This window comes from Aplidium turbinatum, chromosome 9 (genome assembly GCF_918807975.1).
Source record: "Aplidium turbinatum chromosome 9, kaAplTurb1.1, whole genome shotgun sequence".
NCBI lineage: Eukaryota > Metazoa > Chordata > Ascidiacea > Aplousobranchia > Polyclinidae > Aplidium > Aplidium turbinatum.
In genome coordinates, this window is record NC_137480.1 from 24,790,230 (window position 1) to 24,847,279 (window position 57,050).

Genomic DNA, 57,050 nt, shown 5'->3' on the forward strand with positions numbered 1-57,050 from the left:
AAACAAAAAACGTAAAGGTTTTTATTATGTTAAATGCCCGGGTTAAATGTAGTGTTGTTGCTGGGTTACGTCTGTTTATGGTTTAAAAAAGTTAACTCTCTAGGCTACCCAAATTGTATTTAAAATAGAAATAAAACAATCGAAAAAGACTTTGTTCGTCAATTTTAATGACATGCGAATGAAAGGATTGATTTAGGTCAGGGGTGGGGAACCTTTTTAGTATTGCGGGCCACATAAAATGAGAAATAACACAGGCGGGCCACTAAAATTTCGAAATTTTATTTACAGATAAAAAATGCAGCGAAGTAGACAATGATTTATTTCACTTTCACAGCTAGTGGGATTTCTGAAAGTTTTTATTTTTGGTGAGTCGTGTGATGTCTGCTGACACGGAAGATGTTGCAACTCTTAACTACATCTCCACGTTTTTATCAGTCAGTCTGGAGCGAAGCCGACTTTTTGTTAGATTCAATTTGGAAAAAAACTGCTCGCAACGGTAGGTGCTTCCAAACAGAGACACATGTGTCAAAGCATGTTTCCGCATGACTGGAAAATCATCAGCATTTATGTAGCGTTGATAAAAGTTGAGCAGTGGAATATTTTGGTACATCGCTTTCAACGTACCGTCACTCTGTGAGCTCTACTATTTCATGTTGGAAGTTACTAGGAACATCAGTTGCAACCACATTGAAAGGAGAGGCAAAAATATCTAACTCCATTTCTTTACTCTTTATGTCCAAAAATCTTGCATTAAATGTCTCCATAAGATTGACACATACATAGGCAATGGGTAGCCTATATTTGGCTGTTGTAGAAAGCTTTTGCTCTTGCAAGGTAGGAAAATGTGCGGTGTTATTGTTTTCAAGTTGTACTTTCCACAGGTAATTTAGCTTCAAATGATTTCACTTTTGCAAAAGAAAAAAAAAAAAATTTACGAAGTTTTGACGCGGGCCACATAGAACAGTTACGCGGGCCGCATTCGGCCCGCGGGCCGCAGGTTCCCCACCCCTGATTTAGGTGATCAAAAAATTTAACTCCAAGAATGTCTACTTGAGGTACGGACAATCACAAATGTTTTGATTTACCGCGTTTTAAAACCAAACAAGAAACACTTTGAACAACATATTTGATTATGATGGTTTGGTAAGACAAAAGAATAAGGTTTATTGCGATCGTTCACAAATATGTGAGATATCGAAAATCAACCAACAATTAAAGTTTTTCAAGAGACTGAATTTTGAACATAACAAATTTCTTTTCCTTATAAGTATAGTTAGAGCTTCATACAAAAATGAAACGCTTGAGGCCAGCAGAAAGTTAAAAGTACATTGCCCTGTGTTATGTTAATCAAAATTTTGTGATATCTTGGTCTTTGTTCACATAGAGATGATGAATAAGCATATGAAGTTTTCCCAAACATGGAGCGTCAAATACTCAGGAAAATAATCGAATAATTCAAATTTTGGTGAGTTTGCAATAAATGTGTGAGTTTGTTGGCTGAAATCGTCAGAACCTACAAACAAAAATTGGTTCGCTACAGACAACTGCGAATTATATCACGCAGATAGAATCATTTGATGCTGAGGCCACGTTACGTCTTATCTGACCTTCTTCAAATATAATAATTAAATTAACAACTCAATGATAAGACAATTCTTGTTTAGGTTCACCATCGAACACGTGGTTTGGTGTTTAACAAGAACACGACTGCGTGCTCTCGAGCGGTGTTGAACTGACGTCCTTTCGAGAGCACTGTGCAAGTGCTGTCACTTCTCAGTTATGCAGTCGACGAAGTGTTTGTGACGTCATGGTAGGTTAGCGGAAACGTTGTTCAGTTTTAATGAAGTTGAGATCAAGATTCTTACATTGTTTTGTTTCGAAGAAGCGCGTGTCAGACTAGAGGTGGATCTGCGCCCAGCACCGCCCGGTGCCGCGATAGGCGTTACCATTGTGCGGTGAGAAAGCGGTTACAAAACTGTTATGACGACATAATGAGCACCGGTTTGTCACTCGTATATTTTTACATACAACTTGATCTTTTACGCTGACTTCATATTTCTTTATTACAAATTTTATGGATCAAAAACAACAATCTCCTCGACTCCCGTCAAAACAAACAGCTGCCCTATCTTATAATTCTGTTCATCTGTATAATGTCATTCAACGTAGATGCAATCTGTTTATTGCGACACATGACGCTTTTGAATTATCTGTCGACAATAGAAAGCTGATGCCAAGATATTGCTCATCCAATTAAAGAAACTAAACTCTCACATAAACAAAATTAAGCGAGATATTTGAGGAAAATCGCTTGTAAATAAAGGGAGCTTTTTTTATCACAGAATCAAAACAAAATTAAGGAGCAGTTTGTGAAAAACTGTTGTTTGTAAAAGCAAACGCTGCCGACCATCGGCAGCACTTCTTGTTCAAAACGTGATTTGATGCTTCAACTAAAAGGTAATAGTTTCATACAGATGGACCACCCTCTGCCAATGATGTAATAGAGGTACAGAGGGTAAGCTACTTTTAGACCCTTGTCTGGGATAAATTTCAGGGACATAAATCTTTCTAAGGGCATTACAAACAATTTGTTCTGCTATTTGTTTACTTTTTTTTATATTGTTGAAAAAAGTCAAAAAGTAAGAAGGTAATTAGTCAGTTTCACTTTCTTTGAAAAGAAAGATCTCTCTGAAGGTAGTTTCCTGCTCACTACCGAGCTTCCGGAAATAAGATTATGTTCTTATCAACACTAACCCTTCGGCACAAACTAATCTCCGAAACATTTGCTAGCCGAGGGACACAGAATATGAGATTAAGCCAATTTACTGCTTTTTATTCGATATTTAGGCCACCTAGCAACCTTATTCGGTAGCCACCAGAAGCACAAAATTTGCCGGCTGTTCAACTTTTACCACCAAATTCAAATTGTTAAAAATTAAAAGATTCTAACTTCTGTTTCAAATGCTTCTGAAGAGGGTTTAATAAACCCTGAAAACATAAGTAAACAATTCGCTTAAAATCGTGTCATGCTCTGCTGAATCGATCTTGTCAACAATGGGAAGAGGTGTATAAGCAACGTCGACGAAATTGCATCTTCGTTATCCTGAAGTCCAATCAAGTCAATTGATCGTCAATTGCTCATTCAATGTCAAGTTGTGTGTTCATCGTTATTTTTTTCGGTTTGTTTCCTCCTGGTCAAGGTTACTTTCAATTGTCTACTCTTTGTGATGCTGCATGTTTACTGTTCACACTCTTTGTCCAGTTGAATGCCCATTGTCACTTCTTGTAGGCTGCCATTGTAAGTGTCTATTCATTTGTCAACTTGAATGAAATCTGTTTTTGAGCTCATTTAACAATTTCGAGGTAAGAAGATTAGAAATTTCTATATTCACAAACAGAGATAGTCATCCCTAAACAGTAAATCAAACGTGCTTTACATTGGTTTAACGTCTGCAGACGTTGAAGTGAATTTGCAGTCGAGGTCGCCACTTCTCTCAAATATGAGATCATGAATGACAAATTACCTTCTTAGTGACTTTTGTTATCGTGTAAAATCAGTAAGATTAGCCTTTGGAAAGATTAGCGGCATTTTCCGCAGAAAATAGACATATTAACATCATCTTGGCGATACCATTTACTGATTCTAGATATTTCTTAAAATTACTTATTTCAGTTCTTCAATATTCAAATGATTCATTTAAATATTGCATAATTGATATTATCAAATTTGCTTGAAATTGTCCCAAAAAATAAGAGTACGTAGAATGCTTAGATTTGTGTGAACAAGGTGTAGCAGTGAGTGAACAGTCAAACTGAATTCTGACCCAAACGGAATCTTTGTACATTTTGTACATTAACTTTTTGTACATTTATTTCAAAGAAGCAAGGAGTTTGAAAGCAATTTTTGTTTCAGCAAAATTCTTCACTGCGTAACTTAAACTAATAAAAAACATAACCAAGATGGAGTTGATTTACGTCGAAACAAAGTTTGTTTCGAGCATCTCCATTTGTTAACGCGTTGGTTTTCTGATCAATTTTAAAGCTGTGGTTTAATTCCTTCTAAAAATACGATAATAATAATGTTACAGGTTTATTTATTGTCGCTCTAGAACTGCTTAGGTCTTTTAGTGACAGGGCTCATTTTTAATTTCATATCAGGTTTGCGATGTTATCGCATTATTACCCGACGTATCCTCACTGAGTTGTGCAAGAAAGAACACAATCGGTACCGTTTTTGAAGTCTTTGGTATGACCCGACCTGGAGTCGATCTCCGATCTACCAGCACCAGAGCCGAAGGCGAAACCACTCGGCCACTGAGCTGGTCTAAAAACGCTAAACACTGCTATAGTGACGTAATAACCACGCTTCACTGAAGCACCGCATGTGAAGACGCCCTGCGGGGATTGTTACGTCACATTACATCAACCATCTTGCATCGAGATTTTGATGAAGATGTGATGTAGGTAGCTCAGCACATTGTTGACATTATTATGACATCATTAGACGTTGAAACAATACAAAACCGACAACATGAACCTGAGTGGATGTCAGCTTAACCCAGACTGCAAAATCCGCAAAAAAAATCGCAGACGTTGAATCAATGTAAAAACAACTGATTTAACGTAAAAACAACTGATTTAACTGTCTGGGGAAATTCACAAAGTTGAAATATTTCAAGCATTTTTTATAAATAGCAAAATGTCCAGCAAAGTGCAAGTTCATGTCTTATGACGGACAGCTATGTACGATGAACTACGATATCAATTGCTCTATCACCACCAGGGACGTTGAGAGGATAGTTTGGGCCCGGTACCATTGATGTTATCGGGCCCAAATTAAGACACTAAGAAATATCCAAAAAGTACACGATGGTTTCTTTAAGTTCCTGGGCCTCTTGAAAAGGTTGCTGGCTCCTAATTTCATCTCGGTCCTGGTTCCATAAGTACCCCTCTGGAGTCTGGACCCCCTGTCAATGGTAGGCCTACTGGTCACCACAGTTTTTCACTGCTTCTGTATTTTGCGTCACGTGGAATTTTAAAATAAATTTTCAAATTCACCAAGCCACTCGCCTACTGAAAAACAAACCGAGGAAACTACATAGCACGGCGGTAGTCATCACTCATCATCACATAAAGTTTTTAACTTATAGTAATAATGTGTGTGTTTTATATAACGCTGTATCCATCGCAGAATGCACTGCTCCTCAGCGCTTTACAAGCAGACTGTGTCAACTTGCAACCAAAGACTTGCTGCTTTGAGCAGCTTTCTAGCGTCGTCCGGGAACCTCGTGAATCAGGGGTGGTAAAAGGAAAGATTTTCTGTCCCAGAGGCTCACACGACGCAGAAGAAAAACCCAGCTTGCAAAATAACCCTTTTTACATTGGAAGTCGACACATTGCCAATAAAAGAGGTTCCATGGTGCAAGAAAAAGCCGGTTTGCCATCTGGCTGCAAAAAAAAATCTTTTGCATGATGTTGTTTCTAAATAGATTTGCACAAAAAATGTATCAGAAACATCTCATTGCCTCGAACGAAAGCTCAATTATTATATTATGAAGCTAACAAGAATTTTATTGAGGTTGTCTCAGTGACTCTATCTGAGCGAAATTAGTTTTAAAAAGCCAATAAAGTGCTAAAAGTGACAAAAGAGAATGAAATATTTGCTGAATTAGGCTTTTAACATTCATGAAAAATGTATTACCAGTGTAAGAAAAAACGGCACTCCTCAAGTTCTGCTTTACTTTCACATCACTATAACTTAGATTGAGTTCACAAAATTTTGGTTCTAATTATCGCCACTGCAACAAACAATTCATCAAAGTGTAGATTGTCCTCGCAAGCATACCATTTTCTCCGGTCATTAAACACGATTGAACAGACAATCCAACTTTATACACTAATTGTTTAACTGCATTCTCATGTTTAACTGTTCTCATGTTCTCATGTTTAACTGCACTTAACTGCATTCTTATTGTACTCAATCAGATTCTGATGAAACAACAGCTTTCACCACTTCTTTCATTGATAGATTGATACACCGTTTACTGCAGCTGGAAGGCTACTTTTTTACGTTTGGACACTCCAATGACAAAAACCAAAGCAATTTTCTTTCAAGCATATTTTTATTATTGTTTCAAAAAGCACGTTTGAATTTTGTTTCATGACATTTTCCTCATATTGGTACCAATAAGGCTTCACACACAGATATCCGCTGTGCCTAACCTTAAATTTGGCCATAGCAAATTGCAAGCGCTTCAGTTTTTGTTAAACGAGAACATTTGATTTTTCTTGGAAAACTGTTGAGTGTTTTCTGGAACAATATGTTTGTAATTTTTAAGCGACCTTTGCCAAAACTTCAGCAAGATTGAAACTATGGAAATAAATCACGTCACGCGGCGAGGTAAATCCCCTTCTGAAAGAATGCTTCAAAAAGCACGACCTGCAGCACAATGTCCATTGAATAGCACATGAATATAAATAACCGGCAAGCAATGTGGTTTCAACCAATTTCCGGATCTTTGTAAGAAATTCTTTACCACACCTAAAAAGTTCGACCATACCTTGATTCATGTCTATTAATACCCGCAGCATAATCAGTGCATCACGACTTCAGTATTATCAAATTACAAGCAACGAGTGACCGACTCGTGCTTTGTGACGTAACAATGAGCTTACTGTGTCCATCTGCGTGATCTAGCAGCCACAACCCAATTAAATGTCGGCTGCAAACAAGCAAGGTTGTAATGTTGGAATGGAGTAGATGGCAGGGCCGTATTAACCGCTCTCGTACTTCTCGGCCGAGGGGGCTCACGGCCGTTTAGGGGACATTCATTTTTAATCTGTCCAACGTTTTTTTGGTGATTTAAAAAGAAAGAAGATGGAAATACTGCTGCAAAAGCCCAATATTCATTAAATTACATAACGCAAGGGCATTTTAACCCTTCCTCATCCTGTACTCCCGGACAGCGAAGGATCTACAAAAAGGGGCAATGATTGTTTAATAAAGCAAAAATTGTGGCAGAAACTAGACAATGTGAAAGTTGAGGTCCAAAAGTGAGATAGGGGGTCGGGGATCCTAAAAAAATGTTGACAAATTTTAATTTGCCTTAGTCACTTTTTTGTGTATTTGTTGCCCAACACTAGATTTTTGTTTGGTTGATGACCTATAAACTAGAAACTGGGTCAACATGTTTTACCTCTCACATTTAACGTTTTGTAAAAAATTTAGATCAACAAACTTCGTGCTTTTGCAAGTTGAAAATCACACTTTAGTTAAAAAATTTATTTATTGTCTGTGGTGTTGCAGAATTGGCCTTCTCTCCCAAAATTATATCAAAAAAATTTTTAGAGCGAAAAGAATGTGACATAGCAGCGTAGCGACGATTTTTGTGCCACTAAGCGTGTGGCACGACAGGGATTTCATGCTGATCTGAGAATTTTAATCTGCGGATAATCTTTTCGTGTAACCGCGAAATTTAAACGAGATAAAACATAATAGCACTTGGCAAAATCTTAAAAACTTGGCCATATATTTATAAAATCTTAAATCAGTTTTTTGAAGTTACTTAAACAAAATAGCCACAAAAATTGCATGTGATCGTAATCTTGATAAGAACTTTTATAACATTACAATAATTTTGGCTCAGCATTTTTTCGTCCTTCGCCTTGCCACGAAAATAAACTCTACAATTTTCTTCTTCTAACGATATTAGAAAATGTCAAAGCAATCTTCAAGCCCCCACCTTTTGTGACGTAACAACAGCAGAGAAATAAGGCAAAGATGCAAGAGATCCTGATCACTGAAGTCATCATTTGTCGTTTGTGTTTTCGAGCAACTGAAACAAATGGAGATGAATGTAACAAGTGATCTAGCAGACAGAAAAATCTGTCATTTTTACATTGACGGATTTTGCTGTCTCAGGTAAAGTTGGATGCTATGAATGTCACAGACAGTTACAATGTTGATTGATTAGAACTTGTAAGAAACAAATAAATATTGTGATCAATGATGATAATGATGACGCTAGTGATAACTAATGAAAAAAGCAAATAAATTTCAAAACAAACTAAGGCTATTTCTGTTTCTTTGTGTAGCCTATGTACAAATTGTAGCCTGTACAGTGCACTGTACATGGCAGTATTTAGGAATGATTTTATTATGGCCACCATGTAGTGATGTAGTATAAATCACCACAGTTACACAAAAAAATAAAAAAGTTATATATCTTGTTCAAAATATCATACCCTGCATTTACTTATCATCCTTGACAGAACCCACTAATAAGTTATGCGGTAGCGATTGGTAATTTGATTCGTTTATCAACAACCCAAAGACACTTGAAAATTTTTAAATGCTTGGTTTTGGCCATTTTATATCTATGGCCCTTTTGCTGATATGGCCCAAGGGTTCAATTGTCTTGGAAATTCTTAACAGTAGGAACGAGAAGGTAAATGCTCAGACCGATTCCGCCAAATCTGAAGAAGGGCCCACCATGCCAATAGCTGCAACTGATTGCTTCAAAAGCAAAGTCTCTCCACAGGTTTACAAAAGAGACTCAAGGAAGTGAAATCGAAGATACAAGCATTGTCAGCTTGAAAAAGCCAGAGAGTTCATGAACTAGAAAAAACATTTTCTTTGTTTGTCTCGTTTTTATGACATCACAAAGACAGAGATGTAAAATGCAGCTTATTCCAAGAACCTCACAATGGTTTGCGCGTGCTCTAACAGTGTCTAAAAATTGCTTTGCCTCTGCACGCCAAGTCGCCAACCACACATCAACCTGGTAACTGTAGATGTATTTCAGTCTTATCAGTAAATCAAGTTTCGGTAAAGGAAAGTGCGAAATTTCGTCATAACAAGCGCTAAGTGTTGACATCTTGCATCACAAGGTTTGTCGGGAACCAAACACGTTTTAGCGGAAATCTTTTGTTGTTTTGCAACAAGTGTCTCAATAGTTTTCTAAATATATTATTTTTGAAACGCTGGTTTATCTTTAGCTCTATCTATACAGCATGTATGTGTTGAGCACGATTTGGAGATTTTGCAATAAATTGAAAGAGAAAGCAACCGCCTCCCTTCGTTTTGTTCGTGATGGTGAATTCCGTTTTTGCTTATTTCTCTCTGTGTGATATTTAACGCCCAAGTATTTGCAAATATCACATGATCTTCTTGTTTGCTTCATTTCTAAGAGTTTGGATAGATTCGAGCGGAAGATTTTAAAAGCGAAGTTAATCCTAGGAATTTTTCCTAGTGCTCGTTTAAAAACAGACAACTCCTCTGCAAACTGTGTCTGGTTTTGTAAAATTTTTATTGACATAAACAAAATTGGGGATTTTTAAAGTATAGTTCAGCGCCAGTACACTGAGATACCACTGTGACAATTCCTTTACAATTACATCATCATGTGCATGTTTGCGCAATAGCCACAGCATTATTTAGTTATTATTGTTCTTCGATTGAAGTGTTTTACGTATTTGCAATTGTGCTTTTTGCATCGCATTTACAATGTGACGCATGTTCCTTACTCAAGAAACACAACCGACAGTGTAAAACGGAGGGACGATTGCACTCAAGCCTCCATGGCTACGTTCATAAACTGACGCATTTTAAGTGTTTGATGTCAGTGCATATACTGTCGTAGAGTCGAACAAAGACCTTTCAGTCAAACACTGGGCTGGTTGAAGCGTTAATTTACGATCTCTTTGTTGATTGGGAAGCATTTGCGTTGATTGCTGCAATCCCAGTTAGCTAACTTGCTTCTTTTTACATTGACTCAACGTCTGCATATAAAATAAGACTGGGCAAAAAATAAATCTCTAAAAAGAGAAGTTTTCGATTATTATTCAATAGCGCAGTTCCAATCATTGATTGCGAATGTTGTAATGATTTGAATTCTTCAACCTCTTTGCTTCATATTTGGAATGTCTGTTACGTGCCGTGTGGAGAGAATGCTGCTCGACGTTTGAAAGAACGTAGGTTCGACACTCCTCGAGAGCAAGCGGCTATATTGCTAGAACCCTTAATGAAATGCTTTGAAAGTGAACGCAAAAGTGTTATTCCTCTCAAAATTTCAGCTCCATAAAAACAATGAAATGGGTTCCAAGCATAAATTAAAGTGCTATTCCAAGATATAGCGGCGTGATTTTGTTAAATGTCGAAAGCGACATATTATTTTCAAGCGTAGTTCAAATGCTCTCGTTGCGAAAGCACCTAGCTGGTCCCTTTAATGACAACTTTAGTTTCTGTCTATTGCAAGACTCATTCATAAAAATACAAGTGGATTTATTCCTGGTACACGACTTGAAAGGTCAAAATAATTTGCTGAATCATGAATTGCTCACGTAACAAAAATGTTTAGCAAGAAGCTTGGAAATGGTATTCAAATGTAACAACCAAATCACAGCGTTTTCAAAAACAAACATCCATGCCAATTCACACATATGTCTGCAAGCTTTAAGCTGGTGTAAAAAAGGCCCGGTTTGCTGGTTGAGTTATTTTCTTTCTTAGTTAATGTTAAAGAGTTTCAAATTAAGATGATTAATTTATGCAAATGAAGTTTCCGGTAAATCACTGGTGTACCGGAAACAAAACTAACAGTTCCGAAAACTTTCGCAAGTTTTGAAATTATTCTGGAACAGCCAATCTAGAGTATTTGATTGAACGTTTTTGATAAAAAATGTTTTGAATTCGCTGATTCCAGCATGGCTAAAATATCTGCGATTGTCATCTACCACTCCCGGAAGTTCTACAATTACAAATTAAGCACGAAGTGAAGTATTCAGCACCATGAAAGATCGTGCTGGTAATTGACAGCCAACGATTAAACAAATTTGCACCATTTTTCGCTAATGGATATTGTTTTTACGTAGCGTGCAAATGGTGCTTGAACTTTGTGTTAATCTGTCCGAGACTTTTATTCTCAGTGGTAGAAAATTAATCAATTTTATCAAGACTGGTGTGACTGAAGAAGCCAAGTTTGCCAGTTGTAATTAGGCTACTGTTCCTTGATCACGAAAAACATAAAAGCAAAGGAATAAACATGATAATGTGCTATGTCGCCTTTAATTGCATAAATATATTTTAACTTGCATTTTCAGCCAAGCAATAGAAAAAGTTACACTGTCAAATCTTTTAGAAAGGGAAATTGCCAGATTTAACAAAAGTCCCCAGGTGATTCCGATTCATTACTGGATAGAAGCAAACAGGACATTTTATATTGTTACAACGTCTGCAAAAGTTTAACTAACGTGGAAAGGGATAAATTTGCTGACTGCTTTTGGCACATAGCCTCTAGCATGGGAAATAAACGTTTTAACAGCTCAAGAGCCGGCATATCAGCAAAGTAATGAGTACAAACAATAACGACCCGTCGTTAACTAATTTACGCTACTCAAGCAACTTTATTGCCAAATTAACTCGTTCCTAATGACTAAACGTGTCTTTGTGACGTCATATAAAAATCGAAGATGACAGTCTTTAACCGTTTTGCGGATTTGACTAAAAGATTTGTTGGAATGACCAGTTTTATTCCCAGCATCCGGAAAGAAATAGTGACCCAGACAGCAAATTAATCGTTTTTTCAAAAGCAGACGTTGAAGCAATGTAAAAAACGACTGTTTTGCTGTCTGAGAACTCGTTAACACGGGGACTGTTTGAAAAAAAGATATTTGAAGATAAAATTTCATCTCGACACAAAATTTACGTATTTTAAAGTTGTTGTTTCATGTCGAATGGAAACTTGTTGGAAAATTTCATTTTGTTTATTTTCGAAGTGCATTTAATAAAACGTAATTCCCCCAAAATTAAAATCGTTTCGAACACCCCCAAACAAATCGCAGAGAAGCTGCAAACTGTTTATAAACTGGCCTACTTGCCAGTGTCCAGTTGTAATTTCTATATTACTAAATTACAAATGAAAAGTTTTTTTTTCAAATAGCACAGCCTCCATGCACTTCAGGAACAGTTAGTGTGGTTGCTATTCCACTCTAACAAACAGGAGCTCACTTAATTTACCTGGTTATGCAAGTCAATCATTTGGCACAGATTTGGGCTTCTGCATGACAACAAAAGGAACTGTGCTTGTAATACAAAAAGTTTTGTGATAAAAAAACATATAAATTTTTAGACTTACCGCTAGGAATGGATTTGCTGAAAAATAAGAAGAGCCTTCACTAACTTTATAGTCCACTACCAGTTTCCGAAGCTGCCAACAGTTAATGCCACTTCTAGATGAACTGTTCTGTTCATTTTTCCAGTCGCAGAATGTTTATATTCAGCAGGAGGTGCCTGTGGCGTTTGCCTTTTTCTTTTGTGAATCAGAATCATTAATGCTCACATGATTGTGACGAAGAATCAACGCTTCGCACAAATAAACAAAAGTTGCCGCCACTGTCTGACAATGAATCCATGTCGCATTCCAAGCACGGGCACAAGAAATTTAAAAATGATAACAACTCTCAATTTTCTTGTGGTAGGGAATATGTTGGAGTAACGCGTTCCAGACAATTTTGTTTTTTTGCATTTCACTGTGTCTTCTTCAATTTAAATCAATCAATCAAAATAAAAAAGTATAAAAAATCATACAATCAGAAGCTTTACTTTCTCAACCTCGGTCGCGTGGGAAAAAAAATTTCGCGACAGGGCCTGCGTTAGTGGCTCAAAGCCGGTACAAGTATGCGAAACTGCCAGGATTAAGCTCTCAAAAAGCTTTTTTAGTTCGAGGATAAAGTTTTCCAACTTTTCAGCCATTTCCAACAATTTTACCGGTTAAAGAAAGATGTTTCAGTTTTTGTATTAGGTCCACGTAGCCAAGAGACTGATAGCCTGTTGTCTGGTTTTCATATTTTTTTGTTAGTGAGACGATTTAACAGTTTTTTAAATGTCAAGGTCATTTAACACTAGTTGTTCACCCAGTTAGGCTAACGACTGCTTTTCGTATGGGCGTTACGCAGGAGTCCTTCATTAGGAGACCCCCATCAAGAAATGTGATGATATAAAATTGACGTTTTCTACTTAGCAGACGTTGAATCAATGTAAAAAATAAGCTTTTGCCAGCTGGGTTGGTCTTGCACCGACGATATCATAACGATTGTAACTACTGAAGGCAAGCTTGATTTGATTTGTTGATTGGCTGAAATGAAGTGTCGCATAACAATTTGCCATTTAAATAACACGTGTCACTCATTTTCTAATTATTGTCTTGTATCGTCCAAACAAACGCGACAACAACAATTCTCGCTATTTGTAAATCAGCTTTCTGCAAAAAATGCCGGTTCTAACTTTTCCTTATAAGTAGACCTGCGTTTTTGGCGTTGCTGTATGTCTGCGTGGTCTTATTTCCATTCAACATAATCGTCGTCTTAGCTGGCCTAGTCATTTTTGTTGAATACAGAGGAAAAACTGAAGCACACGTTTTGCTTATTGTTTCAAATTGGTCTGCGCAATGAGTTTTTAAATACATAAAAATCTTTACAGTGTGCATACAAGTTGTTTTTAAAACTAAGTGGATTTGTTCGTAAATTTTGCAGTTGGCCTGATGGGCAGATAAAAGTGACGTCAAAGATGTTTGAAGCGAGGGAGGAGATCACTAAAACCACGGGTTGAAAGCTTCGTCGCTCATAAAATTAATAGCACCAACGGATAGAAACCACACTGATTCTGATGATTATAAACGCTTTTTTAATACATTCGCCGCTAAGTTAAAGTGGAATTTTTTCAGTGCAGGAAGGAAGTGTTTGTGTAACAGGCCTACAGTATGTTTTAACTGTCGAATAGTCTACAACGTGGGGATAATCATCACATTTTAAACGTGCCGAAAACGAAAATACTTGAAAGTCAATGAATCGGAAGGTATCAATCATGCAGGAACAAAAAAGGATGATATGTCCAGGTAAGGCTATTTTCAGTAGCCTTACTAAAAAGGTTGTAGACCCATCTGCTTCTCTAAAAACATTTGGTTCGACATCTGCTCCTCGGGTCCTTTTTAAAAATCCGTATCCTTATCTGACAAGCAAAACCTAGCACCATGTTTCACGACACTGTCACATTTCTTGGACACAATAAAATGCCCGTAGCTCTCCGAACTTTGCCTGCAAGGGAAAACACTTGGTGACGCAGCTGAGCATAATTAGCTGTTCAAGATTTCCATATTTGCTTTGTTTTAATTTTCATCATGCAGCGGCGTCTCGTTTGACCTTTCAACCGTAGACGAAGCCGACATGGCTATCTGCCAACGGCAAGCGGATGTACTGACGAGACTCATCCAAGACATCAGCATGGAAGTCACAATTGCCATTGTGACGATTAAGACGGATTGTGATAGAAAACGTTGCTTTTGTGCTATATCAGTGGTTCTTAAACAGGGGGGCGTGTGAGGATCACAAGGGGGCGCAAGAAATTGAAAAACTCTGCATGAATTATGACTAAACATGTCTTCACAACTACCCTGGACAGCCGATTGTTGAAGATGAAACTTTGTGTTACAGTGTTTGTAGAGCGTGTTGGTTCAAAAAGGCATCGTCAAGTTCAAAAAGGAAATGCAGCTTCATTTTCCAACCCTGCCTTGAAAAAACCAAATTGAACTGAAGGGCGAGCTTAAGTGCGAAGTGGAGTGCCACCTTCAGCTTTTAAAAGAAGAATTTGAACGCTATTTTCCAGACTTGGGTGACACCGAACTTCCAGAATGGCAAATAACAAGGAATCCCTTTCGTCTAAATGAGAAAATTCTTCCCGACAATTTACAAGAGGAATTTATGAAGCTAAAATGAAGTTCTACTGCAAGGGACAACCTTGAAGCAATGCCACTAACAGAGTTCTGGGAGAAATATGTGCACATTTACAAGAGTGTGGGTGTTGTGGCCATACGCACACTTCTTCCATTTTCATCAACATACTTGTGCGAAAATGGTTTTTCTACTCTCGTGAACATAAAGACCAATCTAGAAACAAACTTGAACGTGAAGCCGATCTGAGATGTGCATTATCTGCTACTAATCCCCAAATTAAGTTACATCCTTCGCATTAATGTAACTTACCTGGAAATGAATTGCTGTTCTGCTTAATGTTTTTTGAAAGAAGGTGGGACGTGAATTTTGTTAGAATTGTAAAAGGGAGGCGTGTCTCAAAAAGTTTAAGAACCACTGTGCTATATAATAATGCATTTTCAAAAGTTATTATATTGCTTCATTGCATATAGTAATGCATGTAGATCATTGCATAGTGATGCATTGCATATAGATCTAGCCTAAGTCCGATTTCTAAAACAGGTTCCAGAAAATCAAAAATAACTTCAAGAACATCGAAACAAAAACTCGAATGAGGCTGCACCAGGCATTTAGTTAAATAACATGATGCGTGTTATTCTGTTGCAAATTAAACTGAACTATCACAAGATGTATCAGCAGATTATCGCCTCATGCATCTTGTGATAGTTCAGCTTAATTTGCATAAGAACGTATATCATGTTATTTATCGTCAACGTTTAGAAAACTTTCTTCAGCTTCAAGCTTCACTGGATTCATCAAAACTGAAGCGGACTTGCACACAATACTCTGTCGCCCTTGTCCCCCCGCACATCACCCACAAATGTTGCAATCATGCTTTTATTACGTCACAATAGGTAGAAACTCAACATCATGATATGTGGTAAAGTTGCAACGCCATCTAACGGCTACAAATATCACAAAGTAAACACGACAAAATGTAACTTTTAATAAATTTTCTTAGTAAACAATCCTTCCAGCCCAAACTTTCAGTAATGCATGTGGCCCCTTGCTTGTATTTATTTCAAGCTGAAAGACATTTACCCAATACGACACGTTTTAGCACAAAAACAACAAGAGCTGGCGGCAACGAAAAAACAAAACAAAAAAACAATTTGTTGACGTAGCCACCACTCGATAAGAAATGATCAAAATCAATAACTGTAGATTTCCTATTCAGCCAAAACCATTGGTACTCTCTTCCAACTTATACCCATTGGGATGAGTGGTGGAGGAACCACTCGCAAGCAGAACTGCTCATATAACAAACCACTCACAAGCAAGCGGCCATCACTTTCCAAACAGTAAAATCCGTCATTTTGCTGTCTGGAAAGTTATGACTAAGCTGGGTGGGGGAAAACTGAAATGAATCCATCACACAAAAAGAAGCAATAACTTCTAAGACAATTAGAACAGAATTACTTTGTTGAGCACAATGGTTAATCGTCATGAAAGACGCTTGTGTTCGTTATGATAACCAACAGAGAACTTTTAAAAGTTTTTTCAGTTGAAAATCATTAAATAACTACTCGGCCATACCAGCTCTGTTAGGAGACCAGATTGTCGGCTATTGTTACATAACAAAGACTGGTGGGGTTATCTAGGCAACAAAACAAAACAAACAAACCATCTGTACTATGAGCAACACTCTTGTGCGAGGCCATAACTACTTCATGCAACCCTAGCAAGTTTGTCTATGAGGTCACTAAATAGAGGATGTCATAATAAAAGAGCAATATGATCAACTGAAAGATAGAAATCGTTATAGCTGCAGCTCCAAGTGTTGCAACCCAAAACTTCGACAGTCAATGCATGGAAATACTTGACATTTCTAAAAAGGAACATCAAAGAATTGGGTTGATCTGCAGCAAAATGCGATGAAACGGCTTCAGCTACATTTATATGAAATTTTGAGTCGGTTTGTGCTTTCTCCGCCTCCAACCCAGCTAGCAACACTTCCTTTTTTACATTAAATCAACGTTTGCAGATATCAAATTAATGTAACAAAGACGTGTTTTGTCAGCTGGGAAATTGTCGGCTACGTTTAAAGAAGCAATCAACGACTATACCGTGACCGCAGAAATACAGGCATGCAATGATTTTAACGTTCACATGTCATCGACGTAACCAAGACCCCGTCATGACGACTATACGTTGGTTGACGACGTTCAACAAAAATTAGACGAGAAAAAACATAAACTATTGAAACAAGACAAAGCAGGAACAAGAATCAAAGCAAGCAATCTGCAATTGCAGTGCAGACTCAGCACACAGATTGTTGCACTATTATGGGCTAGCCAGGTTAGAGATGCGATGATTCATTGAACTGGCATCTCCAAACGTCGGATCAACGCGAAAACAATATTCTTTGAATTAACAAGAACCATGGCAACAGGTATGTGACGTCATCACACTGCGCAGGGACGCAGGTTGACAAATCGTGCTCCAGAGTGAGGTAATCAGAGTTGCCTAGCAACCATGCGAGCTTCTTCCTCCTCTTGATGCATGTTCCGGATCTCCGTCAAGCTCCGGACAAATCTTGACCACTCATCCGGACGAGGGGAACCGAGTTGCTGGAAGACACAAGGTTGGATCAGCCGCGATACATTTCCCGCGTTAGAAACACAACAGATCATAATAACGGTGATTGATCAGTATGGGTAACCTCGTCAATATATCAATGGACTGAAGAAGCCCAGAAGGTCGAAGCAAAGACTCTGCAGTTCTTGCTCTTTATAAACCACAGTATGTTCCTCAGAATTGAAAAACTCAGGGATTTCGGTATTCATATCGATAGCGTTTTGATTCGCACAAACACTGTAAAGCATCAAGTTGCTACAGGCACACGACAAAGACACATTCACCAGGCGACATCATTTGGAAGCTTACGTTGATCAGAACATGGGTTGGCTTTGAGAGTTACTACGTTATGTCAGATATTAATGGCTTGTTGCTTCTATCTTACAGACAGCAGCAGCAGACAATATAAAAGGTTTCACTCTCTCTCTCCCTTACAATGATCAAACATCTACAGCAGGACACCTCCTCAATCGCTTTTTACATTGATTCTGCGTCTACAGACGTTGAATCAGTGTAAAAAACGATTGATTTGCTACGTCACCCCTCACCTCTCCAACATCGCACAAGTGGACTCTTCCTTGGTTGTCTCCCAGAGCAATCTGTGTTCCTCCGGCGTTCCACCTCAGCTTGTTGATGCCGATGGCGGAGTCTATGACGGTGGAGACGATCGGGACCTGGAAGATCAGCGGAAGATTATTTCATTTCTTGAAAGAATTCCATCTCATTTGCGTTATGCTAAGGTTGATTGTACGGTGATGAGATGTACTTGTGACGTTGATTAACATTATTGGCACGTTTCAATTTGCGCCAATTGCGACAACATACCACACTGCAATCACAGATACAACGCAACAGTGGAGGTACAGTATCGTCATCGTATCAGCTGCTACCCTCGGTTAGGCATGAAATGAAGTGTCTGCTGAGACAAGGCGGCGTGTTGTGGAGCGGTGTTGAATCCACGTCTTAGGATTGGGTTTAAAAGCAACAGAGCAAAGTATCCAACTCACTTCTGTGTCGGAGTTGAAACTCCACAAGTCTAACTTCCCGGCGCAGTCGGCGCTGGCGAACACTGCTGGGTGGACGGGCGACCATGCTACGTCATACACACAATCGCTGCGATCTTCGAACGAGTGGAGGCAGGCGTGACTCCCGTTCTGCAACAGAAAGGAAGAAAGTCACTTCAATTCTTTTTCAAATAAAATCAAAGCAGTACATTAGGTTGATTGAGCGATTTTACTACAGTAACCAGCAAGAGAGTTCTTGTATAAACTCATCAATAACGAGGAAATTTACATGGCTAATCTACCAAACCCAAAGACATAAAAGTTATTACGTTTGAGTAAACGATCAAGAGCCACGAACACATCGAGTAAACGCTGAAACTAAGTCTTTATGAAAACCATTGATAGATCAGCGCATCATAGACCAAAGTAAATCTGCAACAGCACAAATGAATGGCCGTCTCCATTGCAAGATGTCCACAAAACGGAAATTATGCGGAGCAAGTCACTTGACCTTCTCCATTCTTCAATATGTCGAAAAAGTTTAAACAGACAAGAAGCAACGTCATGATGACGTAGCCACGTCCTCAATGACGTCATCTATACCTTCAATGACCAGAGTTTTATCGTCCAATCAAAAGAAGAGGTGAGGAGAAGATGTGAGAAGTCCAGCTGCCCTGGGGCCTTGTGGAAGTCCACCCCTGATATGGGGCCCGAGTGGCCCTCGTAAACATCACTGATACCCGTCTTGCTGGAAAGGAGAATCGAGCAGATTAGACCAGAGCAGTTACAATACAATAAAGCCGATGAGTTCGGCCGAATTCACCTATTTTGTTATTTAAAAGGTTTCAAGATTTGTAGCTCAAAGTAGCAATGCACTTCTTCAAAACACATTTCTAAGTGAATTTGATAAATAAAGTTAAATCGTCGTTACCAGCGCCAGTGAATAAACACACAAGTAACACCAAGAAAGTTCAGAAATATGATCCAATCATTCAACCTTCGATAAGTGACCAGCCTCATCCAGATCAAATTTGGCACGGTCTGTTAGCTGGATTGATGTTCTGACGACTCCATTAATATCCTGAGACCTTAGCCCAAGATGAATTTCAGTTTGGTAAAATGCTTAGTTTGTGAAATCTGCAAATTGCGTTGACCACAAGCAGCTCAGTTTTGTGCAAGTCATGTCTTGAATCAAATTACTGCACTTGCTCACTTAAGCTTTATGTATAAAATGGATTTGAAAATATGACAACTTTAAGAACCATCGAAACCACCTTCCATGTCGGCATGCGGTGTAGAGGGATCCATCCTCAGCCCCGATGGCGAAGTTGTTGACATTGTTGTGTTGGAACGACATTGAAGTGACAGCCACGAACTTGGACTGCTTGTGCTGCAACTCCATGGTTTCCTGTGACGTAACAATGAATAGAAGATGAACCTTCAAGATCAGACAGGAGCGGACCATACCGGCCTCAACCAAGGCGACGATAGTCAAGCATAATTACAATGCTACTTAAAACCGGAAACGGTTATCACTAAACCGGCTATCACTACCCTAAACCAGAAACGGTTAACCGATTATCAAACCGGAAACGTTTCTAGTCTTGACGACTTGAAGCTGTCTTAAAAGTATGAAACTTTTTAAGAATATTATGAAAGTTTTACAAAACCTATGCCATGAGCAATCGAACGCGCTTAACCAAAGGAATACACTGCGCAAGCGCACAATAAGTGAGGTACACCGCTGCAAATAGAAACAACCAGAAAGCGGTACCCACCAGAGGTTGTGACAACATGTCCAGGCTCCAGGAGCACATTTTCCCATCTGTGGACACCGAGATGAGATTGTGGGCGTTCTGCGTCCCGACAACATCCATGCAGAAGACTGGATGCTGAGGAAGACAATCGGGACACAGAGATGAGCGATCTCAGTTAAATCTAAGGTAAATTTGCTGAAAGGTACAAACTAACCAACACAAAATAACTCAACTGGAAACCGATTTCTTTCAAACATAAGCTTATCTCGCAACATTTTACTGGTAAGCTTTTGTCTGAAATTGCGTTTCGTTGAAATTGTAGCGTAATTGACGTAATTAACCCGCTCAAGCAAACTTTTTTTTATAGATAACCCATTTTTGTACATTTTTTGTGCTAAATGGGTGTACCCGTTTACTCAGACCAACATATCTCCGTCCACATTCGACCAGAATAAGCGAGGTTGACTATACGATTACTGTTGTCAATAAAGAAAATCTAGGTGGAAACTATCTCGGACGAGCATTAGCAAGATTACATGAAGCAAACTAACATCGCATCAACATCAAGCAACAAAACACAAGTAATCTCTCACTGTGTGAGCGGCTGTGGACATTTTGCTTCTCTGTGCAGTCCGCTTGTTCATTCTGTTGTCCCAGACCACAATCTGTCCGCTGTAGGTTCCTCCTACCACCAGGTTCGGATGGAACTTTGCAAAACAGGCGGTAGTGATCCCGGACTGACATTGGAACGTGTACCTGTGTGGCAGGGAGGCGATATTTTAGAAGATATGTAAAAAAGCAAAGATTGTTAGAAACTCCCCTTTGTTCTACTTCGAGCTGCCATTGAGTTGAATCAACCGGAAGAGTCGGAAAACATGGCAAGAGCTCGCAATAACTAGCGAACCTTTAGTAGCAGGGACAAACTACTGACCCAGAAAACCTTTTATGAAGTCAACATTTCGACTAAAGCAAGACGTGGTGGTAACTAAATCTCAATCAAATGGGAAAATACACGTGGAACCTACAATAATTTGTAATTCGCTCTTGATTCTGATCTCTGGGTACAGTACTTTTGAGTATAAACCCCATGTCGACGAACGATGATCTACTTACTCCGGTGTCGTTGTCTTGTACTTGCTATTCCATACAAGGGCGACACCTTCTGGCTCATATGGGGCTTCTTCATTGGTGCCGTATGAGGCAACACAGAGCTCCGGATGCTGAGAAAGTATAAGTCATTAGGAAGAGTTGTTTGTGGCTAATACTATAAGAAATTGAGGCAAGAGCATCAAAAATACGTTTTATCTACTCTCACAATATTCATTTGTCTAAGTCTCTAAGATAACCAGAGCAAAGCAATTTGCTTGGGTAAACAAATTCTTGTTTTAATCAATTGATAACACTGGTCTACAAAAAAAGAATTTTTTTTTGCTCCATGAACTTTGAAGACTGATTTAGAGTAATTTTGGGTTGCTGAATCCGAATCTGACCTCAAATTTATTTTATCTCGTAAGGTTTGTGAAATATGATAACAACAAATTGTTACTTTCGTCAAAAGTGGAAGATTTGGCGTTGCGTTTACCACCAACATATGCAGTGCTGTAACGAAAGGTTAGTGTTAGACAGGCCAAAACAGCCTAAATATGGTTACTGAACAAGCATCGCCATAGGCTTGCTTAAGCCTTTGTGGTTTCATGCAAAACATTGACCGGGGGAGGGGGTCAGTTACACTTATAGCCTCCCTTTTAGCTTGTTATTATTGCCTTGTTAATAATGTTGCTTAGAAAACAAATTGGTATCAAAATTATAATTGGTAGGTGTATTTCAGCTACTTATGCACTACATGGCCTGGATTTCTGGATCTTGCACAATGTGTATGTGCAATAAACGCAACGTCAAATCTTCCACTTTTGACAAAAGTAACAATATGCTGTTATCATATCTCACAAACCTGACGTGATAGCATAAATCCGAGGTCAGAATCGGATTCAGCACCCCAAAATTACTCTAAATCAGTTTTCAAAGTTCATAGAGCAAAAATCGTGTAGACCAGTGTAATTTTTGAAATAAAAATGGCAAGTGAAAAGATGGGCAAAAAAGTAAGCTTTTAAAAGTTCTGCAAATGTCCATATTTTAATAACAAAGCCAAGTTTCTGGCAACAAATTTCACACTTAAAACACAGACTTCACTTTTCAAAAGCCTTGTTAAAGCCAGAGCAGCACTACAAGCTAAGAATGTGTTTAGATCACAACTTATTCATTTTAAGACACAAAACATCAGCTCCCCTTATTCTTTCCAGCAATATTACCGCGCCTACTTGAAGCACTGATGGGCGTATGAGCAATGTCGTTATTGAAATTTATGTGCCATTACTTCTGGCAATATCTGACTTACATGAGTACTCCAGTCCAATGCGGTCACCATCCTATGACGTGACCACCTCTCATCTGAGAATATTCGGTTGATTGACAAGTTGATCCTGCGATCTGCCTCGCTGAGGAAACAAAAAATACCTCAGCGAAGAAGAGACCGCTTCTGTTCTATGCTCTTGCGGTTACCAACCTTCTCTTTACTGACAATTGATGCTTAAATTACACGGATTCAACCTCTCCAGATGTTAAAATAACATAAAAAGCAACTTTTGTTAACTGAAGTTCAATTAAAGAAAAGAAAAATAATCTAATTGGAATAAGGAAGCAAAGAAACCAAGACCGAGTGAGAATGCAAAATGATTTTACAAGCTGCATTTAAAAAAAACTTAGAACACCGCCGTTACCAATTATTGTTATTGGAAGCACAATCAAAGCAATATATTGTTGCCATGAAAACGTAGCAAGCGGCAGAGATCGAAGGCGATGCCTAGAAACGTGGTTTAACAATTTCTGAAAACCTATGGAGAGATCAATGTATTGTTGTTGAGAAGCACATACCTCTCTTCCTCCATCTGGGAGCTGTATTCTGTGAAAAGATCGATCTGATGAGCAAGGGCGCGCTCAACGAACCGTGACGAACGAGAGAGGAACAGCTGGTAGCTATCTGATGACTCTATGAGGCTTCGTTCCGCTTCAGAAAACTCGCGGACAACTGCAAGATGCAAGAATCAAACGCTCACAATCTGTTTATCGCGACCACGACACTACAAAATCGGTTGACAGGGACACACTCATACAACCAAATAGCTCTTGACCAAATAACTTTTTTAGGAGAAGCAGATGCTGCAGTTACTGTATTTAAGCACTTGCATAAATTTTAATAACGACATTGACAGGGACACACTCATACAACCAAAACACAGGACACACGTCAAGCGAAGGAAGCAATTACACTTTTTCAACAGACACCCATTCAACAAAGCCATATGTAGTATTTTGGATATAATATTGGCTTCTTTTGCGCATAAACAGTTTTAAGTACGTTTATTCAGCTGTGAATTACTTTTTGCAATTAATGTTTACAAAACTTTCCCTTTAAAGAATTTATAATCAATCAGTTACCACTACTATTTTCTTCGTCATGATCAAATATATACAACTAAATGAAGTCAACTTATTATGATAGTTACTTTAAACATAACTCTTAAAGTTGCGGTTACATGAAACATGTTTAACAAAAAGACTCTAAAAATCTGTTTCAACTTTGCAAACACTACTTTTACTAGCCAGCTCTTCTGAACGGTGAATCTCTCCAGCCAGGAAGAGACGGTAATACAGCGAGGGGGCCAGAAAATACGAAGGAAATAACAAAGTACAAACCTTCAATTTCTTCTTCGGTGTCTTTCTCCAACGCTTTCATGATCTCCAGCTGATCCTTCTCTTTCTGCGCATCTTTGATGTTTTCTAATTCCTCTGTTTAAAGAAACAAGGATCGTAAACGACCATGCATAATTCCTACACCCTGCGCTGTGCAAACACGACTTAAATACTGTGGAACATTAATTTTGTTCGTCAACAAAAAAACGACTTTGTTGCTACACAAATAGACAGTAAGGTATTAAAGATACGTATGTGAAGCAGGATGCTGTTGTACTAACTAAAACCTTTCAATTAGGTTCTCTATCAAAGCATAAGTTGGCACAGTGGATCAGGTGCTCGCTTCCTATCCAGCCATCCCGGTTCGAGTCCGGTTATTGTGAAAAAACGCACACCTCTACTCAAGGCGTAACAAATTGGGTAAGCGCAGTTGTTGACGGAAAGGGAAAGGAGCTGGCCACCTTTTTCTCATTAACGGCTTAGTAAGATAAGAACGTTCATCCAATCTTCTCATCTGCCAACAATTGGAATCTAGTATCGGAACTCCTTTACCTTACCAAACAAGATCACCACCAACAGGACAAAGTAAGTACACCGAAGCGCCAACTTAAAAAGATGCAGATACATTATCAGACGTACCATCAGAGTCCGAGTGCTTCTCCTCTACCGGTGTCTGCGTTTGCTTTGCATACGTGACAACCTCCCGAGGAGGGATAGATGTCAACGTTATTTTGCTCTGGCCAAGTTTAGGTGCTTTTGGTTGCCTGTGAAGAGTTTTCAGTTAAAAGCACTTCCTTCAATTTTTGTTTAAACTTTTAAAGACAATGACAGCTTCATGGACATTGGTTATAACTGTGAAGCAGTAACAAATAAGCGTTAGTTGCCAAATTAGCTTTTTAACGCGTGGTGAAAGCTTGGTACTACTGGTAGATACCTCATTTATTAGGCCCAGAAAAATATTCCGTAACATGTGCAAGTGCACCACAAACAACGTCTTTGTGATCTATTAAGTCGCCACACTTATACGAATGCACAACACAACTACACATATATACTTTGCATTCACATGCACGAATAGTACCGCTCTAACAAACGTTATCAGCACAACTGCGATGGAAACACTAAGCACAATCTTGAGAGGTTTAACCTAAGATACATTCGGAAAGGAATATCTAGCTCTTTATATTGCTTCTTTGAAACAAAATGATGAACATGAAACAACAATCACACATTCCCCAAAATAACATTCCAACACACCAATGCTTCATTATATCATATATACAAACAACTGAAGTCAAACATGTAGTTATTATAATAAAGATTTAGACAACAAAAACATTTAAAGTTGAACGACATGTACTCAAATGCCTTTCATATTCGTGTGGTTTTGCTACAAACTACAACAAGCAACATCAAGATATTTGCTTTACTTAAAACACGACATACATAACAATCATTGGTTTGAAAGTTTCAACATTTTCAACACTTTATTAGCCAAACAATCAATCCCCAGCATCTATACCATGATGGAATAACATGTTCCGCTTGCAGCTCAACCAAACTTGGCTCCAGGTCCCAGTCCATACTGTTACACCTCATAGTTAGAGTCAAGAAAACATCATAAGCATTCACTGTAGTGAAAACTAATCAAGATGATGGACTGCAACTGAATTAGGTTCTCAAGCCTATTGGTCATAAGTTATCAAAAGATCCAGTAGAACATAATATTAATATATTATAAATAAACTGATTAAAAACTTTCATCAAATTATGCAAAAGTACAAAGCATTCTTCTTTGTCATGTGAACCTCTGGGCTGGGGTCGAGGGTTTATCTTTTTACCACCCCAGATTCACTCTGTTCCCGAGCTATACTGGAAGGCTAGAGAGCAGCCAGTCTTTGGTTTCATTATCCAACATGTGCATACCTTCCGCTCTGTTAGGTGGCTTGAAGATGGTACAGAGTAGGCTACAAAGCATGATTGTTTTCATATATACTATACAGCCAGGTGATCCTTTTAAGTTGCAGGTCATTTTAAAATCAGTTCAGTTGTTTTTCAGCAGTTTTACCCAAACAGTATCTCAATGTCAGAATAAACCCAAGTTTTTAACAATTCATGTAGCAATGCTGACATGAAAGGTATTTTATGTAATTGGCTTTTGTCAATTTCATCACTAAAAATTACTATGCTTCTTCACTACTGTAGATTACAACTTACAATGGAAATGTCAACATTTCGGTTGTAAGTTGTTAGTTATTATTAACTATTTTGCCAGTTCAATGCCACACCTACCTGGTACGATATGTTGCTATATCAGAGGGACCATCTTTTTCTGTGATCCCAACTTTTTTAGGAGAAGCAGGTGCTGCAGTTACTGTATTTAAGCACATACATACTATAAGTATTTCAATCGGTGGTACGATATTGATAATACAGTTAGTAAATGCCAAGCAACTGTAACTCACAAGGCTAACTGAGTTCTATTTGAATAAGAATCTTCCAAATTTTGACATTTTGGAAAATTAAACTCGGAGCTTTCTTTGATAAAGTTAGTGATTGCACTCAGTGGAATATTCATTAAAAAAATAAACTGAACTAGACAAAACAGAAAACATGCAGAAGCTAAGTAGTTTAATTACAAAAAAAAAATTATATATATACAATATATAAATCCTGGAGAAACTTTTAAAATACTAAATGAAATTGATCTTAACAAGGAATATACCAAACCTGTTGTAGAATAATCAATTCCCACAGTCCGTAACAGGTCTTCAGTTTCTTTGCGTTTTTGATCTAAATTTGAAGAAACCGAAACTGCAACCTTTTTGTCTTCCTAAAATATAAAATACAGTATATAATACTATATACAGGACTCTTTAGACCAAGGGTCTAAAACTCGAATTACTCTGAGAGCCAAATGAACACGAGAGCCACCAATATACAACAAGAAGTCAATAAACAAAATAACACAGTAAAAAACGCAATAAAAAAGTTAGCAAGAACGCACCAAGAACCTTAGATCGCAAGAAAAAGTAGTAAGAACAAAGAGATGGAAAAACATTGTACAAACAAAAAAAAACAAAAAAAGGCAAACGTAACGACGGCCCTAGAGAGTAAAAATCTTAAAATCAACTTTCAAAAAGGGCGGAAAAACTGAACCCTTGAAGAACTGACTTCAGCAAATAACAAGGTTACTATACTATCGTGTGAGAAACTTGTATTGTTAGGCTACATCACAATCACATTGTCTATTCACTTAGGTACGGTTATTGCAACGATAAAATGGCAGACAGTAGTGCTAAAAAGTCAATTAAAGTATGATGGGCATTTTCAGATTTTTTTGAGTAATTTTAGAGTGAATTTTACCTTTCTAAATCTACAGAAAAAATATATATATAGGCTAACTGTAATTGTTAATATTATTTCAAAGTTTAAAAATGCATCGCGGGTCACACCAAAAGTTCTCACGAGCTGCATGCGGCCTGCATGTTTGAAAGCCTTGCTTTAGATAGACGCTTTCAAAAAAAGCTAACACAATTTGCTCACACAAAAAACAACAAACATTAAAAAAACAACTAGTTTTCGGAAATATTGTGAATTCATTCAACAACTTTTTATGTTGTTACAAACGTGAGTATGATGACACCAACCTCTTTCCTAGAAGCTGCTTTGTTTTGCTTGTCCGCTCGAATCTGTGCAAGTCTTGCTTTCTTTCTTTCCAATTCAGCCTTCCTGTCAATTCTATCAGACATCTTGGCCAGCGTCGTAAAATTATATAATTACAATACTTTACTGCATAAATAACCTTAAATTGCCAACTGAATATTAGAATATGATTGTTGCAACTAAGTTTTCAACTGATTAGTTTTGAAATTATTTGAATCAATTTTCAAATTATTAATTTTAAATAATATGCAGTTAGAGAACATGTGTGCTTACATAACTCAGCATCATCACTTCAAGTACATAGCCCAGCAAAAACAAAAAAGAGACTTTTAGGAGTGTTATTCTCAAAGTAACATTTTGAACTATCAATTGGCCACTGGCCAGTGATTCCATAAACACATAGAATTTCTAATGAGAGTATATTACTGATATGTAAAATGCAATGCCGGATAATAACTACACAAATTGTGAAGCAGCAGAAGTAGAGTTTTAAAAATTTATATGTATATAGCATTAGATTCAAAATTATACTGAAAAAACCATGTGAACAACTATGCAGTGTAGCAACTACAATCATCTAAAAATATTTAATTGAAACAAACCAACTTGGTTTGTTTGGTAACCGCAAGTAATACATATGATTGAAACTATTGTAAAATTCGTTTAACTAAGGGTATAGAGTATGGTTGCACGAATCAACAGTAGGTCAAGTTCTATACACTACTATCATGACACATCAAGAAATAATTTTCACAATATTTACAGTTGAAAAACATCCACAGTCCTGCACCACACTGAATTCCTTTAAATCACATGATTTGGCAACTCGTTAACAAACATCATGCAGTGTTGCAATACAAATTTTTCAAAAAAGTTCACATGACACTATCAATAGAGTTCATTTTTGGTCAAAATGCAAAGTAAGCTTCCAACAATCCACTTTAAATTTATAGTTTGTAATTTTAGCCAGGTGGCCATCCCAGTTGTCGTCCACCAAATACATGAAGATGAAGGTGATAAACAGATTGTGCTCCATTCTTCCCGTCATTCACCACGACACGGAAACCAGACTGGTCTATTCCTTCCTGTTTGGCACATCTTTTTGCAACAAGCATTAAATGGCCAATCAAATCAGAATCACAATCTTCAGAGGTTGACAATTGTGAAATCGGCTTCTTTGGTATCACTAAAAAGTGGACAGGAGCTTGTGGTTGTATGTCACGAAAAGCCAAGCACTTGTCATCCTCAAATATAATGTCAGAAGGAATTTCTTTTCGAATGATTTTACCAAATATTGTGTCACCACCAGGCTGTGCTGTCTGGGCTTTTTCAACTTCAGACATGGTCAAGCAAGTTTTAACTGTATTATAAAAAAAAAACGAAAAAAAACAATGAGTTAAAAAGTCTATAGATATATATATACTTTTAATACAACAATAAATATTATCAACACTACAAACAGTATCATACAGACATACAATGGACAATGTCAAGCAGGGGAAATTATATCAAATATATATAGCAGGGGTCACCAGGGTTCGATCTTAACACTAGTCCGCTAGCCAATGGCTAGTGAAAATTTGCGCGGACTAGCAGAAATGTTGCAGTAGGCTACTAGTCCGATCGGCTAGTGAAAATATTAGCCGGTGAAAAGCATTTTTATGTTTTAAAGTTGCATTGTTTGCGTCTGTAGTACGAGAATGTGTTTTTGTGTGTATTGTTGCTCTCTTGTGCGTACTAAAATCTGAAAGCCTTTACTTTAGTTAGTTTCAGTCAAAGCCAAAACAATTATCTTAATACGTCATCAGACAAGTGAAAAGTCAGTAAACTGGTCAGACTAGTGAAAAATCGTGCGGGCTAGTGAAAACGGAGAGTAACTAGTCCGGTGGGCTAGTGAAAAAAAAGAGTTAAGATCGACCCCTGGTCACCAACCTTTTGTGCATGCGGGCCACTTTGGCACTAAGGAGAGCTGTGGCGGGCCGCTTTAATAAAATGTTAGGTAGGTTGACTCTTATGCTAGAAAAGAACGCATTTCGTACCCAGTATCCAGCGTTACATGAAATTGTTAATATTTATGTTAGAATACTGCAGCAACAAACTTAATCGAATAATGCTATACTGCCAGGCCAAGCTCCTTTTACAACACTTTTGACTTTTTTACAATGCCTAATAGACGAGGCCACTTGTTTTACGCATTTATAGCGAGGCCAGCGGTTTCATCAGAATATTCATCGCCAAGCAAGAGTGGTGTTGTCACTTCGCTTCACTAAAGATATCTTGCAATTAACGGTTTCAGTAAACAGGGAAATGTTTGACACATCGCAATACAGGCAACAATAGTGACCTGCAAACATATCAGCGAAAAATAGGCTCTAATAACAGGGAGAAAGAAACTAGGCACCATGGAACGAACGCTTATGGAAATCACCGAAAAAATATTTCTATTGTAATTCATGAACAATCTTCCCTCTAAAAAAGCAATGAGTTGGGTTTTTCATCCTTATTGTGCAAGTCTATAAAACCGCCTTTCTTTGATTATTAGACAACTGTCACTTGCGGTGCTTATCAGCGTGGCAAAAATTGTTGACTTACAACATTTTGCAGTACTAAGGTAAATATTAAGGTTATAAATAATATATTATAACCAGAAAAAGTCTTTAAATTTATACCGGTATATAATACTTTGCCAATTTTCTTATAAATTGAGTTTGCACACCGACCCATTTTGCCAACAAAAACTTGCATAAAGGGAACACTGCTCGTGAAACACAATAACGGTGAAACGCACACTAGTGTTTACATGAATTTACAAACTTAAAATAAGCGACCCTATGCTCACAGACAATTTCGAAATTCGAAAACAGACGTTTTAATCAAGCACTAGAACAGTGTGGTTGGAGTGTTGGACATCGCATTGGAATAACTTTAAGCGACCCCACCTACAACTACAATCTGAATGGTCAGTCGGTGGAATCGTATGCAAAGCGAAAATATGCTTCCCGGAAAGTATTTTTTGCCTTCATGCTAACTCCTCAAGAAAAGTATTTTTGGTATTAGTGTAGCTATACTTGTACGCTGATACCTTCCGCGCGTCGCACATTAACAGCGTGGCAGGCTGCATGCGGCCCGCCAGTTGGTGACCCCTGAAAAATAGTGTTAGTCGAACATAAAAACCTTTATAATATGTAGCTTGTTTTACCCTAATTGGAATAATAAGAAGGTTCTCATTTAAATAGAATCTAACAGTGGTAAGAGTCCTTATATGGTGATTTGTTCCATGTAAACGACTAACTCTCAGTGCTGAGAAGTAGCAAATTTTGGGTGCTTATTCACAATAAAAGCCCCAGCCCCCAGCCACCCTGGTCAAAAACAGACAGGGCTGCTGCTGCTCAGGGTTGCCAGATACTCAAGCTATAGTAAGGCCAAATCCATTATAAAATAAGGCCAAATTTTTTATTTACTTCTAAGGCTAAATAAACGCTAACAACTTAATTGAAATAATTTTTTGAAAATGCCATTTTACGATCAAGTATGACAGATAATAATTTAGCACTGTCAGAGCATAATGACCGGTTCGTTTGCATAATTTGATTAATAAAAAATTACTGTAGTAGCAGATAAACTAGAAACCATTATTACTTCAATTCATGAACAGTGCTATTCGGAACATCTAGCTAAGCAATAAGCATGAATTCGTCTTATTGAGTATATGTACCAGGGATGTCTACAACTACAGGATTGGAAACTATTTTCAGTGCTGTACATGACTACAGAAGAATTATTAAAATAAAACACTGTTTGTATCAACTAAAGAATGTATAAAATTCAATTTCGCAATAACAATAGGCTATAAAATATAGCCTTCACTCACATCAAAACTTATTTGATGTATAGAAGTTTAAAACCACGAATCTAAAAAATCAAAAATAAACGAATGCAAAGATTCCCTGTCGTTCTGTAGCATTTTGCGTATTGCAAACCGGATCAGAAGTAAACGTGGAGTGTTCAACAATCAGTGAAATGTGTTGTCGTAGGCTTTTATAATAAACTTATTCACAGACCAACCCAGTACGAAATCAATACGTTTAAGATGTCATAAGAACTAAAACTAATACTCGGTTTTGAAATTATTTAGCAGCAAACAAAATAGGAAGTGGCTACGTTTACGGCGCCGTAAATACAGCCGTTCCATGCCTTTTTTTTAATCTTTACGTCGCTTTTACTGCGCATGCGCGCTGGTGCGTATTTTTTCTTTTTTCACCTTCTCTTTGAAAGAAAAAGTGAATATATAACTTTTAAATTCAACCGCCTTTGCCAAGTGAGTGAGTGGCGCGCGCGATTTTTGTCTGGCTCTTACTCCCAAGGATATGAGTTCGATACCTCCAGAAAGTGATTTTTTTTTAAAACTAAATTCTAACCCGAAGTGACTCAATCGTTAGGCTACGCATTTTTGTGGCCGTTCAGTTTAGTTTGTTTTTAATTCTGACCATCACAACGAAAAAACAGTATATGACAAACGCAGCAGAGGTCTAGAAAAAGGTAGAAGCGACAAAGAACGGACGTTATAGGCAGTGGCTCCGAGAGGGGGGGGAAGTCGGGCCAGTTTCCCCCCTAGCAAAACATTGTAAAGGAAAAACGAGTAGTTTTTTGTTTTTGCACTTTTGAGGGGGGCCCATTTTTAGGATTAAAGTAAAAATGTACCAACTAAATAATCAACAAATTCTTAAATGAAGTGCGTAGTTCCAAGTATTTCTCAATCATTGTAAATGTCACTCTCGATGCTTCTCTTCAAGAACAAATCATTTTCGTGTTAAGGTAGGCGATGTTGAACAGCTTCAAGATGTAAAATCTGAAGCCGAAATGACTTGTGTATCACTGAACGGTTTCGATTGTATTGATAGAGTCAACTTGAAAACTGGTGCTGTTTTAGCTAAGCGGGAACTATTTTTGCTTGACAACTGAACCTTAACTTCAAAATCTGCGTTGGCCAGGCATAAGATGTTGTATCCAACATAAGTTATCCGGGAAATAGGTATCAGTCCAAGCACGATTAAAGAAAGTAAATCCTGTATATTTTTTGTTAATGGATCATCATCATCAGTCATCATCTCCGCCTGCAGCAGATTGCGCATCAACATGAGTTATTTGCTTCCAAGAGTGGTGATTTTGAGCCAGCTCGCCCAGTGTCGCCAAGTTGAGTCCGGTCCATGATTGGATGTTGTCATGTCATCGTTTTGGTTGTCTGCCACGTTTTCTTTTTCCTTCTGTGCAAACTTTGCTGATTCCGAATTGTGATCTTTTAGTGTGGCCGAACAGTTTTAAAACTTTTGATTTTATTATTGCTGCAATTGGATGTAATTTTGTCATAGTTAAAAGATCTTCTGTTTTCTTGTGGTCAAGTAGCCTTTTGTTGGTCATGCTTCTCATGATGTGATTTTGGAAGGTAGTGAGTTTTTTCTTTATAAATTTTGTTTTTTGTTTATGGATGTTGTTGCTTAAATCTAGTTGGAATTTATAATGTTGCCTACAGACAGCGTTGTTCAAACGTCTTATCATTTTTGGAGTAATTGATTATCTGTAAGCTAGTGGCATCTGTAAAGTTATAGCCCAGTCAGAGGAAAAATTCTGAAAAATCTAAAGAAAGCTGTCCTATCATCTTGCAAAGAAAATTGACTTCGAGAGGGTAATCAAGGCGTGGTGCAGTCAAACCCAATGCTTTACATTACCCTTTTGAAATTGAAGACCAACAAGAACTTGATCGGAAGCTGAGTCAATGCTAAAGTAGCCTACAACTAGCAGTTTTAAATTTGTGACTGCTTTACATTACAGTAGGGGGAGGGTGGGGTGGTTTGAACCACTTTTCTCAATATTCCTAATGTCTGCTTCAGGATTCAATTTTTCAGCAATTTTTTTGCATGACATCCAAGTCTAGGATGTACTTGAGCAAGCCCAAAGTGAATTTGCAAATGAAATTTATTACAACGAAAAATATAAAGTATTTTCAGAAAGTTCTCAAGTGGTTCAAATCACCCTTGGGTTGGGGTGATTTGAACCACTCAAAAGGGTGATTTGAACCACACTGGGGTAATTTAACCCACCTTTTCAAAGTTGGATAAATACACATTGTTTCACAAATAATCAATGAAAAAGATGTCTCAAACATTTACAGCGGTATAAGTACAAAAATAATAAAAAACATGCAACACAAACAACGACCAGTAACTGTCAATCAACTGTCTCGTAAGAGTAATTAAGCATTGTCAACATCAATATGTTATCATTCCAAATTGAACTCTTTCAGGCAACAATTGAATATAAAATGGCTCTCCCTTCTTGCAGTTCCTCCCGCTTTTTGTGGATTGGGTAAAACTTTTACTATGTCGCTTCGTGGAAAAGACCCTTCATCATTTTCTTTGAATGTAAATGATGGCTTTCCACTCTTATTTGTAGATGGAACCTTTTGCAAGAAGCGAGCTTCAGGCTCCTCGTCGATTGTGCCCACGTCATCTATCTTGCCAATGTAATGACGTGTGTTCTCTTTGGTATTAAATTTAACAACAACAAAATCTCCTACAGCAAGTTCTTTGGGATTTTGCTCTTCATTTACACTACTTCCACTCTCTGATGCTGTGTCTGACATATCGTCCAAAGGAACTGCATCATTCTCATCAGAACTTGAGCTTTCATTAAGAGCTAGCACACGTTTTGTGGGGGGTTTCTTTGGCTTTGGTCTAATAATTTTTTGTTTTCTTCTGAGCAATTTTTCCTGCTTTGCACGTCTTTCTTCGTGCTGAATTTTTATTGCCTGTTTTTCTGGAGTCTCTGTGAGAACCCGACTTTTTACTCGTTTCCTTTTGCGTTGAACTCTTGGGGTTTTGCTTGATGGTAATGGAATAACTTCGTTGGGTGGTATGAAGCTTTCTGAGGCGTGATATTCCTCGAGATCTTGCAATGAAGATACGGGTAAATGTGTCGCACCTTCAAAGAAATAAGCATTATCAGTTGATCGGTTAGCAATAGTGTTGGGAACTGCGGCCATAACATTAGCTTCATTCACTTCAGGTTGATGGGAGGTACTTGTTTGGGGATTTGGTCTATCACTCAGAAGTGATGGGGCAAAATCTGTGTCTGTGAATATACTTTTGTTAAAAGGATATATTCCTGTAGAGGCAAAGCCAGAAGTGATGTTCCTTGGCGTCATAGCGTTTAAAAAAGCCTCCTTAACGCATTGTGGAATGTCATAAATCCGAAAAGTTTTGTTGTTGTAGGTTCGCATCCATCCATCTACAGCCTGGTTGTAATAGCCTTTAAATGGCCCAAACACTGATTTATCAAGCGGTTGAAGTTTGTGAGAAGTGTGAGGAGGCAAAGTCAGCAATTCAATGCCACTTTTATCAGCAAACTCCACAGCCTCCCAAGAAACGTGAGACTCATGGTTGTCGAGAATTAAGAGGACAGGTTGAGAGGGGGAACAACCACTATGCTTCACAAAATGTTTCAAGTAGACCAAAAATTTTTCTTCGTTAATCCACCCAGATTTGGTACCTTCTCCAATGGATTCTGCTGGTCCATGTCTAACAAATTCCTCCTTATATCTTACTCTTGGAAAGATAAACATGGGGGGAATGGCAACACCTGAAGCACTGACAGCACATACAACTGTTACAAGTTCTCCTCTCTCTGCAGATGTCACAGAACCAACTTGTTTTTTTCCTTTCGTTGTCACGATATGATTTGGTCTTTGCACGGTTGTGACACCTGTTTCATCAAGGTTGTATATTCTACTTGCAGCAAAGTTGTACCTAAAACACAAAACGATACAATGAAGCCTTTTTCAGATCATAAGAATTGCTAAGTACAAAGCAATGTTAGGCTATTGTTACGAGACCTGTCCATAACTCTTCCAAGGTTGTCGAAAAACTCCCCAACAGTTGTTTTGTTGAAAGCTGTCGCTCTTCCTAAAGACGTCGCTTCTGGTTTACGACATGTCAGATGGTGTCTCTCCTTGAAACCTTCAAACCAGTCAATTCCTGCAAAAGTTTATGGGAAAGAATTGAGAGGTGGTGTGTGTTGAGTAATGTCGAAAAAACAAACCAATGTGATCTACAATGTGCTACCGTACACAATTTTCCACACAGAATTAATAAACAAGTTAATCGTGTCTGATTAACGAAACGTCGGAAAATAAATGCAGATTATCACTAAAAACACCTTGTGATAGTTTTGCTTATTTTACACCAGAAGAGCGTATCATGTTATTGAATTAAATGCCTGGTGAACAGTCTCATTCAATTTTTAAACAACATAGGCTTAAAATAAAACAAACCTGCCATCTTAGAAACCACCCAGTTACTTGGCATCTGAATGTTGTTCTTGTCAGCCAAACTGAAAGCCAACTCACGGCATTTGGTGCGTGTGAGTCCGTGAAATCTATCGTCCAGGTCTTTTATGTGCTGTGCGAGCAGACTTTCCAACTCCCAAGGAAACACCAGACTTTTTACCTTCGTTCTATTATAGCCAATGTTTTCTGAGAGTCTACCATTATCAGATCCAGGACGATTGCACTCTTTGTAATAGCGACCTAAAGTGGTCCTGTTAATATGTCTTCTTTTGGCAACTTCTCTGATCGACATTCCATTCTTTATTTCCTCCAAAGCAAGCAACATCTCCTCACGAGTGGCTGATGCGTGGCTTGTAGTTCTAACATGTTTGCGAGGCATAGTGATGGAAATAAAAACTTAAATTCAACTAATGCTTGTAATTTACTGTGGCCAATAGGAATACCCTGTGTAAGCAATTCGCAATATTACTACAGTTAACATAGACTGTATAGCCTATTTATAAGTAGCCAAATGCATACTAAAGCACTAGACTTACAATACATTGACTACTACAGACCGCAAACTATTTCAGAAGAAGCTACTAAAACTTATTTTCTTCTGGGAGGTTTGAGCCACCGGTTCAAACCTCCCGAATCAACTGGTTCAAACCTCCCTGTTGCCACCATTTTAAGAAACTTGTCTAATCAGCTATTAAATCTTTCACTTACAGAGCATTTGCCAGCATCATTAAACACCTTTTAGATAGGACTACTCATGGTAGTATTAACTATTGCCTAAGTAAAACAGCGAAGATGGCATGCAGCTACAAACTGAAATTCCTAAAATTTACTTTTTGCAAGGAAAACAAGTTCTAACCTGCTTGCGCTAAAATCGCTGCTGCTATCGCTCTAACGTAGACATGCTTTGGAATCACTTTACTTCCTCTGTCTACAGACATAGTTACGTCATTTCTACTTTTATGGTATCCGCAATAACAGCCATGGTTCAAACCTCCCAGTGGCTCAAACCTCCCCACTCTCCCCTATGTGGATTACGGTCCTAAACAAGATTCACTGATGAATTTAATGAAATTAAAGGAAGATGTAATCTAAGTAAGAGAAAGCTGAGAAGAGTAGGCTACTACTCGCAAGATAAAAGTTGCAGTAGCAATTATAAATTTAAAAGAAAATGATTTTCTTTTTCTGAGGACAGAACGCTTTTATAAGTCCACTTAACTAGCTGAATCATTCGAAGGAAATGTATTCTACCGTACATTGCAAAGCATTCGATAGTTGTTGGAATTGACAAATGTATCAACAAACTCAAACATATCGTCGATGAGTTTGAAGTTTTATGAAAACTTCATCGTATGTCTGTTGTGCAGTTGCGGGCATGTGGGACAAATTTAAACCATTTGTAGGCTACAACAATGACATTTTTCAAGACATTTTGGATGAGTTGGTACTTTTGACAGAAAGCCACACAGCAAACTTCAGCTGCAAACCAGAACGAACCACCACATAATCTCTACACAAGGAATCATTGATTGCAACTTTCAACAGGTTTTTCCAAATAGTTTTGTTATGATTTTTTTTTGTGTTCCAGTAGCTACCTCCAACGGTTGCGCTTTGGGAACGTGGTTTTAGCATTTACTGAAATTTGTAAAGAATTGTTTGCGCTCCAGTAGGCCTATGACTCAAAACCGATTGAAAAGCCTAACTATACATGTTGTGCATCAATTCAGATGTCGCAAAATTTTATTATTTGATGCTGTGATCCGTAACTTTGCATTGCAGAAAGTCCAGACAGGGTTGAATTAAATCAGGGATGTCCAAAGTCCGGCCGCGGGCCAACTCCACCCACGAGACGTTTTTGTATGGCCCGCGCTTGTTGTTGTAGCCTACAATGTGTTATTTTTGGCCTGCAGACACACAAAAATCATATAAATTCAACTTGCAGTTTTCAGAAAAATTATTGTGGCTGTTGGCCCGCGAACACTTATTATCAAATCTGGGTCGCGTGGGAAAACATTTGGACACTCTTGAATTAAATGCTTGGTTGAACTATTTTCGTTGCCTGTAGACCTATTGTGTGTTTACAAAGCTTTCTAGATAAAATAGTTAGCCACAATGGCATTTTTCTGCAAGTGTAATCCAGTGATTGATTAATTATTGATGATTTTGACATTGAACAAAGTTCTTTTCATGCTGAGGAAAGTAGGCTAATTTCAGCTTAACACGAACATGCAACGCAATATTTGCTAAAAAATATTATGGGGCCCATTTTTCGTATTGTTTCCCGACCAGTGCTGACTTCTCTCGGAGGCCCTGGTTATAGGCTAGCGTGCATGATACCGAAACAGGACAATCAGTTTAAATATGGCACGGCCGTAACACCTTAATAAAAATTTTATAAATTTAGAACGAAGAGGGAAAAAAGGCTAGCGACTTTTTCTAAATTCATAAAATTTTTGGGTGTTACAGCCGTGCCATATTTATAAAACATATAAACATAGCCAGGTCAGAGACTTTAAAGAACCGGCCTGCCACGCCCCGTGGAGGCGGGGAGCGGCGTGATTATGGGGTGGCGATGCACCCGGAAGGAAAGTCCACCAGCTTAGGTCGCGGGGGCCAGGCTGGGGAGTTTAGGTACCTGTGGAAGGAAAGTGTGGATCGAGAATTTTGTGCGACTCGTCCGCAAAAGTTAGAATGGCGGAACGGGCCAGGGAGACGGGCTTTGCTTTCTGCAAACGCAAAAAGGTCAGCTCACGACGGGCCGGGCGACAGAAGTTTTATAAAGCCAGGCAGCGCCCACGTCTCCATCACGTGACCGTAACACAGGTACGTTTAACTCCTATACCCGGTCTGCCCGTAGGCAGAGCGGATAAACTTTGGGGTCTCCCACGAGGAAGAGAAGCTTAGCTACAAGGACGATTTGAATACTCGTGGGAGACGAAAATTATATAAAATCTGGAGCAAAGGCTCAATTAATTGGTGTAAAAAAAAAGATGGTAAGTGGGAATATATTGTATGCTTTACCTACCGAAAAAGTGTTGACGTTGAACCAACGAGCACGGATGTGCACTGGCCAGACGTTGAGGCAGGCTCGCCCAGATGGGTCGGGACGACTAGCGATCGAAGCGTAGATATGACTAGGCTACGTTACTAGGAAAAATATAGAATAGTGGGATGAAACTTTGGAGGTTGCAGCGAGTTGATCAGGAAATCATGTTTATCGATGAGTTAAAAGCAACGCGAGGTTGATCCGAGCGGGAAAGAGCAGCATATCGGGAGAAGGTAGTGTGTGATAATCTAACATATTGAAATATACTACTTGAAATATATAGGGGAAGGTGTAGTTAGTTGAGCCAGAAATCGATGTTTCTGCAATAAAAATTTAACGACAAACTTTACCAAAAATCCGAATCCATCATGATAAATTTCAGTCTTTTGCGGTTCTTGTGAGCATGTTTGTGTTTGCGACTGACCCCGATTTATATCATTTATCGGCATTTTGAAATTGAAATTCAGCCGGCTCAAATGATACCCTAAATTTCACGGTTGAGCCACCCATTGTTCACGGTTGATCCACTATGATTTCACTTCCAAAAGATATCCCAAAAGAGAGCTCAATCTGCATCAAACACAATAAACTCTTCTCTTGAACATCTTGCAAATAAACAATCAAAAAATATTTAAACTGTGTATTGTGTCTAGTGTCTTAAAATGAAATAACAGTGAAAACTGAACGAACAGAAATTTATATCACTGAAAACACTGAGAATCATTGAATAGGAAACTTTGACGAAGGTGCTTTTACCTTTCTGAAACGATTTCGCGAGGTTTGTGAAGAAAACGAACATCAGCAACCAGTGGCGTTGCTATAGAAAAATAAAAGGGGAGGAGTGCTAAAAAAATTACCCTCAAACTGGCGCATTACAGAAAGAATTACTTTTATGGAAGTTTAAGGGGGCAGTGGACCACCCCCCGGCTACGCCACCAGTTCTTCGCATCAATTACAGTACGGTACAACAAAATTAGGGCAGTACGTAAGGACCATCTGCTCATAAACTACATTTCTTATGACAAAGACATGGCTCAACCGTTAACATTGCAAGCGGCTCAACTGTTAACATCGCCGCCATTTTCAAAATTCATGAAAAATTGCCAATAACCAACTGGCTAATCAAGCAACGAAAACTACTAAAACAAAGAGTAAGTTACCCTTACCTATCCCAGAATTTCGATTAAGACAACGATGAAACCTCGTAGGAAAAAATAACACATTTCTTATTTTTCTCAAAACTACTTTTACCTACCATTTTACATTTAACTGCTTCACAATTTTTCTGCTTGTAGAAAATCCCTAAAACTACATGTGCTGATGGACTTCACGTTTTTCCATATTTTCGTTATTAAACGGTTGACTAATCATGCCCGACGTTGCGATAAAACAGGATGGATCAACCGTTACCCGGCTCAACTAACCAAACCTTCCCCTACGGCATGGCCTACTTTGCCGATATTTTCGGTCATAAGTTATTAAGAATGTTAATCGTGGCATTCAAAGACCAGGTGTGACGATAACTGATGCAGCTGAAAAACTGAAAGCGTTTTTAGCCAAGTTGTCGGTTTAGAAACGCAGATTGGAAGCAGGTAATTACGCTAACTTTCCAATGTTAGAAGATCTTATCTTGATGGATAAAACTCAAAGAGAATGTACTCTTTTGATCTCTATGAGAGAAACATTTTGCGCACACTTGAAACCCAGCAAATCTCATTTCAACATTATTTTAATTAGAACACCTGCCGAACGAAGTTGAAACATGGATTCGAAATCCTTTTCTTTTTAACTTGAACAACATTAGCGATGACGATCTCAGTAAAGATGACCTAATTGATTTGAGATCAAAAGAGTTATTACGCATTGAGTTTCATTCAAAAACTGTGGAAGAATTTTGGTGCTCACAACTGCAAACCTACCCATTCTTGGCAAAGCAAGCGATTAATGTTTTGTTACCATTCATAACCACTTAACCTTTGCGAGGCAAGATTCTCAGCTCTTGTTACAATGAAAACAATATCGAAATCGCCTAGACAGTGGACGTTGAAGATGACATGCGTGTTGCATTATCAAAAACTCAACCGCAGTTCAGTCGTTTAGTTCGGGAAAGGCAACAATTTTTTTTTTTCAATTTCAATTTTTTTTCCCACTTACTTTTTGTCTCATTTGCACATTTCTGTAACTGTAGGCTATAGCCATTACTGGTTTCCACGAGGCGCACGTAACTGTTTTTCAATTGATTCTGGTCACTCTAAAAGTAAGATTTTCGGAATTGATTAAGAATTAACTCTAGCCAAGGGCGCGGAAAGTAGGGGTGCTCAAGGGGCTGCAGCCCCCCCTAGAGCTAATTCAGCCCCCCCTGGAATTTTCGATAATTGCTTCAGACCCCCTAGAAAATTCTGACAATTTAAGGTACCGTACATAACGTTGTAAAGGAGGTGAGGCTTGTTGCCGATGCCCACTTCGTTTAAACAGTTGCAGTTGTAATTCGTGAATCGTCTAAACGTAAATATTTATTCATGTCGCTTTTTGGTTCCGATGAAGTTGCCTGCAATTTGCTGGGTTTGTGTCCTACTCGTTGGTGCGTTCGTGCTTCTGCCCTCGCTCGTGTTGTTAAGTGCTACCCTACCCTGTTGCAATGTCTGACAGACATGACAGAAGATACCGGTAGTGCAATGAGAGGAGACCCACGTACAAAGATATTCGGCTTGGTAAAACAAGCACGCACGATGCGACCTTATTTTGCGATTACCTGCAGCGGTAAAGTTTTTCAGCCTGCAGAAGCTGTCGCAAAATAGCTTCAAAACAAGAAGATCTCTGCTTCTACAGCTTTAGAATCCATCACCATCATGTCAAAGAACCTTTGTTCATGTCAAAGACCCTTTGTTGAAAATATAATATAATGTTTGTATCAAAAGAGAGTGCTCAACTAGCTCCTAATATAATTTGTATAAATTTATATTGTTTTCTAAGACATCTGATTATTAACAACCCCCAGGACTTGACCCATAACCCTAACCCTCCAACAGCTTTATTGTTTCCCTTGCTTAAGCCACCAGGATACGCCATTGCACAGGTGGCGATGTCTTAAATCAAACACTTTGTCGTTCTCTTCAATTCATTAAATATTTGGCCCCCCCAAATTTTTTTTCTGGCTACGCCACTGGTTATAGCGTGCATGATAGCAAAGCAGGATAATCAGTTTAAAATATGGCACGGTCGTACCACCTAAAATTTTTATGAATTTAGAAAAAGTCGCTAGCCTTTTTTCCCTCTTCGTTTTAAATTTATAAAAATTTTATTAAGGTGTTACGGGCTTACGGCCGTGCCATATTTAAACTGATTGTCCTGTTTCGGTATCATGCACGCTAGCCTATAACGTCCGCTTTTTGTCGCTTCTACCTTTTTCTAGACCTCTGCTGTGTTAATCATATACTGTTTTTTCGTTGTGATGGTCAGAACTAAAAACAAACTAAACTGAACGGCCACAAAAATGCGTAGCCTAACGATTGAGTCACTTCGGGTTAGAACTTAGTTTAAAAAAAGAATCACCTCCTGAAGGTATCGAACTCATATCCTTGGGAGTAAGAGTCAGACAAAAATCGCACGCGCCACTCACTCACTTGGTAAAGGCGGTTGAATTTAGAAGTTATCTATTTACTTTTTCTTTCAAAGAGAAGGTGAAAAAAGAAAAAATACGCACCAGCGCGCATGCGCAGTAAAAGCGACGTAAAGATTAAAAAAAAGGCATGGAACGGCTGTATTTACGGCGCCGTAAACGTAGCCACTTCCAACAAAATACGACAAGATTGCACAAATGGAATGCAAACACATCACATTAACAAACAAGGCAAGTGTATACTGTAGCCTATACTTTACGGTTTACGGCAGGTGCAACTTAGGGTAGACTGGGGTAAGAAGCCCCCCTTAAGCAAAAATACGCACCAATCTTCACCTTCACTATTTACTGAATCATTCACCACCTTAACATAAAGGCACAATGCAACTCAACAAGTTGCCCATAAAAGCAAAGATGAAATTTTTGAACGAAGCACAAAATATGACAAAATTAAAAATTATTAAAAGGGGCGTTTTACCCCTGCGCTGGGGCAAAAAGCCTATGGGGTAGGCGTTTTACCCCACCAAGCTTTATGAGCCAGAAATGATCTCAAACAGAGAATTAGTTTGTTGTGACGTTGCCAGTTTAAGTAAATTTAATCTACAGTAGCCTAACCATGTTCACATTATGCTCCCTACCAAAACCTAACATTTGCCAACTGTAGAGCCCATGTTTCATTATTTCCAGGCTAAAAAACAAGAAAATATTTTATTTCTATGCTGATATCTTTATGATTTAAATGCATTCAGAATTCAACATATCTACACATTTTGCAGAAAGTTATTTGTACTGAAAAGATACTTAATCTAACAAACATCAGCACTGTATGTCTACATAACATGCTATGTAGCCTACAATAAATTTAAAAAATATTGTTGAACTAGAATTCATCATCTGAGCTGCAGTTTTGGCAGACATAAACACGTTCACCAGGGGTGCATTCTTCATGTGCCCAATGCTTACACATGCTGCATTGTATCCACTCTTCTCCTGGCCTACTGTTAGAAAACGGCTCCCCATATACTAAGCAAGGCCATCTCTCATGATCTAAATTATCAGCAACAACGTTTTCTTAATTCTCTTTTGCTTTCTTTTAGCTGCCCTATGCATGGACACAGTCTTCTTTTGGTTTCTTGAAAGTTTGCTAGTAGCAAGCCTGTAACATCTTTTTGTAAGGAGAAGATGTGATTAATTGTGCTTGCTCTGATGTAGGCTACGTTTTCGTTTGGGCTTAGCACTCGATGTGGCATGCGTGGGTGTGCACAGCTAAAAAAAATCACGTTTGGCTCTTACAATGTCTTCTCTCATAGAATCGGTTGATGAAGTTGACGGCATATTATGATGAAAGGTTGAATCAGTAGGCCTACCATGTTGGCTTTCCAAGAACCCTTCATTTTGCTGTCTTCCCAAGGACTTATCACTTTGCTGCTTTACCTGGAACCCTTCACTTGGCTGCTTTGTCAAGGACCCATCACTTGGCTGCTTTTCTTGAGACTCATCAATTTGCTGCTTTTCCGAGGACTGATCACTTTGTTGGTTTCCCTGAGACTGAGACCCGTCAATTTTCTGCTTTTCCAAGGATCCATCACTTTGCTGGTTTATCAGAGACCCATAACTTTGCTGGTTTATCAGAGACCCATCACTTTGCTGGTTGATCAGAGACCCATCACTGTGTTGTTTTTCCTGGAACCCTTCACTTAGCTGCTTTTCTTGAGACTGTGTAATAGCTACATTTTGTGTGTATAGTGTGGTGGTGGGGTAACGATATCAATGCCATTTTCTTATGAAAACTTCACAGCTTTAAGCATTTTATGGCTATGATGTCTATCCAGAATAATAATGTGTCTTTCTTCTTTTGATGGTTTAGCAATTGCACAAAAGTGATACAACTATGTCATGAAGCTATCTTCGACAGTCCATCCACACTTAGTGCAATGTCCAATTGCTCCAGGAGGTTTGTTATTCATAGGAGAATCTGCCATGCGCTTTCGCGGAAATATGAAAATGGGTGGTATGTAAGAGCCAGCTGCATTTGTTGCACAAATGACTGTGACAGTTTTTCCTTTTTCTCCACTCGTTATTATCCCCACTCCTCTTGATCTTTTCGTCGCAATTATTTTGGTTGGCTTATAAACATTCGATATGCCAGTCTCATCCATGTTCCACACATTAAGGGGTAAAAAGCCTACCATAGGCGTTTTACCCCAATGGCATATTCTCCATGGTAGGCTTTTTACCCCAATGGCATATGCTTTAAATTTCCGAAGTTTTTCTACTACCTTAAAAACTTGGATAAAACTATCGTTAGCTATCGCTAGAATTAGCAACTGACTACTCTGTAACAAACTATCAAGGTGCGTTCTTCTTTCTGAGAAGAGCAGCACTTCATTTCCTGATTTAAATTTTTATAAGAAATCAAGCAAAACCAACCATTTTGGTCTACACTTTTCTTGCGTCAAGTCGGCTTTCTTTAACACGCGTTTAATGATTACCCACAATGCACTCATACACATGGTGGTAGTATTTATTTATTTACACAACTCTGTAAGGAGAAATTTAAGGTAGGCCTTTTACCCCGGGTGGGCTTTTTACCCCAGTCTACCCTAATAGAACCGCCCTGTCCACCGCTAACACATTCTCTACTCTCTACCTATGTCTCTACTCACTAATTAAAATTAAAAGGAATATAGGTCAGGCTCTAAGTGATGATAAGTGATACTTTTATAATATTACAATTAAAATTGAATTTCCTTAAAATAATACTTTCTAAACCGGTCAAAACTTGCAGCCATAAAAAGAGCCAAATAAGGCCAGATTTTCTGGCCTTATTTGCATCAATTTTTTTAGGCCAACTTCAATTTAAAAAGGCCAGTTTTCTGGAATTTGGCCTAAAAAAAGGCCATCTGGCAACCCTGCTGCTGCTGGTCGCTGGCAGAGTTGCCAGACATTAAAGAAGTTTCCTGCCAAACAAACCTAAAAAACTGCCAAATCAACATAAAAAACTGCCAAGCTGCAGTTTTGACGGCTAGTACCGGTACCTAAAAAGCAATCCTAACCATGCTGGATGCACCATCAGATGCAAACCCAATGCTATTTTGAAAATTTTAACGTCTTACTTTGATGTTTTCAGTTAAATTTAACAAATCATTACATGCTGTATTGCTGTAGCCTCTTTTAGAGCAACTAAAGCCAAAATACAGCTTTAAATGCTTTATAGTTGCCATTAAAATAACAAAATCAAAATGAATTTGACTATGACTTTGTGTTAAGATATCAGTAGATTCATCAACAATAAGAGCATATTTTATTCCATAAAAATCTGTATCAAGTTTCGCTTTCAATGCAAGTAAAATCATGGTTTTATTAAACATGCACATTCAGTTAGACTGTTAGAGCAATTCCATGTCTATGCGCATTATGTTAAATATCATAATGTTCGTTGCTCAGATAGTCTACCCAGCAAGCTAAAATGGACTGTTGGCATGTCATACAAACTGAAACTTCTATTTCTACTGTTTTTATTTCATCATTCACCATATATTCCTGTTGTGAGGTTAGTATTATATTTAAGGCCTGCTACCTTGTGTATTTGGGTGTTTGTTTGTTTATCTTTATCCTGCATTGCGGAAAGCGGACTTGAGCGCTATGCATCGGTGTATACGCCTTCCGACATACCTACACCTGACCCACGCTGCAGCCGACGGCAATGTCTGTTTCCGGTTGTCTACTTTACTTATGACTTAAATTTGGTAGCCTACTACCCATTACTCGAAATCGATCACTAGGTAGAGGCAATTATCGTAAAGTTTCTTGCCCAGAGAAACAACAGCAAGTGCGGGTGGCTGGAGTCGAACATGCAGGCTCTCGACTGCGAGCCCAACGCGCTAACCACTCGGCCACGGCTGCGTGCCATCATTACCTTTGATGGAACTAAGCCTTGCAGCTAAACATTGCAATGACAAAGCTTGCAATAAGCATCACCACTTCCATCGATTGCTTGTTCAATCTGTAGCGCCCTGCGTTTTCACTTTAGGTCTTTTCAATCTTCCTTAACGCTTGTTACCGCCTTGATATCATCGTTCTGTTGCATATATGTAATGTTACTCTGTAGCCTAAGTCAACCAATTCATGTAGTTTGGCAAGTATGCTTCGGGCTTCCTGAAGTATGATTAGGAATTTGCTTGCCTCTTAAGAAATCGTTTGCCAATCAGCTTAAAGCCATTCTTACAACCTGTAGCTTCAATCACATATGCGTAGTTTTTCGTCTTTTCAACGTTATAGCTTACAGGTGTTTCATTCCTCAGTGATATGTATATCGCGTTTTGGCCGACCATTCGACAGACCGAGAATTTTAGTTTTGGGTGTAAAGGATATGGTACTTGTAATCGAGAACTTTACTAGACCTTTACTGTAATAGATTTTACTTTACTATTCAACTATACTATTCGAGACGATTCAAGAAGGTTCGCTATTATTTTCTGGTTGCAACCAAGTTGGCTATTTGATTTCTGCAAGTTGAGGTTCTATTCTTTGAAAGTTCGGTGTTTTTAGTTCGCTATGTTTAAATCTCTGTTCTCCTGAAAATAGTGGATCGATTAATAAACGACGGAGCCTTGGAGAATTCAATCTCGTAGTCAAGCATTAGCTGTCAAGCCAGTTAGTAAATAGACAGTGTGAAGACCACCGTGTCCTGGTCATTTCTTGCCAGCCCCAATCTCGTTCTGCCCAGGAATGCCGCCGTCAGCACGGACGGCAGCATATGAGCGCGCACTAACCGACGCGTCCGCTACATATTTATGGTGACCCCGACGTGATTTTTGGATTAGCGTAAAACTTACATTGGATTATATTGGATTACTTTCCTGTGGAGTATTGTACGATTCTCTTTACCGGACGCTTCAACAACGATTGCGACAACTATCAAGTTCGAGTTGGATCCCTGGACTCAAGTTAAGTGTTAATTTACAATGTCTATGTACTACTTCTATGCTATTGTGTCGGCCATAAGCCTTTTAATCTCCCTCGCCGTTGCTGTCCTTGGTCGTCGCCTTACTCGGGACGCGCGATCGGGGCGTCTTGACAGCAGCGATGACAATGTGTTTCGCCCCCGTCCGGACGACCCCCTTCAGACACTGGATTGTGGTGTCTGCAGGCATCCCAGGCCCTATGGCATGTCGTTGCCGAGGTTCTTTGAGACAGACGTAGGCTACCCCTTTGGATTGAGTTAGTCGAAAGCTTTTTTAGAAACAGGGCCATTGATGATACTGATGAACGATATGATTTAGTTATGCAGGCACTCAACGAGCAGCAATTGCATAGGGTCGCCGACGCCGTCGTCGACCGTGACGGTTGTGACGACCCCTATGCCATGCTTAAACGAGCCCTCCTGCGCGAGTTTGGTCTCACTGAGGGAGACCGTGTGAGTGCCTTGTTCCACAGGACTCCTCTCGGGTCCGAAAGGCCATCGACTCATTTAGCTAAAATAAGGCGACTTTTGGGTAGTGCTGCTAGAGAAAATACATCTTTGTTGCGTGAATTGTTTTTGGGCAAGTTGCCGACTGACGTTAGGCGCATTCTAGCCGCGCATGCGGGTGATGATTTGGAGACGTTGGCGCGCCGAGCGGATGAAATAGTTAAGATTTCAAGCGCCGATGATGCCGTTGCACAGGGTTCACGCAGTCTTTCCTCGCAGGCAGACATTAATCAATCTTTGGATAGGCGTGTTTCCGCATTGTCTGAGTCTGTACAGTCGTTCGATCGCAGGATAAACTCTTCCGGTAGTGAGATTTCTGGGAGTTCCAGGACGCCTGACTTTCGGGCGTCCCCCTCTCTCGCCGCTCGGAGGCCCACGCCCTCACGTGACAATCTTCGAGGTCGCCCCTCACTCTGTTTCTATCACGATAGGTTTGGTTGTAGGGCCCGTTGCTGCGCCCCTCCTTGCAACTGGGAAGGAGCAAAAAACGTGTCGAATCCCACTTCAGCAGAGCGGGCGAAGTGGGGACCATCAACTTAAACTCCGCCGCGATGCTTCGGCTCTATGACCCGCACACAAATCTAACCTTTCTTATTGATACTGGTAGTAGTCTAAGTACACTTCCTTGCCGTTCCTTTAATCGTGCTAAACCCTCTAGTGTTCTTACCGCTGTCAACGGCTCGCCCATTCAGGTGTTCGGCAGCGTGCGCAAGCGGCTCTCACTTGGCCTACCCGTCGAATTCGAATGGACTTTTAAGCTCGTCGATCTACCTGTACCCATAATAGGCATAGACTTTTTGTTACATTTTGGCTTGTCCATAGATATTCCTAATAGGCGCCTGATTATGCCGAATCGTGATAACTATGTTAATCGTGTGCGACACACCGCACCCTCTAGCGGACTGAAACGCAAGGACTCCAATGTTGCTGAGCTAGGCGCTTACGGATTCTTAAACGTCGAGTTCCCGAAGGTTTTTGCTCTGGAAAACTATCATCGTCCGTCGAAACATGAAACGTGTCATCATATTCTCACTTCTGGTCCTCCCACAGCGTCGCGCGTGCGCAGGTTATCTCCCGAAAGGTTGATACATCTGCGCGAGGAGATAGAGCACCTCTTAGATCTGGGTGTCATTCGTCCTTCCAATTCTCCCTGGGCCTCTCCTGTTCACATGGTCCCAAAAGGGGACACAGGTCGTTACCGCATCACGGGGGACTATAGAAATCTCAACCGTCAGACCCGGCGCGACACTTATCCGCTACCTTTCCTGCATGACTTCGTCGACGCGTTGCATGGCTCTACTATCTTCTCTAGTCTGGATTTGTTCAAGTCTTACCATCAAATTCGTGTCGCCGAACGGGACATTCCAAAAACGGCCATCGTTACGCCCATTGGCGGCTTCGAATTTTGTAAATTAACCATGGGTCTGTGTAATGCTAGCCAAACTTTTCAACGCTTCATGAACGAGGTTTCGCGTGGGTTGAACTTCGTGTTTTCCTATGTCGACGATGTATTAATCTTCTCCAAAAATAAGGAAGAACATGTGATCCACCTGAGGGCAGTTTTTCGACGCTTGACTCACTACGGGCTCATTCTCAATAAGGGAAAGTGTGTGTTTGGTGTTCCGAAGGTAAAATTCTTAGGTCATGAAGTCGACTCTGAAGGCATTCAACCCCTTTCTGGAAAGGTGGAAGCAATCCAGAAGTTTCAGCGCCCACTACAGGCAGGGCAGCTCAGGAGGTATCTTGGCATGGTGAACTTCTATCGTAAATTTATTCCCGACTGTGCACGGCTCCTGCAGCCGCTACACGGCATCTTAACTCCTGAGCTATCCGGTCAGAAGCCGATACCTTGGACCGATGATGCAATTTCAGCCTTCGACAGGTCTAAGGAAGGCTTAAAGAGCATTTCACTGTTAGCGTATCCAGCCCCCGGCGCCGCGACCTCTCTGGTTGTAGATGCATCTTCCACTGCTGTCGGTGCCGTGGTCCAACAGGAAATCGGTGGTAAACAGAAGCCCATTGCCTTCTTTTCCAAGTGTCTGGATAACACTCAGAGACGCTATTCTACATTCGACCGTGAGCTATTAGCAATATATCTCGCCTTAAGGCACTTCAGGTACTTTCTGGAAGGTCGTAAGTTCGCCATATTCACGGATCACAAACCTCTCATCACGGCTTTCAAGGGTACGCTTGCCCATGCTACAGGCAGGCAGTCTCGACATTTCTCTTATATCTCGGAATTTACGTCTCATCTACAGTACATAAAGGGTAAAGATAACGTCGTAGCTGACTGCTTAAGTCGCCCCCAGATAAATGCCATCTTCGAAAACTTCCCAGGTATTGACTTACTCAAACTAGCCATCGAGCAGGAGGATGACAAATCAGTGGCTGAATTCTGTAGATCCGAACATTCCTTGAAATTAGAAAGAAAAACTCTACCCGACCACGGGGTCTCCTTAATTTGTGACATCAGTACCGGGAGGTATCGACCTTTAGTGCCCAAGTTGTACAGGTCCCTCGTGTTTCAAACGTTGCACAACTTGGCTCATCCGGGAATTAGAGCAACCCGTAATTTTGTAGCCGCACGGTTCGTCTGGCCGAAAATGAGGTCCGATTTACGGCAATGGTGTAGGGAATGCTTGCCCTGTCAGCAGACCAAAATAGGACGCCATAACGTTGCCCCACTACAACACTTTAACGCTCCTGATGCTCGTTTCTCACATGTACACGTACACGAACCCACGTTCTCACAGGTAGGAACATCGTTGCGCCCGCATACTTGAAAGACTATGATTTATCTTAACCGGCTGTTGTCCTGGGCACGACGTAAAACTGCATCCATTCAACCAACCTTTCTTTAGCTTAGCCACCGTTCTTGCATACAGTTATCGTATTAATTACAGCAGTCTCTGTCCTGGGCATGACGTGAAACTGCATCCATCCTTCCAATCTTTCCTTTAAACGCCTTCATCATCGTTTTCGTGAGTATGCTAAGTCGGATTTCATCGGATTTCAACTACTGCTTCCCTTGGACTTGGCTTAAGTGTTGTAGCTATCTGTAGGTTATCATGTCTAATCGCACTCTTACTTGTGGCCTTCGTGCCCGACCATTGCGGTCACTGTAGAAATTTTTCTACCATAGACGTTCACTGACTTTGGGCTCTACCGACGTTGGTCTGATGTAAGTCAACATGCATTCTGCCCTATTGGCGCCTTGTCGTGTAATCGCCCTTGCACTCTGCTCTGCTAATTGGTTTCTCTTAATAATCGACATGTACCTTACATCTCTTCATTTTTGTTGTACTTGGTCTAGACTCTAGTCGTTTGTACATCCTCCAATTACAATTTTCACAGTGTCTGATTTAGCATCACATTTAGTGCATCTTTGGAACCTGGTCTGTGTTCATCCTGGCCCGAACATGGACTTGGTGTTGAGTACTGCAGCTTACTTCCCCCGCTTAGCTTTCCGTCCTGGACACGACGTAAAACTGCATCCATCCATTCATCTTTCCTTAGTTAGCTAATCATCGTTCTTGCACACGGTCATCGAATGAATTACAGTAGCTCTCTTAGTCCTGGGTAAGACTTGGAACCGCATATATTTCCTCAGTTAATCATTCCCTCGTTTAGCAGTTCCCTGCTCTGTAGTTGTCTTTAGGAGCTGCGCTTCCTTCATATAGGCGTGCGACGCAGCACACTTCCTGTATATAGTACTTGCTATAACCCTTGTCTGACCACCGCTGTTTTGTTTGCGAAGCGCCTCGTTGTTTATCTTTGTAGCCACTGTTAGGAATTTGCTTGTTAAGGCGGTATCATAGATATAAGTCGACATGCTGCTTGCGACTAGCTTGCCCGTCGCTTTCTGCCTTTTTGGCCTTGTCCTGCCACTGCTTCAGTTACTCAGTTGTCCTAGATATAAGCCGACATGCTGCTTGCGACTAGCTTGCCCGTCGCTTTCTGCCCACTGGCCTTGTTTTGTCACAGCTACTCGCAATCATCTGTCCAGCGCTTCCTGCCCTGTTGGACCGGTTCCCCGCTCAGTCGCTTCGCATAGCTAGCATGCTTTCAGTCTATCTATCTTTCAGTTCCTATGTTTGTAGGTTGTCGTGAGGCTAGGCACTTCAAGCCTCATCACTTCCCCTGGTTGTCTGCTGGCACTACAGTCCTGGTCTGGTTTCATTTAAACGTGTGTCCGTTTTTTCACCTTCCCCGTTTGGTTAGAATACCCATCCTGCTGTCATGACGCTTTGCTCTCGCGCCGCGGTGTGTGGCAGTTTGTGCGACTGCTTCGCACGGCCGTTGCTCGGACTGTCCCTCCGTGTCGTAGAGAGAGTGCGCTCTGTGCCCTCTGGCATGCTTCATCAATTTTCACAACTTAAACTTCGTGTACTGCATATAAGCATTATCTGCATCGTCAGTGTTCACCTGTGATTGATTAGTGATAACCGTAGTGATTAGATTGTGTTTGTCATTGTAACTTCCCACATTTTTTTGTGTTAATTAGAAATCATCGTAGCCGGATGTCCGCCGCACGAGACCTCTGCTTCAACCAATCGAGAGCCGACCAGCCGCTCCCCGGAATCAGAGGAACTGTTAGCGCTCGCGCCGTGCGGAGGGGATCCGACCCCGTCTTGTTGTTCACCGTGTGTCAATGTTGTAATACGCATTTTGTGCCTCGCCTGTTTCATTTCATGCTGCAAACGTCTCATCAGAAGTCAAACGGCTACCCCGTTTTCCTTCTTGCGGGGGTGTCTGTAGCGCTAGAGAGCTCTGTCGTCTCTGACGTCACACGTACACGTCACTAGATTGGTCCAGAAGGCTCCGCCTTGAGCGCATAACTGCACGTCTCGGGAATTCAATCCAGTAATCGGGAATTCAACTTCAGTAATCAACTTCACTATGCCGAATTCCTACCTTGGTTCATGTTATGTAGATTTGCATTAGTGTTGCGTTGTGTGATTGCATGTAAAACTCGCAATCCCACACTAGAACCTTCTTAAAGAAGTTTAGCTCATGATTTTAAATCAGAGAGTGTGTTAAATTTTTGCGCTATGAAAAATCAGAGTTATCAGAGTTTGTTGAGTTTTTGTTCAATATGAAAAGTCGTTTCTTTCAATATGAAAATCAGTTGAATGCAATATCTAAAATCAGAACTTAAAACCAGTATCAAGAAATCAGTCTTGGCAATTCTAAAGCAATATATCAGTTTCGTTGTTGCTACTGTTTCTATATTTTTTGGCACTGCCAGGATGACGTTTGGATCAGTTTATTGTTAATAATGTAGCAGCGACAACATTTCGTATCCAGTTGTTGGTGGTGGAGTCTTAATGATTCTGGTGTTTTCCTTTACTTTCTGTGTTGCTGGATCGAAGATTAAAACTATAAACAATTACGTTGTGAGCAAGCATTGATCTTCTGAGTTGGAGTTAGCAAACAATAGAGCAGCGTAATCGACCTCGTGTCTTATCATTCCTTGCCGACTTCGCCCAGGAATGTTGCCATCCCATTGATGGCTGTGTATGGGTGGATATGCTGAAAGCAGTGTCCGCTACAAATCCATCGCCTACAAACTCTTGTTTCCACTTGCTTTTATACTTACTGAAAATTGCCCGTTACTTTTTCAATAAAAAAATAAGATTACAATCTAATGGCGATTACGTCTCTATTTAACTCTTTATAAATGAGAGAGGTTGCGCTTGAGCAACGCACGTAAAGGACTGCTCTCCATTCAGCGGCATCTAATGAATGGAATAATTCCCCGGTAACAATACTTCAACAATCGGAAACTTCACTCTGTCAATCTCGGAGACCGGGCAATCGGAAACGGAAACTTCACTCTGCCAATCTCGGTAACCGGCCCTGCGTCAAGAGCCTCTACAAGTATGTGAACCAGTGGCGTAGCAACGCAATATATCGCCCTTGGAATTTTGCTCGAAATGCCGCCCCTTCCCCATAACACCGTCGTAAAAGCTGATTAAAATTCCACACAAGAGAAGAATTAAAGTTGTGTTTGTTTAATTTTATTGAAAGTTTAAAACGAAATACGCCTAGCTTTCAATGAAGCAACTTTAGAAATTATAGGCCTATCGTCAAAAGATGATGTCTCGACTAAATCACTTTCAATGGACAATAGTCTAGCACTCTAGCCTATTGCTAGCGCAGACAGCCCGCTTTCTACCATAGTCGATCTCAAGTAAGATTTTATCAACTTAAGTTTTAAAAAACTTCTTTCACAGCTTGCGATAGAAACGGCAACAGAAAGCTTAAGACTCATAAATAAATAAGGTTTTTGATTCACATAAACGATGTTTGCTTAACCACTGCAACACGTCCAGCGCTGTAGTGTCATTTTTAAATGTAAAACCACTGGATTGTACTAGTCGATTAAACCTAGAGATTTTTAACTCGGTAAAATCCGGGGTAAAAGTTACGTCATCAGCATACATTTTCGCAAATTTGTCCATATCTATTTCGATAGGCTACTGTCACTTCGCAACAAGGAGGAAGATTTAAAACGCCGAATAGCCTAGCCCAGTGGTTCTCAAACTTTTTTTTGTTGCGACGCCTCTGGAAAAGTTTTCTAGACTTCCGACGCACCAGCAAATAAAAGTTAATGAGGAAACGTATTAATAGGGCCCGCCATGGCCAACTGGAGATGCGGCCTGATTTGTCACATTTTGCAGATTTTGATTACAGCTACTGCTAGTGTTTGACTGACATTTTCTGATATTTTTTTTACTTTTTGCTGTCTCCTAATGATATAAAAGCTTTTTGTTGCCTTGGGAAAGCAGTACAAAATGACAAAATGTAAGTTGAAAAACGCTGAATCAGACTGTTATTGAAAAATTTACAGTCTGACTAAAATCTTCGAAACCAAATTTTCTTTGTTTTTCAATATCTGAGGATGTTAAAACCTATTGTGTCATCTGGGGAAAAGAGTAAAGAGAGCGTAAAAATATAATTTTTAGAAAATTTTATTTAAACATTCGCCCAAAGGTAGCAAAACCTGGAAATTTCTGCAAAATGTGACGAATCAGGCCGTATCTTTAGATAGCCATGGGCCCGCAAAAGTCAATAAAGTCAAAATTTTTTAAGGACCTCGTCTGTCCACAAATCAAAGAATAAAGTTGTTTTCAGCACCTAGAGGACTGTTTCTAAGAAGTTTATAGGTCAAAATAAAGTCAAAATTGACAATAAAGTCAAAATTTGTCAAATTATGGCTTTTGACAAACTTTTTGTGTTTCTTGAGAGTAATTTTTGTCAAAATCCTCGTAGAAGCATTGTAAATGAGGAACGGCGACACAATTAAACCATATTAACTCATAAATGCAGGAAATATAATTATCACAATGCCCACTTGGATCAACAATAACTTTTATCACAAATTGTCCCTTGTTTATTCATTGTTATGCATTCAAATAATTCTTATAAAACACTTCCTCTTCACAAACGTCCGTGATCTTTTCGAAGATCAACAGTTTGGATTTTAGGAATAGCCTACTGACATTCTGTAATACAAAAATGCCAAGCAAGCTAAATCGTCTTCAGCAAAAGTTAGACAGATCTTTCGAGATTTTCCTGGTGAATTTAATGCAACTGCCGGAGGTGATTTAAGGTGCTATTTTTGTGAGTTTATAGTGAGGTGCGATAAAAAATATTTTATTGAAAGACACTGGAAAAGTAAACGCCATCAAGCTAGATTGGAGCGAAAACAAGCATTACAATTAAGGCAAACTTTTACTGAACAAGCCCCTTTTATTGAACACGTTTGGGTCTGAAATCGACAAAATGTTATGTTTGGATAACTGGTATCAATTCAACGAAGAACTGTGCCCTCTACAAATAAGCAATTTCGTTAGGTCAAAATAAAATCAAAATTTGATAAAAATAAAGTCAAAAAAAAATTTGTTTAGGTCAAAATAAAAATGGCCCTACTTATTATGAAAGTTTTGTTTGTTGATACAACAACAAAAAGCAATGCATATTATTTAATGTGACGTGTGGGCTTGTTTGTTTTTACAAAGTTCATTAAATCTTGGGAGAATTTTTGAAATTGCCACCCGCATTTCTTTTTCATTGTTTATTGGTGATCGAAATTTGCTTTTTATCACCGCCAAGGCACAAAATCCTGCTTCACATAAATATGACGTGACAAATGGGATAATAATTCGTAGTGCTTTCTTCACCAAAGCTGGATAATCGCCATTCATTGAAATCCAGAAATTTGCCAGATTTCCTGAATTAAACATCCTTTTCAGGGAATTGTCACAAGAAAGGTCAATGTAGGCTTCTTTTTCTTGTGCAGTAAAAGACAGTGGAGTAAGTTGGACGAAAGGATCACGAATCCATTCGTAGTTTGATAAATTTTTCGGGAAGTATTTTGCAAATTTCGACTCGAGCTTGGACAAATGTTGCCTAAATATGCTTCACAAATTTGAAGGCAGCGCCATACTTTTCTTTTCAAGAAAATTGGACAAGAAAGTGAAGTATCGAGAGCTTCTAGATAGGTTTGCTATATCTTCCTTCCACAATCCACCAATTCGTAGAAGCGTTCAAAGAATTTTCTAAGCGAAAGCCACCTGGATGAAAGTTAAAAGAGCAAACTCCGATGCGCTGCATTCATTTCTCCACAAAATTTTTTGAAAACTCTTGACTTCAGAGGGCGTGTTTTAATGAAGTTAACAACTTTGATGACAACTGAAACTGCTAATCAAAGGATTAACCTCATCTTTATAAGATAAACTGAATTCAGCTACGAAACAAAACTGTTCTGCGACGCCCTTGGAAAATTGAAACGACGCACCAGGGCGTCGCGACGCACAGTTTGAGAACTACTGGCCTAGCCTACTGTACTTCATTTAGCAAACACATATCGCTGAAACACTTTCCGCTTCACTCCGAAACCGGTCTATAACTTCTAACATGCATCTTTTGATTTCTTCAACAGGCGAGGGGCCTAAGTCTTCTGCCTACGTGTAAATTTTTGGCTTCACTTAGATCAGTGTTAACTTGGTCGTTTAAATCAGAGTCTCTCTGAGAATAAATTAATGTGACTGT

General features: G+C 39.3%; 3 protein-coding genes across 3 annotated transcripts; all 3 read right to left on the bottom strand.

Annotated features, from left to right (window-relative positions):
- Positions 1–15,590: 15,590 nt before the first annotated feature.
- Positions 15,591–27,661, bottom strand: LOC145777709 (cytoplasmic dynein 1 intermediate chain 2-like). Its single transcript, XM_082589145.1, has 15 exons — positions 27,502–27,661; positions 26,582–26,684; positions 26,144–26,225; positions 24,491–24,615; positions 23,855–23,947; positions 23,033–23,186; positions 22,497–22,596; positions 21,215–21,321; positions 20,695–20,857; positions 20,123–20,236; positions 19,619–19,752; positions 18,948–19,092; positions 18,348–18,494; positions 17,889–18,014; positions 15,591–17,333 (listed from the first exon to the last, which is right to left on the bottom strand). The coding sequence occupies exons 1-15, from the start codon at positions 27,601–27,603 to the stop codon at positions 17,220–17,222; spliced, it is 1,809 nt and encodes a 602-aa protein (XP_082445271.1). The 5' UTR covers positions 27,604–27,661; the 3' UTR covers positions 15,591–17,219.
- Position 27,662: 1 nt separating this feature from the next.
- LOC145777719 (adenosine 5'-monophosphoramidase HINT1-like) lies at positions 27,663–28,902 on the bottom strand. Its single transcript, XM_082589159.1, has one exon. It carries the CDS (start codon positions 28,858–28,860, stop codon positions 28,480–28,482), a length of 381 nt encoding a protein of 126 aa, XP_082445285.1. The 5' UTR covers positions 28,861–28,902; the 3' UTR covers positions 27,663–28,479.
- A 4,500-nt stretch (positions 28,903–33,402) lies between these two features.
- On the bottom strand, positions 33,403–36,864 carry LOC145777708 (uncharacterized). Its single transcript, XM_082589144.1, has 3 exons — positions 35,844–36,864; positions 35,406–35,547; positions 33,403–35,319 (listed from the first exon to the last, which is right to left on the bottom strand). The coding sequence occupies exons 1-3, from the start codon at positions 36,235–36,237 to the stop codon at positions 33,795–33,797; spliced, it is 2,061 nt and encodes a 686-aa protein (XP_082445270.1). The 5' UTR covers positions 36,238–36,864; the 3' UTR covers positions 33,403–33,794.
- Between the last annotated feature and the right edge of the window lie 20,186 nt (positions 36,865–57,050).

Coding starts and splice junctions, on each gene's coding strand:
- LOC145777709 (XM_082589145.1), bottom strand. CDS start 27,603: ATGTCTGATAGAATTGACAGGAAGGCTGAATTGGAAAGAAAGAAAGCA. Junction 20,237..20,694: donor TGTCCACAGCCGCTCACACA/GTGAGAGATTAC, acceptor TGTCTTCCTCAG/CATCCAGTCTTCTGCATGGA. Junction 19,753..20,122: donor ACATGTTGTCACAACCTCTG/GTGGGTACCGCT, acceptor GTTACGTCACAG/GAAACCATGGAGTTGCAGCA.
- LOC145777719 (XM_082589159.1), bottom strand. CDS start 28,860: ATGTCTGAAGTTGAAAAAGCCCAGACAGCACAGCCTGGTGGTGACACA.
- LOC145777708 (XM_082589144.1), bottom strand. CDS start 36,237: ATGCCTCGCAAACATGTTAGAACTACAAGCCACGCATCAGCCACTCGT. Junction 35,548..35,843: donor GGTGGTTTCTAAGATGGCAG/GTTTGTTTTATT, acceptor AAACTTTTGCAG/GAATTGACTGGTTTGAAGGT. Junction 35,320..35,405: donor CTTGGAAGAGTTATGGACAG/GTCTCGTAACAA, acceptor TTTGTGTTTTAG/GTACAACTTTGCTGCAAGTA.